The 72,089-nt window shown below is 42.3% G+C and overlaps 1 protein-coding gene across 3 annotated transcripts; it reads left to right on the top strand.

The window, feature by feature from the left end:
- The first annotated feature begins 13,964 nt into the window (after nt 1-13,964).
- On the top strand, nt 13,965-62,919 carry LOC121433907 (type-1A angiotensin II receptor). Of its 3 annotated transcripts, none has more exons than XM_041632576.1 (3): nt 13,965-14,096; nt 23,034-23,117; nt 59,770-62,919. In XM_041632576.1, the coding sequence occupies exon 3, from the start codon at nt 59,802-59,804 to the stop codon at nt 60,879-60,881; it is 1,080 nt and encodes a 359-aa protein (XP_041488510.1). In that variant the 5' UTR covers nt 13,965-14,096; nt 23,034-23,117; nt 59,770-59,801; the 3' UTR covers nt 60,882-62,919. The 3 variants fall into 3 exon arrangements, with proteins under 3 accessions (XP_041488510.1, XP_041488509.1, XP_041488511.1); XM_041632575.1 differs by having other exon boundaries at nt 59,755-62,919; XM_041632577.1 differs by lacking the exon at nt 23,034-23,117 and having other exon boundaries at nt 13,981-14,096; nt 59,755-62,919.
- Nucleotides 62,920-72,089: the final 9,170 nt, after the last annotated feature.

Here is a 72,089-nt window from a genome sequence, read left to right as displayed (position 1 = left end):
TGTAAGGGGTAATCTAAACTAGTTGCAGTGGAAAGAGCCACCTTAAACGTGGGTGGCACCATTTTCTGGGCTCAAATCCCAGACTGAATAAGCAAGAGGAAGCAAGTGGAGCACTGGCCCTCACTGCTCTCCTATCTCACTTCCTTCTTCCTCACTGCAGGCACAAGGCAACCCCTTGACCTCCCTCTCCGTGACCCTGGTACTATAACTTCCCTGCCATGATGAAATGCACGCCCTCAAACTGCAAGCCAAAGTAAATCCTTTGGCCTTCCATATTTTCTTGTAAGATCTTTTGACACAGCAATGAGAAACATATCTCAGACATATTCTTGGTGATAGCCGTTGCCCCGAGATACATATCCCAGCTCAGATTCTGCTTACGTTTGGATTTTCTCTAGTAAAACAAGCTTAGCATATCCAGAATTAAACTTCTTTTTCTCTAAACCGTGTTCCCTATGTGCATTCTTAATCTCTAGGAACGGCACAGCCACCCACTGTAGCACCAAGTGAACACGTCTGCCTTAGTGCTTCATTTCCATCCTTCACCACCGAACAGTCAACAAACCGCTCAGGCCCCACTGCATCGCAGATCCCACCACCCACACAGCCATTACCCTCAGTCCTCAGCATTCCCTTAGGAGTATCTAATCCGATTCAAAATGTGATAGCGCACACCTTTAATCCCAGCTCTCAGGAGTCAGAGACAGGTGATCTCTGAGTTTAAGGCCAACCTGTTCTATCTACATAGTGTGTTCCAAGACTGCCATAGTGAAACTCTTTCTCAAAAAACAAACAAACAAACAAACAAACAAACAAGCAAGACAACTTGACCCAATTCCCTGTCAGAAGTGACTTTCTATTTGAGTCCTTGTCTTCTATTTCCACCAGAATCAGCTTTCATCTTCCTACCCAACAAGTGATGTCACAGGACCCTGGACAGTGATTTGGTGATTCTACTTTTCCATGGGAAATGGTCCAAAGACTAGAATCTATCCTTTCAGCGTCTGCTCATTCTTTCAAATAGTGCTAATTGAACATGTCCAATGTGCTATATAGGGATTCCAGCTCATGAAAATTGATCTATATCAAGAAAAGACTCATGAGATTTCTCATTCAGCCACACTGGCAAAGGCTATTTCATACCCAGTGGCATCTGCATGGGTATGACCTTTGTCTGGGGTACCCTAACCTTCAAAGCGTGACTCAAATTTTTTCTCTTCTGTTACTAGGCCTTCTCCCAACTTGCTGTCATCAGAGTAAATTCTGGCCTAGCTAATCTCTGAGTCAGTCTCGAGTTCTCTATTAGTTAAACACAGTGGTGTACGTTCCTCATTCTCTTGCCTACCTGAATTGTGTTTTGGTTGTGGTGGTGTGGTGCTGGGAATCAAATCCAGAGCCTTGTAAATCCAAAGAAGGCATTCTACCTGCTTTTATCCTCAGCACGAAAATCCTGAAGTTTGTCCACTTAGAGTCTATAAAATATCAATACTGTAATGACTAACTAAGAATTATGATAGTTTGTATGAAGCTGTTTTGATTATTGATTAGTCATGTCTTTTGGTGACTAAAGTCCACAAACTACCACATATGTATGTCAGAGTGATAAGCAATACTTCAAAAATAAAATCTGTAAAAGAAACATTTAAGATTTATAAAAATAAATCCAAAAAATTATTCAAAGGATAACATTTTTGCTTCTGAACAAGTACTGTGAAGAAAGGGTGATGGGGGAGAGTCTTCTGTCTTGTGTTAATTTCATTGGCCCTTTAATAGGACATAAAATTAGGTAGGCAGAGTAAACAGAACAGAATGCTGGGAGAAAGAAGCTGAGTCGAGGAGTCGCCGTGATTCTCCCACTCCAGGCAGACGCAGGTTAAGATCATTCCTGGTAAGCCAACTTGTGGGCTACACAGGTTATTAGAAATGAGTTAGGTCAATATGTAAGAGCTAGCCAATAAGAGGCTGGAACTAATGGGCCAGGCAGTGTTTAAAAGAATACAATTTGTGTGTTGTTATTTCAGGGCATAAGCTAGCCATGTGGGTGGCCGGGTGCCGGGGATGCAGCCTCACTGCTCCTATTCATTTGCAATATTAATCTATCACTTTTAATAATATGATTTTTATAATTTTTATTCAAGAAAAGTCAAGTGGTTTGTCAAAAAAGGCATATTACCTACTGATGCTCAATTTTTTACTATTAAATTTGGTTTGCATTTTACTGTGTTTTAGTACATATAAATATCTTTGCAGGTAAATATTGAGAATTCATCTCACAATAAAATGTATATTTTATGTGAGTATTTTTTCTGACTGAAAATATTACTGTTTATTTGTTAGTATATAGTGGAATACTTGAATTTTCAATACCATATTAAATGATTTGATTTGGAAATCGACATGCAAATTACATTAATTGAGATTTTTCTTCCCCAAATTTATATTGTATAGAAATCGAGAAATTTTACTGGAAATTTTTATTAAACAAATACATGTGTGCATGGATGACCATGTCTTTAACCCAAGTTCTCAAGAGTCTGAAGCAGGCTGGTCCTGAATATGACAACAGCTCAGAACAAGAGGAATTCAAAGACAGTCTGGCCTATATTTCAAAACTGAGTCTCAAAAAGAGTTCCATTTCACCGACAATGCTCAATAAGGCACTATGAATTCATTGCAATTTCTTCATGATTGCTTTTATTTAAAAAATTGATTTATGAGCATGGATATGAAATCCAGGTCATCTGTAAAAACCTTCTAGTATAAAAGAACAGGTGCTGCATGTGCTTGGCAAGCACAGCGTGCCTGGGTCAAACCTCAGTACACCCAGTGACATATCTTCTCGCTACTCATCGCTGTCTTACCTGCTCAGACGTGGGTGCCGCCACGATAACCCTCATCTACACTCCTCAGATTCACATGGCTTCTAGCGTGAACCCGTGGTGCAAACTCAGGCAGAACATGCCAGCATGTACTCTTGTGCCATACGTTCATACAGCTTTCTCTGTGGGGCTTCTGATGCCGGTGGAGCTTATTTCAGACTTTTGGGACATCTTTTATGTCTTTACAATTTAACAGTAATGTTAGTTCTGGTGTCATTTAATAATATTTCCAAGAGGAAAAATTCCCATGTATCTATTTGTCTGTCTGTCTACCTATCTATCTATTAGCAAGGCCTTACTGTGCAGCCCTGGCTGGCCTGGGACTTGCTATGTAAATCAGACCATCCTCAACCTCACTGAGGTTCACCTGCCTGTGCCTCCCAAGTGCTGTGAGCAAAGGCAGGTCCTCTCACACCTGGCTTTCTCATGTGTTTTGATAAGGGTCTTGCTCTGTTGCTCAGGCTAGCCCTAGAGTCCAGAAGCCCTTCTTGATATGGGTCTTGCTCTGTTACTCAGGCTAGCCCTAGAGTCCAGAAGCCCTTCTTGATATGGGTCTTGCTCTGTTGCTCAGGCTAGCCCTAGAGTCCAGAAGCCCTTCTTGATATGGGTCTTGCTCTGTTGCTCAGGCTAGCCCTAGAGTCCAGAGGCCCTTCTTGCCAAAGTCACACAAATGGCCTGAGATGAAAAGCTGTGCCTAGATAAACTATTTGCCATTCAAGACCTCACACTTTTATGAGTTTGTTTTTTTTTAATCTTACAGATATTCAAGTCATAGACCGTGCAGAAAATTGGCGATGATACACAGTCTGCGCAAAGAGTTAAAAATATAATTATAGCAACAGCTATTTTGAATCTACGAAATGTGCCAAAGGGGAGACTCAGGAAATTACCTGCTAGTTAGCATCAATACCAGGGAAGAAAAAGAACAAGTAATGACAGGATCGATCAAGAAGTACTTAGGCAAGAACAATTTAATGAGCAAGAAGCAGCGTGAATTTGTACAGAAAGATTGTGGAACACAAACCAATTGGAAAATACGAATCTAAGTGGCTGGAGCCAAAGAAACCCAAATGTGGCAATTTTCTGCTATAACAGTAATTCTGTGAAAAGTATAAATTAAGGTAATCCTATGAGAATAAAAAGAAAATGAGCTTTGGAGTGGAAAATGAGATCCTTTGGAAAATCTTGCTGCTTAGAAGACAGTTTCAACCCAATCAATGCCTCCACCACTGCCATGCAACACATAATGAGTGTTAGGGTATTAGCCCACAACCCACTAACATGGTCAAAGCTGATTAATAAGCAGTAGCCACGCCAGCCAACATGGGCAGTTGTGAAGGCTTCATCAGTAACCCAAGGCTGAAAACTAACAGACATTAAGCACCGAAAAGATGAAAGCTTTTAGCAATCCAAGGCCCTTAGGCAGATGTATTAAATTTGACTTTATTTCACATTTATTTTTAAAGCTGGCTGTGATTTTGTTTTGTTTTTTTGAGACAAGGTTTCTCTGGGTAGCCCTGACTTTCCTGGAACTTGCTCTGTAGACCAGGCTGTCCTCGAACTCAGAGATCTGCCTACTGCTGCTTATTGAAGCTGGGATTAAAGGCGTGTGCCACCACTGCTTGGCTTATTTTACTTTTTTGGAGAATTTCACACATGAGTACTGCTTTTATATTGTTTACAGCCTACCTAGATCCTGTTCTAATTCCTCCTGTGTGTCCCTGCCACTCTCTCTCACATTCATGACATTTTCTTCTTTATTATTGCTCATACACACACACACACACACACACACACACACACACACACACACACAAATCATGTGTGCCTCACAAATCATGCAGCTTAAGTCAGCAGGAATAGGATGTGCTGTGGCCAACAGAGGTATTTTCAAGGTGGCCAGATGTCAAAGAAGCTTTCGCCACGTGGACAACCTCTCCGATGGATACATGACAGCAACCGTGATGGTGTGAATGAACTGCTTTACAGGAAAGCAAGGGCCACGCTCCTAAGCGGAGCCAAAGTAAGAAACATGGCAGGAAATGCTCGGATTGTATGGTGAAAGTAATAATGGAAATGCCACTGAAACTGGCACTTCCATTTTCCTTACTCAGTTACACTCAAATAGGATTTTGTAGATGTCACTCCATTCTCTGAAAATGTAAATCTAAAAGTGTGTTGATTTCTTTACCCAGGTGAAATTATGTATGCTTCCATCTTAAATGTCTGCCTTGTTCTTACTTGATCCCTCATTTCATTGAACATGCAAGACTTTCTTTTTTAAAGTTAATGTCTAAGCAACTATCATGAGTGCAAAGGCTTTGTTTGTGTAGAGCATGCCATATTTATTCAATGATCATCAGTGAAAAGCTGTTAGATTTAAAACACACAAAACATTTTGCTGGTAGGAACTTTGTAGCTTTTTAAAAATTGTTTCCTCTCACCTATCAAAATTATTTGCCATGCTTGGGCATGTAATATGTAATATGAAAGTAGATTGGCATAAGCAGGGGTAGAGGAAAGGGATATGAGAGAGAAGAGTGGGAGGGGCAATCAAAACAAAGTACACATTGAAACTGCTACTTTATAGGTAATTAAAATTAAATTAAAAATTCAAGTTAAGTACCTTTTAAAAATTCATTTATTTTTATGTGTATGATTATTACCTGCATGTATGTGTATCTCGTGCATGCCTGTTTTACATGGAGGCCAGAAGATGTCAACAGACCCCTTGCAACTGCGGTTACAGTTGTGAGCCACCACATGGGTTCTGGGAACTGACATTGTGTCCTTTGCAAAAGTAGCAAGCACCGAGTGATCTCTCTCCATGTTGGAGACCGTGCTTCGACAAGGATACCACTTACCAGGGTAGGGCATGGGGATTAGAAAAATAAGTGGAGCGTATGAAGACGCGAGTGAAAATAATAAAAGAGAAGCATAGGGTAGTATTGAGAGGGAGTTCTAGTGAATACTGAAATCCACACTTTTATACCCAATACAACAAGGGGAAGAAGACAGAAGACTGCTTTAACGAGTTACAGAGGACAGCTTGAACAGTGACTTGCTTCAATCTTTTGAAAATTAATCCATGAGAAAAGCATTCTGTTGTTTAGGCAAGGAACCCACATTAGACCAAGGATTCTGAAGGCAGCCACTCCCTAGGACAAACCTCTTAATTCAAAAGAAGGAGCAGAAGTATGCTTGGATTTCCTGACCATTGGTGGGGGTGGGTGTGGGACAGTGGATCTGCCGTGTGGGCCATCTTAATGTCAAAATGAGAAGTAACCACATCACCCTAGGTCAGGGTATACAGCCACACTTGTCAACAACTCTGAACCAGCTAAAACTCTCTGACCTTCCAAAGTAAAAATAGGCTCACAGTTTTGGGGATTCCACATCTCCAGCCTTTAATAAATAAATCAATGAATGAATAAATAAGCAAATAAATTTAAGTAGTTACCTTGCAAAGGTAGAAAGCAAAATGGATAAAGCAGCTGTTTATTTGCCACGTGTAACATCTGGCAGTCACTACACAGATAGTAGCAATAGATCCAGAAAATAAATCACCAGAACTCAAATGGTAAAACTCAGGAAAAAAAAAGACATGCATACCCATCCAAGCGTTGAGCAATGCTGTTTGTTATTTTTATATTTGTCTCTATGTTCTTATGAAATTACTAGAATGAAGGACATGAAACTTGGCAAAGCATACTGAATAAGATAGGTTCCTGTGTTATCCAGAGGATTCATAGTTGGTGTGTTTGAGCTGTGGGCAATATCCATGCATAGAATAATTAGAACTGGGATTGAGAATATAACTAAATGGTGGAGCATTCACCCAGCATGTGTAAGGCACTAAGTGTAATTCCCAGCACCATCAGGAAAAATAGATAAAGGAAGATTTGAGCTAATAAAAATAGCTGATATTTATTGATCTTAATTGCAGTCAGTCACAATAAGCTATTTGTGCCTGTATTAGTTAATTCATTTGATCCTCGTTCACATGGAGACCCTCTATAGTGCAGCAACGTCTCTTTAAGACAGAAAGTAAAGAACTTAAAATAGTTTTGGGAAGTCTCTGAAACTGATCAAATTTACTAAGCCTTTCTTCTCAAGAGTATATAAATGAAGAACATATGTTCTTCAGATGACCAGATAAGCCCAGCTTCCTGGAGTAAACAAATACCAGTCAAGAAGCTTGAATGTAGACCAGTCAAGCTTCCTAGAAGAAAACAAAAAAGACCAGTTGAGCTGCCGAGAGAGGCTCAGGCCCACTGGAAGGCCAGTTGAGCTGCCGAGAGAGGCTCAGGCCCACTGGAAGGCCAACCTGGAAACAGCACTCTACAATCTAGTGAGGTTGTGCAGTGGGCTTCGGGTTCCCAGCTTGGTGAACTGTCACCTATCCTGGGGTGGGCTTATGATGCAGCTGTCTTTGAGTCATGTTTGCACCTGTCAAACCTCACGTTACCTCTCACCTATATTCCTGAAAGTAATCCTAAGAAAACTCATTGGCTCACCAAGTTGGAGTTTGGTGGTATCTGTTCTTTGGTCTATCATTGGGTATGTATCTGGGGTAAGTGGATATTGTTCATGTCTGTCTAGGAAAAGAATGTCTTACAACCAAGAGCCAGGAAACATCTGCTGTCAGTTCCATTGCTGCCTCTTTAAATGAATGTCAGGTCTCTGGTCTCCTAGTTAACACTTTTCTCCACAAAATTATGCTGCCTTTGTATGCTGGGCAGTGGTGGCTCATGCCGGTAATCCCAGCACTCAGGAGGCAGAGGCAGGTGAGTTCTGTGGGTTCAAGACCTGCCTGGTCTACAAAGCAAGTTCCATGATAACCAGAGCTGTTACACAGAGAAGCTTTGTCTCAGGAAAACAAAAAACAGGCTTAAAGGGAGAAAGTAGTAACTCCTGGTAGATATGAAAAGAAAATTTAAAAACTAGCATTTGATCTCGATTTTTGAGAATAGGCAAGTGTTCAAATAGCAAGGGTTAGATGGTAGGGCAGTCTAAACAACGGGTCACGCAGGATAAAGATTGGCATGGAAAGGTGGGGAAATGTGTAAGAACAGGAAAGGGTAAGAGAAAGTGAAATACAATGAAGCCTGTGAGGGCTGAGAGTCAGCAAGGCTCTTCCCTAGCATTGGACCTGGCATGCTACGCTGCCAACTTGCCAGATAAGAGAAGCGTACTGGTGGGATAGTGGCATTATTGCTACCTAAGTAGGCGACTGATTTCTGATTCAGTCTGAGGCTTACTCCATACAAGGCAGTTAAGGCGCAAGAATGGGGTGGTGGAAGATACTAAAATGAGCCTATGCTTTTGTTTGGCTAAAGTGAGATGTTGTCAAACTGCCACATAAATATTTGTGTTTATACACCTAGACTAGTGATGCTTTCAGCGTTGATCAAGCAGCTAATTTAGATACTATAGCTGGTCAAAATTCTGAGGACAAGTGACTCTTAGATATTCAGCCTTAAATGAGACACCCATAAAATTCCCTTCCTGAAATAATGCAAGAGCAGGAGAGTGGAGAGAAAAGGCCCACGAAATGCTGTGGAAAGCTGTGGTTTCCTGACAGGGTCCTTACCAGACTGAGCCCGCAAACATTTAGGCACAGACGGAGGGGATAGTAGGGCCTTGCCCTGCCCAGCCGAGCTAGCGGGAACCAAAGGCTGTAAGGAAGAAGTCATTATCTCCAGTGCTGTAGCCACTGGTGAGTTACTCATACTCCAGCAAATAACTTCACACCCATGCCACACAGTGGCCTTGGCTGCTCCCAGTGGGTCACAAAGCAAAGCAAAGCAAACAGACAAAAACAAACAAAAGAAAAAGTCCTGGAAGCTACAATGGGCACTTGGTGGCAGGAGGAGGGCTATGGGAAAAAAGATGACAAGCGACGGGAGACATTAACATGACCAGAGCACATTATATATACTCATAGGAAATTAAGAAAAATAAATTTATTTGAAAAGATAACATATTCTTGTACCTCTTTTTAAAAACAGGTTTTTAAAGTTCCCTATCTCAGCCAAGCAGAGGTAAGACAGGAGTGTGCAAACTTGGGCTGTTTTTGTGGTTGTTGTTGTTTTGTTTTGTTTTTTAAAAAAGATACTCTGAAAACCTACATAGAGACTTCCAGATACATTTTGAGGTTTAATAATAATCTTGTGTTTCATGGTAATTGTATTTTCCATTTTGCAATGTACTTGGGATGATAACTCATCTCTATGCTTTTAGCTTTACAGAAAGAGAAAGTAATTTAGGTAAAATACTGTTAAATGATTAACAGGCTTATCTATAGAGAAACAGTTAGCTCAAGGGAAAGGAAGTAGACAGGGAATAAACTTTATCCTGCTTTGGGTGCCTTACGAGCCCAAATAAGAAATAAAAACCTTTGAATGGAGGTGCTTTCTACATGCGTGTTACACAGTACTCAAATCTCCCATAGCAGAGGCCCAGGGCTTCTGACTGATGGTTTTGTCTGTGTTTAGATACAGCGTCCTGACTTTTATTTACATATAATTAGCTTACGAAGAAAGAAATTCTATCTTATAATTTTTATCAAAACTTTTATAAACTTCATAATAATAATAGCAATAATAATTCAGGAAAGAGCCATCATACTAATAAGAAAGATGTGAGGTTTATAGGTGTAAAGAATTTTTTGATAAAGAGTGTTAAAGAGTAAGGAAATGCTTTTACATAGGGATGGTTTTTGTACTGAGAGCTTTGTCCTGAAGTAGAAAAGCATTTGAGGATGGAAAGACGGGAAAGGCCAAAACTGAAGGCGGAGAGTGGCAAATGTACAGAAAGTGGACATGGCTATAACTAAGTTAGTTGTAGTACAAAAGTCATTAAAACCGTTAAAGTCGAAAAATTCAATACCCGGAGGTAAAACTGAAGCTCATTTCTTCATTCACAAAAATCAGGTTTTCCTCTCTATTGATCTATTCTTAGCGATGTTTACCAAAACCTGGCTTAGAAGGACAAAAATTTTATTACATCCTTTTGCTAAATGAGGCCTTTAACCTGTCTCTCTAATCACTAAGCTTATGTTTTCTTATTGAATAAAGTATTCACTTGCTGGGTGGTCTGCGCAGTGGAAGAAGTTTTGTGAAACTATATTTATATTGGGAGCATTTCTGGTGAGTTTTATGGTGACTGGAGAACTTATTTTAATGACACAATTCAAATCTCCTCATACAATTAGAGCTCTTAGACAACACTAATAACCTTTCAAAATTAACCAAAATTTTGGCTGTAGTAAGAGCCCCTTTGGGAACACCAACATCTCTTTATAAAATAAGTTCTTGGTATGTTATAAGAAGTTAAATGAAAGCCACTTACATCTTATAGGGAGGCACAGAGGTAAAGAGACTTTAAATATGACAATCGAACATTCAGAGCTGGTTGCCGTCCTCTCCACAGATGAGGGAAAGGAGCTCCAGGCCCACGCACAAATTCCTATTGCGTGGGCCTTCACTTGAATCAGACAGCTGCCGTTACACCCGAGGTGACAGTGCCACTGTGGTCCCATTGGGGCTATCATGCCGGCCATGTTGGTTCACAGGCTTTATAGCCAGGTAGGACCATCCTTTGCTCCCCTTCCTTGGCAACTTACCTATCACCTTCTGATGCTGAGAGCAAGTCACTGAGCGTGCAGATCAGTTCCAGTGTGATTCCTCCAACTCCTGTGTCCAAAGTGTGTGGTGTATTCAGAAAGAAGATCTTACCCGCAAGTTCTGGGAGGCGACCCAGGGCACCAACAATAGCCCATGTTGTTTTAGAAAACTTGTGATTTCCCGACCAACAACTCAAAAGCTTCCCCATGCTTAATACCGCAATGATGGCAAGGTAGTATGTCTCTCATGAACGTCATCGTCACACTGTGTGGCATCACTCAGACTGTGTGTGTGTGTGTGTACATTTTAAAAATGTAAGCTTATTGAATAATATGTTGCCATTCTTAGCGTTAGCTCTTTCTCCTTCCCCTTCCTGCATATTCCCTTTCATCCTTACTCTCTAGTATAGGTCTCCCCCTTCTCTATCACCCTCTTTGTAGTCCAAGTCTCCTGTTACCCCCTTTCTCCTCCCCTCCTCACGTGGTTTCCTTCTGTTTCCCTGGCTTCCTAGGCTACTTCAAGTCACATCTGGGTTACCTCACTCAGTGTAATGTTTTCTAGTTCCATCGATTTACCTATAAATGCCATGACTTTATTTCTTTTAGAGCGGAATGGTATTCCATGGTGTGCATGAACCACATTTTCATCATCGTTCATTAGTTGAAGGGCATTTGGGTTGTTTCTGTCTCCTAGCCATTGTGAACGGAGTGGCTATGAACACTGACGAGCAAGTGTCATGGGGTAGGATGTCAAGTCCTTTGGGCTTATGACTAAGAGTGTTGTAGCCGGGTCACATGGCAGACTGACCTTTAGCTTTTTGAGAATTTTCCACACTGATATCGACATTCGCTGCACCAGTTTACAGTCAACAGTGAACAAGGGTCCCCTCTCCCTGCATCCTCCACAGTCCTTGTCGCTGTTTGCTTGCTCTTCACCAACCTAACTGGGGGAAATGGGCTCTTAGAGGAGTTTAATTTTCACTTCTCTGATTGCTAAGGATGCTGAACATTTTATAACATATTTCTTAACCATTTTTATTTCTTCTTTAGAAAATTTTCTGTTCAGATTCAGAGGGCATTTTAAAATTGGACCTTATGTTTTCATGACTTTATTTTTTGAGTTCTTTCTATATTCTGGATATTAAGCCTCTCTCAGATACACAGCTGGCAAAAAATCTCTCTTCTGCTCTGTGGGCTTCCACTTCACTCAGTCGACTGTTTCTGTTTCTTTTGTTGTGTAGAAGACTTTTAGTTTTATGAAGTCTCATTTGTCAATTGCTGGCTTTAATTTCTGAGCAAATGGAATCCTATACAGAAAGTTATGACTTACATGCATCTTGTAGAACACTGCTTGTGTTTTCTTCAGCAGTTCTACTGTTTCAGGTTTCACACTAAAAGGACCACCACCTATATTTCTTTAAACTGAGTTTTTATGTTTACAAAGATTCAACTCTGAATTTTCACAATGTCAGAATTTATAGAACTAACAATAGATTCACAAGGTATATTGACTTTGAAAGTATCATTGTTCCCAAGTAGTCTCTTGATAACCCGACAAGGCAAATACAGGAGCACAGATTCTTTTATTCTAATCTTACCTATGAATATTAACTTTCAGATCGTGCATTACACTATACACAATATATATGCATATATGTAGTTTACAGATTGACCACATAGGATTGAAGAAGCCCAAGGGGATCTCAAGGAATTGCGAAGATGCCTGAGAGGCAGACAGGGCAGCTAACAGGATCCTAAAGAGTTTCTGTTGTAATAAGGTAACTCCTGCTGGAGGTCTGCTCCTACCAAGTCAAAGTTTGCACTTAGTCAACGGCAGAGGCTGGAGAGGTCATGTGCAAGACTCAGCCCAGAAGACAGTTACATGGCCGGTTGAGACAGACAAGTGGGCAAAGGTACCAATGTCACTTCGAGTAGAACAGCCACAGCAGCAGGGACAGCCCATCCAAAGCCGCAGGACTGCTGGGAGTTCTCTGCTGCACACAGGGTGGTAAGATAAGGTCTTCTGACCACTGAAGCACCAGGTCTCCTCTTCATGCCGTTCTGGTGAGGGAGCTGCACCGGTCCCCAGCCTTGTGAGTCCAGTGTGTTGTCTTGCCTGTTTCCCCTGGTTTGATCTTAACATCAGCGTGTGGTTGTAGCTCCCATTTACTTTGATGGCTTCATGGGATAAATCCGGACTAGCTGAACATAGCGGACAATGAGGAATACTGAGAATTCAAGAACAATTGCAGTGGGTTTTTGATCCTACTGCACGTACTGGCTTTGTGGGAGCCTAGGCAGTTTGGATGCTCACCTTACGAGACCTGGATAGAGGTGGGCAGTCCTTGGGCTTCCCACAGGTCAGGGAACCCTGATTGCTCTTCGAGTAGATGAGGGGGGGGGGACTTGATCGGGGGGAGGGGGAGGGAAATAGGAAGCGGTTGTGGGGACGAGGCAGAAATCCTTAATAAATAAATAAATTTAAATAAAAAAAAAGAAAAAAATAGTGGGCCCCTTTTTGCTTTGAGGAATAAGTTGTTAATCTGTCTGTGCCTTCTGGTTGGTGTCAGACAGATGGTGTTTACTTGTCCATCAAGGTGTGAACTCTTCTGAATTTTTTTTCTCAAAATGGAGTCAAGGCTGCTTGTATAACAGAACCTGCTGCAGTCCGAAAAGCCATTGTTTTGCAGTGTGGGGTAACTCAAAGCAGAGCACATCCTGATCTCAGTATCTTTACTTTTCACTGGATTTGAACTGCGAGCACTTCATTGAGGAATTGCATTTCCATTCACAGACGTCGTTAGTCTGAAGTCTTCTTTCCATGTTTTGCCTACGTTTGGTATTGGAGTCATTCTGGCTTCACGAGGAACTGGGGAAAGTATTTTCTTTTTTGAAAAGAATTGAGTTCATTTTTGTTCTCAAATATTTTGTGCTATTCCTTTTTTTTTTTGGCAGTCTGTTTTTATTTTTAAATAAGTGCAGGGCGAGCCACGTGTAAACTGGGAGGAACTGCTAATCGGCTTTCATTTTACAACTCTGAAGTTAATCCATACCATCTGTGATCTATGACAAGGGCGCCAAATTTTTAGTTAGCCGCAGCAAAGACAAGGGAGTTCCCTAATTCATCCTTAATAGTTTCTCAAGCTTCCCCCTCTCATCCTCTTCTAAGTGGAGCATTTATCTCGGAGTCAGTTCATGTGGCCTTACCCCAACATCCCTCTATCTTCAACACAGGACCAGCTGAGCGTGGATCTGGGAAGTGACAGCCAGGGAGTGACTCCTAGCTTAGAAGAAGCCATCAGAATCCCTAGAGGGAGAGGGTTGGACGGAGGGTCTGGGGCGGGGCGGGGGAGAGGGAGGAGTGCAAAAACGGAGCCTAGGGGTTGGAACCTGTGGAGCAGCAACGCCCCCTAGGCTATAAATATAGAGGTGCTTCGCTGCTGATCGCCAGGCAGCTGCGAGGGACTGGGTGATGCTGTGTGGCCGGAGTGGACAGGCGGCGGCGTGAGTCTTGCTCCACGGGTGGCTCGGGTGACGGAGGCCCATACCAGCGCAGCGGCTTTTCCAGCTCTGGTGCTCTCCCGAGTGCGGTGAGTCCTAGGCGAGGCGTCCCGCCTGCGCGGTGATCAGGGGCGGGAGGGGCCGGTTCCTTGTCACCGCGTTTGAACCGGGAGTACTGGGCGAGGAGGACCCGGAGGATCCTGGAGAGCAAGCACTTTCCCGGCCAGCGGGCAGACTGGAGCTAGCCGCCCTTTTCCAGATCAGGTGGGAGGAAACTGCGCTCACTTGCAGCGTGCTCCAAAGAGTCGTAGTGTTTTGACCAAACTCTTTCGAGTACAGGCTAAACACCCACAGAAATGGGAGGCAAGCAAACCAACTTTCCTCCGTGCTTTTAAATAACTGTTGTGTTTTAACTGTGACCTGAATTTAACCCTGGCCTGTGTGACTGCGAAGCCAGTCATTAGAAGTTGCGCTACTTTGAGTTAAAGAGTGTCCCCCACTTTGTTTGCCAGTGACCCCCTATCAGCGGGTCATTGTCAGTAGGTGGGCCAAACTCCATCACCGCTGGTGTTCCCAGAGGCTCTTTGATTTCTCACTCTGGAGAGGGGAGAAGCAGGTTGCTGTACCTTAGCAGGCCCACTTGGCCTGTAGTGCCTGCGGGATTCCAGTGGTTCAGTACCGAACCTAGAGCATGGCCCTCCACTCCTCTATCTCGTTCCCAGTTCCTTTAGCCCAGGGCCTCTGCAACCCCAAACTGTGGCGGTCTCCAGAAAACTCAAGCCGTCCTGTCTGTCCCCTCCTTCTCTTTGGTCAAGTATAGGTTAATTGGCTGCCGGTGTCCCCGTGTTTTCTAATGTCCTCACTAAGCATAAAAACCCACTACTGATTCCCAGGAGACTTTTTTCGCAGGAAAGTTTAGGTCACGTTTAAAAGTTGACTGCATTAATTTCCTGTGTCATTCCAGGAAAAAAGGCTGCGTCAAGCATCCTTATCCACTTCTGTTCTCTTCAGTCAGTAATTGTCTTCTTCAGGGTACTTCACTACCAAAGTGATTTTTTTTCTTTTGTGATAGTTACTACCGTGGGGTTCCGGGGCCTTGTATTTATTGCCCTTAGCAAAAGCATTAACCCTCCTTAAAATATTCTATTAAAAAAAAAAGCAACAACAAGAGGCTTATTTTAGCGTTTCATCTTCTTGGTTCAACCACAAACAAACACTACCTATTTTGTTTGCCTTCTAACGGCCCTACTTGGACAATCACTTCACTGGTGTGACCTAGAATAATTTTCTTGCTAATGCCCTCCTTGTCCTCCCACCAAATTAGCTGCATGGTATTAAGAGTGTTTTTATTTGTTTAACAAGTCTGAGTCTCAGGTCACTGCCCAGAAGGACTCCTCCAGTTACTAAAAACCCTTGATTCTTTCTGCTTCTTGGTGATTGCTGACAAAAGTCTAAAATGTTTACCCTGTTAGCCTGGATTTAGAGTCTCCAAAACTGTCTGTCTTTCCTTTTGTCTTCTCAGAACAAACATTAAGTTTCCTAATAGCTCCATAGGTCCATCCCCAAATCATAGGTGACAATTCCTGTAATGCATAATAGATAATGCTGAGGTTTAGGGAGTGGCCTCAAGTTGCAAGGTCTTAATATTTACTGGGTTTTCAATTCCTCCTTCTCTTCCTGGATTTCTTGAGTTTTGTTTGTTCATGTTTTTGTTGTTGATGTTGGTTTATTTTCCCCTTGATAAGGCCTTGGCTTCTAGTTCTGCTATTCCTTGGTGTTAGTTAAGCCGACCTCAGTGCCCACCACCTCAGGAGAGTGGGTTTCCTCCCAGGGGAAGACCTGTCATTCTGAGGCTTACAAAATGTCCGACCGTCACAGTGTCTGAGGCAGGCATACTGAGCGCCAGTGTGTCTTCTGTCTTAACTTGGGTCAGTGTGAGGACATACCTATGAACCGTTCTGCTTCCTCTCCCGTCTAGTTTGGAGGAAGAACGTTCCCTGATACCTTAGAGCTTATTTTTGCTGCCTTTGGCTGCTACTCCTTATGACTGTGGATATTGTGTTACTAATTAACAGTGGCAACGAATTTTGCTTATTCCAAGGAACCAAAAGTTTAATCTTATACTCACTTCAAACCCCAGTGAAGTACTTAGCTGCGAAGGACTTTGAAGCACAGTTCCAATGATGGCCGTGAGCCTCTCTTGTGATGCCCTTCCCAAGCAGATAGCTGAGAGCTGCGGTATTTTGCTTTCAAATCTGTTATAGGGACAGAGATGGAGTTCCTGTTCCATTTGTATGCTTTTACTGACCAGAACAGACTCCTGTCCCTTAGCCTTTTGTTGATCACTGTGCCTGGTCCTTCCTTTCCCTGAATATTAGGTTCTAGCAATCAGTTTTTAAATGATTTTATGGCTATAGTTACTTTTAACCAGTTTTACTCAGTGGCAGAAGGTAAGGCACAAATGATTTGGCGAGCGACTGTTATTAGCCTATTAAAAGCTCTAAAATATAGTGTTTTCCTCTCAGAAAAGAAATGTAAAGGGGTATAAATTTGCCAGAAGTTTCGCGAGAGTTATTACTTTAACACCAGATGGGAATACAAAGCAAAATACATATTTAGGATATTCATAAAAATGACAACTCGGTATTGCTGTTTTGTACAGCTCTATTACCAGGAAATATTTGCTGATCTTTAATTTTTTTTCATAGCAGATATTCAGAAAAGTTCCTTTGCATATGAAAACTAAAATTATGATTCAAATTTCTTTAATAGAAAAGAGTTGGTTGTATGGTTTGAATGTGGTGTGATTGCTTTGTTCTCCTTCACTCTTACAGGTCCGTTTAGAAGTGCTTGCTTCAGGTTTTGTTTTTGCGCTTCCTCTAAAGGTCTTAAGTGGAGACAAGAATCTAGAATCTGCTAGCTATGGTTACAACTCCCATACCCCAGAGTCTTTTCAAGAGTTTCATGTTTAATTACATTTGCGGCATTGAAAATTTTGGGAAACAGGTGAACAGGGAGTCCACACTGCTTCTAGTGGCAGCCTTCTGGATGAGTTATGAATTTTAAGTCATATGACTATCGGTCCTTAGGTTTAGAGCAACTGGTTTCTTACTCACTTTGTTTACACAGAAGACACCTTGATCTTCACCGAGTGATAAAAGTCTTGGCTCAGGCCAATGACTTTAACTCTTTGTCTTAACTTCAGAGGAAAAATATTGGAAACACATGCATGTTACTACGTACTTGCCTATAAAGAGACACTCCACTTGCTAATTCACTCTCTGAGTGGCTTAGATATTTGCTCATTTTATATGAACCAAAGATCATACACTGCTTTGGAAAATGAAGGATTGTCTGTGAAATCTGAATCAGCTGTAGTAGGCTCTTGCAAAGGCAGTTGTATGGAGCAGGGTGACATCAGCCATTGAGGACACGTCAAAGCGTGAAAACGGTCTTTGCCCTGCAGAGTTAGTTGCAGGGATGTTGAGAAAGAGAAGACATTTAAAAGCCACTCCTCCTGTCTTGGTGTTCAGATGAGATGGGTGTCTGGCATGGCTGCACTGTTCAGTTCCTGCAATTCTCCAACAAAGACAGCTCCTTCCTTTCCTCCCTAGGAGTCGCTTAATACTATGGATCTTGTGTGTGCACCCTCATAGCCCCTTATTAAATGATTCCTTGTGTCTGGGGGAAAGCGTGACAGCAGAGCTACCTTTCCAACCCATCTAGTGTTCCATCCTGTCATCCACAATAAAAAGGCTTAACATTGGTCTCGTCGGGAATAGACACTAATATCGTTTTCAATCTAAAGAACTACTGGCAAGGAAAGAGTGAAAAGGATGAAAAAAAAAAACGGAATCAAAGATGATGAAAGGTAGCCTCAAATCAGTGGTTTTGAATGTGTTGAGGCCAGTCAAGCTCTGTCCCCAGTTCAAACTCACCACATTTCAAACCCGAAACAAGCATCCATTCACCCCAGGTGCCATCCAGTCACCCCAGATGCCGTCCAGTCTCCCCAGGTGCCGTCCAGTCTCCCCAGATGTCATCCAGTCTCCCCAGATGCCGTCCAGTCTTCCCAGGTGCCGTCCAGTCTCCCCAGATGTCGTCCAGTCTCCCCAGATGCCGTCCAGTCTTCCCAGGTGCCATCCAGTCTCCCCAGGTGCCATCCATTCACCCCAGGTGCCATCCAGTCACCCCAGGTGCCGTCCAGTCTTCCCAGGTGCCATCCTGTCACCCCAGATGTCATCCAGTCTCCCCAGATGTTGTCCAGTCACCCAGGTGCCGTCCAGTCTCCCCAGGTGCCGTCCAGTCTCCCCAGGTGCCGTTCAGTCTCCCCAGGTGCCATCTAGTCTCCCCAGGTGCCGTCCAGTCTCTCCAGGTGCCGTCCAGTCTCCCCAGATGCTGTCCAGTCACCCAGGTGCCGTCCACCCCAGGTGCCATCCTGTCACCCCAGGTGCCATCCAGTCTCCCCAGGTGCCGTCCAGTCACCCCAGGTGCCGTCCAGTCTCCCCAGGTGCCGTCCAGTCACCCCAGGTGCCGTCCAGTCTTCCCAGGTGCCGTCCAGTCTCCCCAGGTGCCGTCCAGTCTCCCCAGGTGCCGTCCAGTCACCCCAGGTGCCGTCCAGTCTCCCCAGGTGCCGTCCAGTCACCCCAGGTGCCGTCCAGTCTCCCCAGGTGCAGTCCAGTCTCCCCAGGTGCCGTCCAGTCACCCCAGGTGCCGTCCAGTCTCCCCAGGTGCCGTTCAGTCTCCCCAGGTGCCATCTAGTCTCCCCAGGTGCCGTCCAGTCTCCCCAGGTGCCATCTAGTCTCCCCAGGCGCCATCCAGTCTCCCCAGGTGCTGTAGTCCATAGAGCAGTTTCTTGAGAATTTATGAATTCTGAGAATTTATGAAAATGTAAAATCGCACACTCCTTGAATAAGAATCTGCATTCTCAAAAGACTTCTGAGTGGTTCAAGCACATTAAAGACAGAGAAGCCTTGGTATTCGTGCCTTCCTTAAAATGATTATCTTGGGTGTTATTTTCTTGGCCTTTGTAGAAGATAATGTTTTAAAATTGGGTGGTGGTGGCACACGCCTTTAGTCCCAGCATTCAGGAAGAAAGGCAGGGGATTTCTGGGTTCCAGGTCAGCCTGGTCTGCAGAACAAGTTCCAGAACAGCCAGCACGACGCAAAGAAACCCCTTCCCTTCAACAGAAAATATATTTTTAATAAAGCTAAAATTTATTCATCACATAACACATGGCGCATAGTGTTCATTCTGTAAATATCCTTCATTTAACCTTCAGAAAACTATGGCATAGTCTCTGTATCTTCATGTTATCTGCCAGAATACTAAGAAATAATGGAGATAGATTAAAAAAATACACAAATGTGGTAACATTTTAGATTTACTTAAATCTTAAAAGCCATGTACTTTGCCACATTGTCTGTTGCACACTGGGCAACTTTCTTTTTGATGAAGGCTAATGGCATAAGAATTTATTTAAAGTTGTAATTTGAAATCTTGACCCATTTCTCTCCAGGAGAAGAACACTAAGAACAATTGTTTTGTTGCTAGTATTTGACTTAAGAGGCACTGAGAAGAAATCTAGAAATTTCTGCTATCTACTGAGAACTGAACGTGTGGCAGTCTGTCACCCGATGTGCATGTGGCGAGAGGAACCGGGGTAACACACACACCGCGATCAAGCTTTCTGAAAATGGAACTGGATACAGTATAGTCTGGAGTCATAACTGCTGGGGAAACTGAGGCAGGAGGTCCCATTGAATCAGGAGTTCAAGAACAGTCTGGAAAATATACAAAGATGGTCCTTAAAAGGTGTAAAATAAAAAGGGTAGTAGGGCTTTTTAAAATAAACTTTTGGGGAACTGGGAGTGTAACTTGGGTTTCTTCCCCAGGATCGTGTGAGCTGAGCATGGTGGTTCATGCCAGCCTAGATCACATATTACCTTTTAGTATAGGCTCTTATTTACCTACCGTATGGTTTAAAAACTCTGTAGTAGAGTCTAGCTGTAAAGTGGTCAGGCTTCACGTAAGTGGCAAATTCTTTGAAGTCAGTGACTCTCCGAACGCTTTAGTTCCTGTAGGGTTCCTCCCTATGTAAGCAGACTTCTGATGGTTGTTGGATAGACCCAGCCAAATGCTTTTTGTTGTGCCAGAAGATCATTGAAGTTGGCTAAAAGACCGAGCTGAGCCTAGGTTCCCTGGGATCGTGTCTAAGAATCATGGCCTGCCACCAGGACAGTTGGCACGGTTTTCTCAGTGATGAATTTTACCCGCTGCTTGGAACTAGGACGTTAGCATCCAGGCAGATTTACCAGTACAGAATTTAACATTTATGGGAAAGACTGGGGGCAAAGCTCAACTCAGAGACACCAGCATGCCATGCCGTGAGCATGGGAGAGCTAGTGCAGCACATAGGGGATGTGCACGCAGCAGGCAGAGTTCCTCAGTGCTAACAAGCGAGACAGTATCAATGGCCATCCTCACCGGCTTTGCCAGGCCCCGCCTGTAAGTGCAGACAACTTCTATTAGGTTTCCTTCTTCTTCCAAACAGATTAAAACATTCTGTAGCACTTCCTCCAACAAATGCCGTATGCTTACAATTTTATCATCAGAATTTCCTCTACTCTTTGACCCACATTTTTCTTGGTATTTAATTCAATTACATTTCTTCATGATTCTAAATATGCGTAATTCTTCTTGAATAAGAATGCTCCATTAAGCCGGGTTTCATGACTCTCTTTCCATTCAGAGGATGTCACTTCAGATAAAACACATTGTACCATGAATAAAACACACTGCACCATGATGTTTCCCAGGCATTCGCTGCCCATAGTTCATTGTTGTTACTTTAGCCGTAATAGGAGAAGTCTGGAGTGTTTTCTACATGTTGATAGTTCTTAAATACTTTTTGAAGTTTGACCTGCTGAGAGAAGAGGTTTGGACCAAGCAGTCACAATATAATTGAGAAGTATAGAATCATCATGTATGTATCTTATATTTTAATAACACGTAATGACAATATATTCATTAGCAACATATAAAACATAAATTACAAGTACCATTCTGTGCATATTACGGCTTTGTTGATTTTTATCAAAATACTATTAAGGCTGGAATTAGGTTCTTGATGGTCTAATGAAAGTAATTTAGTTTTTTATCACTGATTTGAGAGTAAAATAATTTTTTTTACTTTTATTAATGTCATAAAATTTGTATAGCAAAATAACCACAACAAAAAGATCAATAAAAATATACAACAGATCTGAGAAGCCCTAAAGGGCTAGTCATTCAAGATTTATTCTTCCTATCGTTTTTTGTATGCTTTCCAAATTTCCTTAGTGAGTCTCTAACATTTCCACTTCGTGTTTGCCTTGGACCTTCTGGTACTTTCCCTCTAATCCACTCTGGTGGGTGAGAAACTTGTCTCAGCCGGCCACAGCTAACACTCTGAAGAGGGGCACTGTAAAATTGATGATTTCCTTATTTTTTCCCAAAAATGTAGTCTTACCGAAAACTCATGACTTTTATATCATATTAGTATTTTAAGTGGAGAATCTTCTTATGAAAATGTCTTTGACAATGGTAATAATGCCCCAAATCCTTCTGTTCTGATCTCTATTTCTGTTTTGATACTATATTTCTGTTTTGATACTATACTTCTGTTATGATACTATACTTCTGTGTACAGGCTTTCTGTGTCACCTGTTCACAGTCCCTTTAAGTAACTGAACAGGTTAAAACAACCTTCGTAGACTCTCCCAAATCCATAATAGAAACTATCAATGAATTTAGCTACCTAAAAATAAATAAATAATTAAACAAACAGATGGCTAGATAATAAGCAGTGTGATAAACAAATTCGAGAGGTAAATCTGCAAACCTTTGGAAGCTGCTTGCCACACATGACATGTAAAATGTTAGCTTCTATAACTAACATTCACCTTTTCATATGAGAAACTATGCATGACCTAATTGAAAAAGGAAGCAAAGGTAATGGCCATGTAAGACAGGAGCAGAAAAACTCCTGAAGAGCATTAGAAGTTGAGAAACTCAGTTTCATCCACGGGCACTGAAATGCCAAGTCCAAGGACACATTAAGAAGATTTTTGCAAAAACCTAGATTTTGGGCATCAGATTTTTATCACAAACTTTATAAATAGAATTTTATCACTATCCATAAAAATGTTAAAGAACAGTTTAGTTCAATAATTCTGTTTTGGATCTGTGCTATTGATAATGTTCAGTAAGTATAAAATGTCTATGTATGAATATGAGCATTGAAACGTTTTACAGCAGCCAAATGGAAAGCTGGGAAAAAAAGAGATTTAAGGCCTTAAGAATAGGCCAACTAAGTAAATTATCAATGAATGAATCTGCTTTCTGTGTGCCAACAAAGAACGTTCTGTGTAGCCATAAGGCTAAACAAAACCAACAGATTAATGTCAGCAACGAGCAGAGAAGTAAAACCTTAGTTAAGAGAACATGAATGCACACAGATGTGTACATGTATATATACTTGGAGTTCTAGAGGGGTAAAGAAGGAGAGTATCTCTGGGAGGCAAACTCACAAAATTAGAGTCAGACATTTACATTATTATGTAGCAACCTTTCTATGACGTGCAGGTCTTATATACAAAAGACAAACAGACAAAAAATCTTTTGTAATAGAATTCTCAAAATATAGTTTAATAATACTTGCGTAAAGCTCATAAAAAAGCGAATATGTAGCAAAGTTTAACTGCGGTTCCTTAAGTAAAAGCCCAATCCATTGTCATAGTTCACATCTTTAGGGTCAGTTTCACCCAGTCTGGTGCCCTTTGCTGCAAGACACCGGGAAGGGTTGTTAAACATCGTTAGGAGGGAGAAGCCTAGCTCCATATTAGGGAAAATGTGTTCTCAGTGTGAAACATGTGGCTTCTTTCTCTCCTCAAACAGTCTTAATATGCAGTATTAGTAAGTGTTTAATAAAAAAAATTAAAATCTGACCACATTTGTGAGTCCCTTTAATATTTTCCTCTTCCAGATTTAACAGATGATCGATTGGTATACCATGGCTGGCACTTTCTCCAGCTAAATCACCACAGCCATCCCTGGAAGTCATCACCAGGTAAGGGTCTCATAAGTCGTTTTCTCTAATAGTCAGGTACTCAAGCAGGGAAGAGTAAAATTTCACCTTTACTCTATTTTCTTGATACATGGCTTAGGAATGTGTTTCCTGTAACTTTAAATATCTACGCTATCATAGTAACCATTCATTCATGAACCGACGGCAAACCATGCCAGATAACTGAAAACCTTTGGCAAAGGGCCCTTCAGCATCTGATGGTTGCCCTGTGCTGCATTCTCGCGGTGCATGGGGTGAAAAGGCTAGCCACGAAATGGTTGTGGCCTCATCAGCTTCAGGTCGGGTATGCGTTCACTCAATGTCGGGAATCTAAAGACCGAGACCTTAGCATTAGACCTGCTTGCTTTCAGAATGCCAGCATGTCTCGGAGTCTCTGCTTGCAAACCTCTCCCCTGCTTTAGTGACAATGCAGGGTGATATCAGTCAGGGAGGGAGGTCCTGTAAGCTCCGTGAGAGACACAGAGTCGCAGGGTAGCACACTGGTGCCTTGGAGAATAACACAGCAGTCTGAGACTGTTTTGGAGATCCTCTTCTGTAGTAGACCTGATATTTTTCATGAAGGGGGTCCCTTGAACTCAACTAGTAGGGAAAGGAACCTTCAGCAGCTTCCCTGTTCTATTTAGAGGAATTTAAAAGCCGTGTGTGCCCCTTGGGACACACCGTGATTCTGTTTTGCTGAGGCAGACTCCAGATGGGTGCTAGGTGGGCACAGAAATGTTACAAGTGGCTTTGTTCTTTTTCTCACTGGCATGTAGGAGAATCTTTCTGGAAGGCACCCCAGGGTAGTGGTGTGAGCAAACTATTTAGGGCTACTTTAATCTTGAGAATTAAAATAGTCACATTCTATGGAGTTGTTGCTGTGTATCTTTGGCGTTTGTGTTTGGTGTGTGTGTGTGTAGATAAGCTTAAGAGTCTGGACAGTGTACATTATGAAATTTAAAAGTCAGCTTTGGAAACAAGTGCAATAAATTATATCAAATACTTTTCTAGTTTGTAAGACAGTAAGACAATATGTAAGTTTTTTTTTTTTCAGTACTGGGGTTTGAACCCAAGACCTTATCCATGATATGCTGCTGAGTCACGTCCCAGCTGTAAAAAAATAAAAAAATAAAAAAAAGACTTTTCTTTTGATTCTGAGAATTACTCATTACCCAGGCAAACTTTGTGCTTGTGATTCTGCTGCATCAGCTAACCTCCAAAGTACTGAGGACAGCAACCCCCAGGCCCAGCTGATGTGGTATATTTTTAGGAGTTCCTGTGCTGGTTGTTTTGTTGTTGTTGTTTGTTTGTTTGTTTTGTTTTCTTGTTCATTTGACTTAAATCTAGACTTAAAGCTGGGAAGAGGGACTACTAATTGAGAAAATGCCTCCATAACATTGGCCTATAGGCCAGTCTGTAGGGCATTTTCTTAATTAGTGATTGTGGGATGCACGGTCCATTCCATTGTGGTCGGTGTCCTGGACTGGTGGTCTTAGGTTGTATAAGAGAGCATGCTGAGCAAGTCATGAGGAGCAAGCCAGTAAGCAGCTCCCTTCCATGGCCGATATATCAGTTCCTGCCTCCAGGTCCCTGCCTTGAGTCCCTACCTTGATTCTCTAGGATGAAGGACTGGCTACAAACTGTAAGATGAAAGAAACCCTTTCTTCCTGAAGTTGCTTTTGGCTGTGGTATATTAGCACAGCGATAGAAACCCTGACTAAGACAGCTCCAAAGAGGAAGGATCTCATTCCGTGTTATTTCCCATCAGCCCCAGGTGGAAGAAGCCAAGCAGCTAACCCAGAATGCTCCTTCCAGAAGAGGTTCTAGTCTTGGGCCTGACCCCCTTTCCAACGTGTCCAAAGACATCCCATTCCCGGCATTCACATTAGCAAGAGAACTTTTCAAATAACTGACACCTTGCTTAAGAATAGTAAACACAGATGATACATTGTACGTTCCTTTTTCAAACATTTCATTTAAGGCTACCACAAGCAGCATTCCTCATTGTAAGGAGCTATTTTTTGTTTCTAAAGAGCTGATGGTCTACCAATCCTTCCTAACTAGCAACATTGCCCTGGTTTCCTGCCAACTCATCCCAAAGGCCCCTTTTCCAGCTGTAGGCGCTCTGCTAAAATACAGAAGGCATTTGTTTACCGAAGGACCTTGTGAACTCGGTAATGCCCCTTTAAAATTTCTGCCAACTTACAACTAAAGAACTCTGATCTCTTATTGATTGAAACGTGTAAACAGCATTTTAGAGTTTGTTTTACAGGTCCAAAGTGTTTATGTTAAAACCAACTTTTATGAGTTGGGAAGCCTGCCTACTTGTACATTTAAAAGAATAAAAATCTGGGGTTAGTGACGTAAGAATCTGTGGACATGCACTGTCCGATCTAACAGCCATTGTTCACATGTGGGTACTGAAATTTAAATTTAAATTAATCTGACTCCAGAAAGTAGAAATTCAGTTTCTCGGCTCCGAAAGAGCATCTCGAGTGTTTCTTAGACACGTAGTTGATGTGTGATACAGACGTAGAACGTTCCCGTTCGCACAGACGGTCCCATTTCACAGGCTGTGATAAACACAGTTTTAAACGCTGCAGGGGACATTCGTGACCAGTTAAAGGAAAGTTTTATACTCTTTTTTAACTTGGAAATTTCAAAGTATTTTGATATTCAAATTTTCTTAGTTCCCATTGCTTGGGATACAGCTATCACAGGCTTCTTTATGTGTTTCCTATTAGTTTTTCCACTTGAATCTTTAGTAAATTAGTCTAGTTTTATATTCATGATCTCTTTAAGAGTTGTGCATAGGTCCCTATGTCATCTCTTGAGCTGAGGACTAACATGTGGATGTGACAGCTGGCTTATTTACCTACATCCTTGTCACCCTTCTTTTCGTAAGGTCTCAATTTTCTTGGAGTAGGAGGTGTGTCTCATTTGTTTTAACTTAAATACATCTTATTGATTTTTTTTTTATAAAGAATTTGGTGAGTCAAACAAAATCAGTTGCTCAACACTTTTGCTCAACGCTCTAGCTTTATTTGACGTACACATATGACATATAGTAGTAATTTGGTTTTATTTGTAATGAATACAACGAATCCCCGGTGTAATGTTCTTAAAGTTCTTCCTCCTTCTGTTTCCCCGTGTTCCATTAACGAAATGTCAGTCTCGAACACATTCCAGTCATTATCTCTAGCGATGCAGTTACGTTTATTTCCCGGAATAACACAGTTGCACAAGACCAAACACTGAAAACAAATTTGCCTTTCCTGTTGAAGCACAGGATTTGAAGGCAGCTGTCAGTCTATCTTTCCGAAATGCATGTCATATCTGCCCGTCTTCCAATTACACACTTAGAGGGTCACTTTTCAACCACAGCACGAGGTGGCCTGGAGCCACCTTAGACTTTTAGGAACAAATCCCAAAATGTTTCCAATGGGGGGAAATTTTAGCCAGTGTGTGTGTGTGTTTAAGGAAACTAATGTGTAATTTGGATTATGGGGGAAATTATGTAATATTTGCAGTTTATCGATGGTAACTTGATTCCTTTGTTGACTAGCATGGCTAGTGGAACTCTGCCCATGAACATGCTACTTTACATTGGTTAAGGAAGATGCTATAACATCTTAAACTTTTGCATTTCATCTTTTTTCTTCTTCTGGTTCTGTGATGTTACCATCAATATAATATAATTAACATACTATAATATAATACAATATATATGTATACATATTCAAGAGAAAGTATTTCATCAATCTTTGTAGGTAGTTTATTCTAACAATTAAAATTCTTAAGTTAAAAGGAAAATTAACTTCATGAGAAACTTTTATTCAGTATACGCAATTAGTTTTCATTAACTTCATTAATGAAAGGTTTCAAGTCAGGTTTACCTGATGCTGAAGATCCAAGAGGGGCTGTACCTTACCTCTTAGAAGAAGAGGCCATTTAGTTGGGAAACAAACATGATCAGATTTGAGCAGTTGAGTGTTATGGTCTTGACTCAGAGACACACATGTACTTAAGCCTGGGTGTATACCAGGAAGAGGTAAGGAAAACAGTGTCATCTTGCGAGCATTGACCATCGATGGCTGAGGACAGTCAGACTTCATTTAAAGAGGACTGCTATAAATCCTTTCGTCGATACTGAATTCCTTTAGAGTGGGGCGGTTACAGCGGGACGGTCTGTTCATACTCCTACTTGTCACCGAGCCCACTGTCCTTGGTGCCCATACTCCACACAGTTACTTAACTGTCTAATGCCCTGGCGTTTCACTTTTCAGTTGTCAGGTATGAGGTAACTGTTAAGTTTCTTTCCTCCTACTACAAATTGGGAATATCAAGTAAGTGTTATGGCGTAGTGAGTCCTCAACGAAGAGGACAGCACACACGTGGTGCCCTGATTCAGGCATGCACTTGGCAGTAGATTCTGCTGTCAATCAATCGGTACTTGTGAACACCTGAGCACTAGGTAGCGTGAGAACACAGCTGTGAACAGAGAGAAAAGTCTCAGGACCCATGTCTAGGATGATGGCTCATTTGGGAAAGTACCTTCTGTGTAAGCATGAGGACATGAGTTTGGGTCCCCAGAACCCACAGAAAAGCTGAGTGTGGTGGTAGGGAGGGACAGGAGAATTGCTGGGGCTCATGGACCAGTCTGCCCAACTGAAATGGTGAGCTCCAGGTTCCCTCTGAGACATCCTGTCTCCAAAAACACAGGATGGGGAGTGAAGGAGGAAGACACCCAAAGTTGACCTCTGACCTACACACACACACACACACACACACACACACAAAGTGAACCTACACACGCATACATATATACCCCTACCTAACACACACATAAACCTACACTACACATGAGTACATACAAGCAAAAAGAAAATTTAAAAATGTCCTCATACCAATTGCAGTGGATGGAGAGAAAAATCAATTGAGTAAAATGCCTTAGGTGTTGAACAGCACAGGGAACGAGTACAGTTTGTGGGAGCAGTGGGCAGAGGTTGCTTTAGTTCTAAAGTGATGTTCAGAGAAACCTTTAACCAGAAAAGAACTATGTGGATGTTTGGAGGAAGATGGCTCCAGGCAGAGGCTCTGAAACCACGATGGAACATGTATAGTCTTAGGAATGTCAGAGGCGTGGGGTCTGACAAGTGACGTGTAACGCTGCATGACGTGAATTGACAGAAACTAGAGACATGTTTAGAATGGACCTAGGAAAGGCGACTGACAGAATTTTAAATTTAAATGGTTGTAAAAGTTAAAATATTTTGATATGCAATGAATCATTCCCCCAATTAAGGCTTTTAAGTAGAAAGAAGGCCCCTTACTGACGTGGCCTCTGATAGTGACTGTAACTTTAGAAACCCATCTGCTTAAAAATCTGCTCCTTCTGGAAAGCAAAGTCCATGTTTGTGCTTTTGTATAACTTCATTTATACTTTGCTTACAGTTGTGACCTTTAGTCTTGTTTCTGGGACTGAAAATACAGTTCTTCAAATACCAGAGAGTGAAGGCATTGTCAGTAGATCACATTTAACGAAATATTTGGATTCTCAGCCACACTGTAGTTAAGTCCTGGGACATCACCAAGTTCAAAATATTTTCATGGGCTTTTTATTCCATTTAAATGATTTTATCTTCAAGCTCAATAAGAAGATTCAAACTACACAATTCACATTGTAAGTGTCCCCATCCATCCCCATATAAGAGGGAATAAAATTACTTAATGGAAAAAAATCAAATCTACTCACTCTGAAATTATACGGATGACTTGAGTGAGAACAAACAATTCTGATGTTCTTTGTTTTTTAATTGGTGTTGTTTCTCATACTCTTCATGCCTTCCCCCGCTCTGCTACCAGTCAGGACTTCTAATGAGGGCCAGGGAGCAAATGTATTTAGCAATCTGCGTTTCAGGGATGGAAACAAGAACATGAAGATTAACAGTATCATTCTTGTTAATTTGATTCTCTACAGCTTAAGTAAAGGTCTCTGTTGCTATTTCGAGCAACTGGGCCCGAGGAGAAAACGCAGGTGTGGTGCCATGCCTCTTCTGAGAGCCTGCTGACGTACAGGCTTGGGCTGGAGAATCCCTCAATAGTAGGAAGTTATAAGAAAAATGAAACTCCCTTCATTCAAAGAAGTGATAACAGCTCAAGGGTTGGGTGTTCCGTGGGCTAAGAGATTTTCAAAGCAGTGTGAATTCTGATAAAAATAAGAAAACTAATCCTGTTAGTATTACTCTTCAAAGAATTTTTTCCTTAATGCTTCTGTCAAGTAATTACCTTTTAAATAGTTCTAAGCCAACAATTGAATATAATTAGGAAACATGTTAATAGAAAATTTTGCCTTCTAAAAAGCTTATTTCATAATATATATTTTTCCTGCTAAAATGGTATTTAATAAAAAACTAAGCCTTTGCTGGTCCCTTATAAATGATGACTTGTTTCATCTGAGTCTTGGAAAGTGTTATTTGGATGACTTTTAAGCAACTAATATCGACATATTCTTAACTTTTATTATTTTACTTTTAAGACACAGCCTTGTTACACAGCTCAGGCTGACTTAGAACTCTGCCCTCCTGCAGGGATTATGGGTATGCACCATATTCCCAGAGCTCAGAACTTTCCTAAAAGCTGGGTCACCTTGTACACTGGATCACAGATCAGCAGTGGCTGTGTCATATAAACGTACTGTTGCAGTAAATTGAACCAAATTGTGCTCAGAGAACCAGCTTACCTACATTAAGCTGGGGAAAGGGAAGAACGGCGTTCAGCAGGGTCCATGCTTCTTTGCCCAGCTTTCCACCCCCAGTCCTGATTCTACTCTCACTCATTAGTGCCCTCTGCCTTCTCTTCGAATCCCCCATGGAATCAAGCTTAATTAATTGGTCTTACAGAACTTTAGACTGCTCTAGAGATGAGCTTGTGCTGAAGTGGCAAAAAGATATGGGAATCAGCTGTCCTGGTGGTGTGTGGCTTCTAAACTGAAGTATGAACCCAGAAGAATATTTGTGGCAGAATCCCGGCTAGTAAGTACTCAAATCTCAGTCTATCACTGATAAGTAAGCACAGATTTGCTTGCCGATATCACTCCTGTTAGTGAGAACACAAAAGACAGCCATGTTTGGAAGCAGCACACTTGGGAATACACAATACATAACTTCACACAAGGTCTTCCTTTCCCAAACAAAAACATGAAAAGGTTGTTTTGATTGTTCTGAAATTCTCTGCCAGGGCCTGGGTCCTGTTCCTGACTTCAGGAGACACACGCCTCTTTTGTAACTCCAGTGTGTCCTTCGAAACTGCTCATAAAACTGCCAAAGTTTAGCCCTTCTCCTCCGAATTAAGTATTTTTTTAGTTAAATGTCAGTGTCTGGTCATGGTTCTTCTCCTCAATGCTCATGGCAAAATAAGTCAGTTCTAGTTGTGAGTTCCAGCAACACAGGGATGAGCAGATAAGCTAAGAGGGTGCCTGGAATTAAACTGCTGTTCCATTCAAAATAAGAAGTTTTAGATTCCATCCCATGGGTTTCTTTGTCTAGAAAAATAACACCCCGAATCCCCCAAACAACAACAACAACAGAAAAAAAAATCCCAGCATTTGAGAGAATTACAACTCTCAGTGGCAACCCATGGACAAGTGAAAGGGTTAAAACAACGCCTGAGAAAATGCTAATAGTTTCTTTCTTTTGGTTCATTGAATTCAGATAGATTTTTAACCACTTTACTCTGCCAGCTGTTCCAAAAATGGCTTGTGTCTAGTCGATTCTTACTTCTCTTTGAAAAATGATTTATCTTTATTTTCTGTGCATTGATGCTTTGTCTGCATGTATGTCTGCGTGAGGGAGTCAGATCCCCTGAACTGGAGTTGCAGACAGTTGTGAACTGCCATGTGGATACTGGGAACTGAACCTGGCTTCTCTGGATGAGCAGTCAGTGCTCTTAACCGATGAACCTTTTCTCCAGCTGACTCTCAATTTCTATCTACTCTTTTATCTGGTAGAGTAACAAATTAAGCAATCATCCAATTCAGAAAAAAGTGATATTAGAAAGAACTACAGTCCTCTCACCTAAGAATAAAAACCCAAGATTAAAATATTCTCAGCCCAGAAATGATTGATCGTTAGAACCCTCTCAACTTTTGTAATCTAGTTTTAAAAGTGGAGACGGTAGGAGAGTAATAGTTGGGTGAACAGCTGGCACCGAGGAGTGATCTTGTCTGCCACTCACCATACTTTGAGATCACCATGTTATTGACAATGTGTTATATTGCCACTTTATAAATTAAAACAGGAAGAATCAGAAAATAGCGGTGAACATTATTAAGAGGACACTCTCTGATAACCAGGCAATGTGTCCATCTCTTCACTTTTTTTTAAAGATCAAACAACAGTTTTTAAAATATATAGTCTGATTTCTCTTACTGTATTTACTTTTTGACAGCAGCTGCTGATGTATACATTGTTAAACAAGGACAGAGCCAGGACCCAGATCTGGGATTTACTCCAATAGCTTGTGTCTTAGTTCAGGTTCTTAATGCTGTGATGAGACACCATGACCACAGCAACTCTTATAAAGGAAAATATTTCACTGGAGTGGCTTACAGTTCCAGCTTTTAGTCCATTTTCATCATGGCAGGACATGGCACCATACAGGCAGATACAGTACTGGAGAAGGAGCTGAGAGTTCTATATCTTGATTCATAGGCAACAAACAGGAAGTGAACTGTGTTACTGAGCATAGCTTGAGCAAAGGATATCTCAAAGCCCACCCCTACAGTGACACACTTCCTCCAACAAGGCCACACCCACTCCAGCCAGGCCACACCTCCCAATAGTGCTACTCCCTGTGAGTTTATGGGGGCAATTACATTCAAACTATCACAGCTTGCTTCCAATCACTTCTCTCCCAAGTCACAAACCACTAAATATGCAGTACCTAAGATCTAGCTGATATTTCTAATTGCTACTGTTGGTAGTGTTATCTTCATATAAGTAAACATTATAATAATATCTAATTACAGTTTCTACCAATACCATGTCTATGTATTCATTAACATTATTTGACGGCAGAGCGAGAGGCTCCAGAAGGTATATTTGTTGTAGTGTAAAACAGATACTATGTCACATTTCAGTGTGGAAAATTAGTAACTTATATGCCACCAAACATAGGCCCAAATGCAAAAGAAAACAAAGAAACACTTAGCTACTTTGAATAATGTATTCTATAGGATAAATTATTGCACTATGACTCAGTTTCTTTTGGCTGTATATCTGGTCATTTGGGATGTGTAGAAATTGCTAAAATTATTCTTGAATTCTAGCTTAGAGTTCTATATGAAACATTAGGCAAGTTGTTTAATGATATATGGAGGGCACTTTGAAAATATTTTATTTTTAATTATGTTTATGTCTGTCTATACCGCCGACATCCCCCCATACCTATCCACGTCCCCATCCCTCCGACATGAGTGCATGTGTCTCTGGAAGCCAGAAGAGGGTGACAGACACCCTACAGTTGAAGTTAGAGCCAGTAGCTAGCCACCCTTTGGGTTAGCATTCTCAGGTCTTCTGCTAATAGGGTCTATGTATACTTTCTACTTCATAGATTATTGAAAATCATCAGCTGCTTAAACTGAGATATAAATGAGAAAAAATATTTCTTACTGCTGCAAAACTCCATGGACTCTGCTGTTTGCACCATATCCTGTGTTGCTGTGCCCTCTCTGAGATATTTCACATAAATTTAATGGCCTGTGGGTTCTTGGTGGAGGCAAGTTGTTGACTGACCTGTCATCCCTGCAGCAACAGGTGTCCTGGTGAAAAACGAGGTGATCTATTGGCAAGAGGGCAAAACCAGAGCAATTGGATCTGCGTGGGCAGGAGAAAAGGCCTCATGTGATCCTGCCAAGGAGAAAAAAGAGTCTATGAACGTAGTTCTTTGTGTGTGGATGTGGGTGTGTGTGCACATTGTTATGTGTGTGTGTGTGTGCAGGTGGAGGTTGGACATCTTTAGTAGCTTCTCCACCGGAGTTTTTCAAAAAAGGGTCTTTCACTGATTCCGGAGATCAGCAACTTGGCTAGCCGGGATGGCCAGTGAGCTCCACGGGGCCTCATCCTCCCAGTGCCGGGGATAGAGAAGTCCACCACCCCACCAGCTTCCACACGGCTGCTGTGGGTTCACATGCTTGTCCTTGTGTGATGTATTGGTGTCTTTGCTGTTGCTGTGATCAAACACCAGGACCAATGGCAGCTTTAGGAAGAGACTTTATTTTGGCTTACGGTTTTAGAGTTAAGAGTTCGTCATGATGGCAAGGCATGGAAACAATCAGCAGGCGTGGCTACAGGAACAGGAAACTGGGGGCTTGCACTTTCAAATGCAAGCGTGAAGTAGAGAGAGCACACTGAAGTCAGGAGGCCTTTTTAATCTCGTAGCCTGCCCCAGTGATGAACTTCCTCCAGCAAGCTCTACCACCTAAGCCTCTTGAAACAGAGCCACCAACCGGGGAACACGTGTTCAAATATCTGAGACTATGTTCCTCAATCCACTACAAATAACAATCTCTGTGCTAAATGAGCCCTCTTCCAGCTCCATAGTCCTTTCTGAAAAAAGATTCACTATCATTTCCTTCTTTCCATATACACTTGCACTGGCAAATCATTGCAGTATTTCCCTGCAATGGTGGGAAATGAATACAAGGCTTAAGGTTCTTCCCAGACCACATAACAGGGCTAGGACTCACTCTTAGACATTTTCTTCTATACGAAGTGGAGCAACAGAGACCAGAGTTACAGCCATAGCAGAAACAAGGTAACAGCTGGACACACAGGTAAAACTGTGGTTTTCAAGACAGTGGCCCCTATGTGACAGAGAACCATAATCCTGAGGTCACCCCAAGAAGCAAATAAGGAGTTCATAAGTCAGCCCAAGTTTGCTGTCTGTCTGTATTTCAAAGACTACCAATCCTTTGTTGTTGTTGTTTTTCCAAGACAAGGTTTCTCTATATAACAGTCCTGACTGTCCCTGGACTCACTCTGTAGACCAGGCTGGTCTTGAACTCACAGAGATCCACTTGCCTCTGCCTCCCAAGTGCTGGGATTAAGGCGTGCACCACAAATGTCCGGCCCATCAACCATTTTCAATGTGGTACCTTCTGAGTCAGCTGCAAGACAGTTAGTGTACATCCCCAGAGTACCACTTTTGCACCTAGGTTGTTTATTTTGCTAGGAAAACTCTGTTTGGATAGAGATGAAAACACCTGCTCTTTATTATAGAATACAATCTTCCTAGAAATCAGCACTTTTGCAGGGTCCAATCATTCCTGTCCGAGAGACCACGCATAAAATCTTGAACCTCATTCTTCTAGCTTCCAAGCAGCTAACCTGCATATACATGTTATTCTTCAATGGGATTTAAAGATTGCTCCTGAGTTAAGCTATATGTTTCTAATAAAGCAGAAAAAAACCACCGATATGCTAATAATTAACATAATGTTAATATGTTTTACGCAAGCCAGCCTGACAAGCAGTGTGATTGCTTGTCCAGTTGGGAAGGTAAGTCTCATGGAACTCTTCACTCAAATCTATGTAATCAATAGAATGAACTTAGGAAATAAGCTGGCATTGAAACCACAATGTGCCCTTGTCACATGAATGTTTAGGAAATTTCCTGCCTGCAAAGTGCACCTTAGAAACACTCGAAAAAACAATCAAGAAAAACATCCCAAACCAAATATTTCTAGCATTCAGTAAGATATTTCAACTGTAATCTTTTCTTATCAGTTATATAGCAGGGGGCAATTAAATCAGTATGGCATCAGTCTATTCAGACTTCGGGTGCTGAATGATATTAGTTTCACAGATGTTAGAAGAAGCACAAATCCCCCAATCCCATAGATAACATGCTGTATTCATACACACGAAGGTGGCGCATCACTGGACAGCCACACAACAGTCTCTTTTTATAGTGCACAAAATGGAAGGAGGAAGATAAGTGTCTGTGTGGAAGAGTAAGAGAGACGGCAGCGGAGTGGGGCCCAGGCTGCCATCGGGGGTGGTTCTCAGCCTGAGCCAGGCTTGTGTCAGACACGTGGCGACAGGGCAGCCGGGCGGTCTGAGAGCCACAGTGGACAGTCCTCCATCACACCGTTCCTCTGTGTGCCTCCAGCCGTCTCCGTGTTCTGGGCCATGGATTTTGTTGAACACAGAAGGGAGAGTGAGCCGTCTAGCAGCCTTGGGTATTTTTGCTGCAAGTGTTTAACATGTGTAGAAACATTGGATCGGTGTCCGTAGCATCCTGCCAGGGCTCTGCGGCTGTTTTCTCAGTTGTCAAATGAGGCGGTTGGCGCAGTCAGCTGGCAGCCGTGGGACCAGGTCTGCTCGCTAACAGACCTCTGTCCAGTTCCACCGTGTTGTTTGTTCATGTGCTCCAGTGAAAATATTTCCGACTAAGACGCCCCCATAAAATGTGAAATTCCGAGCCTATCTCTAAAAATCCCCCTCCCACCCCCAAGTGCCACAGTTGGCTGAAAAATAACCCCCCTGTTTTCCTGTAAGGCAGAGGTAGGCCGTGGCTTCCCATCGGCTTACCCCTTGCTTGCTGCCTCCTGGCCCTGAAGTATGTGAGGATGAGAACCACGGTGCTCACGATTTCTAGGGATTATTCCAGAAATAAAACGGCAGAAATTGCTGATTTAAATTGTTTCAAGGGAAGCAAAAGACTATGAAGAATGATTCAAATACACTAAAGGCTTAAAATATACTTTTTGGTTAGATAACATGATCATCAATCACCTCTGATAATTGCCATAGTATTGCGTTCGTTTACAGAAACAAAAGGCATATATATATATATATATAATTATATATATATTACATATATCTATGTGTATTTTGATGAAAAAGGAATAAATTTGAATTACAAATTTCCTGCTTTTGCAGAAGATTCTATGACTTTTAAAGCCACATCCAAACAAACAAAGCTGCTCTCCAAGCCTCGATCGACAGTTGGAGAGTTAGACTACACAAACAGAACATCTTTGGTTTGGTTACGACATGAAGCCAGACTATTTACCAAGAGTGTAGTGAAAGTTGAATGTTCCTTGTGGGAATGACTGGGGCTGCTGGAATAGGCTAGCTTCGAAAATAGAGTTTCTGCAAAGGGGACCCTCTTCCTAACAGGGTTTCCAAAACTCTTAGTAATTCTGACATCCATACAAAATTCTAATGAAACTCACAACTCTGCCTGCCCTCGGATGAGCAGAATGAAAGATGCAGAGTTATTTGTCTTTCCACTATTTTATACAGTAATAAAGTAATACTGAAAATGTTACTATCACAACCGGTAGAGTATTGTGTAATTATTAAAAGGGGAAACCGTGAACTCATGTTAGGGAACAATTGCAGATGTTAAGCCAGGTAACCGAAGGGAGAAGTCACATGAATATAAAAGGAGCAGTAAGCAAACAGAGTTCTGGACTCTGAACGCTGTATTTTTAAGGCGTTTTTTTTTAAAACATATTTTATATGACATATTCTGAGCACACTCCCCCTTCTGCATTTCCTCCCAGCTCCTCTTCACCTCCCTGCTTACTCGATTCCATGCCCTTCTTTCTCACTCAAACAAAAACCAACAAATAAATAATAAAGCAAAAATAAGAAACACAACGACCCACAAAAACACAAAATCAGGAAACAAAATATGCAAGCAAAAGACCAATAAAACAAACAACAACAACAACAAGCGCAAACAAAGCAATACGAGACAAAAAGCCTATGAAACCACCATTGAGCTTGTTCGGCCTTGGCCAACCACTCCCAGGCACCGGGGCCTCCCCTGAGGTGTGGTTAACATGCCCAGTGAGACTCCACCAGCAGAAAGTGTTATTTCCTTTGGAAGTGGGTACAAACTGCAGGAGACTTCTTCGTTATTGGTGAGACCCTGTGTCCTTCCCCATCTCAGCACTGGAACCTGGCTGGGGTTGGGCTTGTGTAGACCTTTAAGGGTGTTTTTGTTATTTAATTAGTCCAGTTATAATCGGCCAGCCAGAGGTGTATCTGCTGCTTAGTGAGATGGTTTTGTCTCCTCAATATAATCTTGTAATCACTTGTTCTTCAAATGTTCATTGTTATTTTGTAACTGAGCCTTTAACCTGGCTTTATTGAGTGAGGAACATCATATAATCATGTAATATTAGACTAAAAGAGTTTCTAGCACCATTTCAACTTCTAGGCTTAATTAAGAATGTGATGAACTGATTATGAAATGTAAAGTTTTATTGAATAATTTAGTATAGGTACAAGGAGTTGGAAATAATGATATAATCGTATATCATTATGATGATTATATATATAATGATAATAATGATAGGTAACATTTGATGGTAGCTGGAGAAATGGCTCAGTGCTTAAAAAGCACTTATTGCTTTGGTAGCTCACAGTCGTCTGTAACTCTAGCTCCAATGGCTCTGATGCCCTCTTTTATTAACTGCAGGCATCAGACATTCCAGTGGTGCACCGACACACAGGCCAAACACTCAGAAGCATAAAATAGAATAAGTAAATCTGTACTTAAAAACTAGCACTTGTTGAGTATGTAATATTACAACTATTTCTCCCTTCATTTGATTTAACCTTCATGTTAAGAGTTTATGGTTGATTTTAATTTCGTTTTTGATAGAAGTCTCTGGAAGCATAAAGAGGAGAAATAAACTACCCAATTACACGATTACTCTGAGATGTAGTGAGAATTTTAACCTTGTCCAAAGTTTTTGGGTTCGTTTGTGTCCAGTCAATAGACTAACCATGACTAAGTCAATATTGCTACATGCTGCACATAGATCCTAGCCTGTAGATGGGCTTTCCATTCCTGTCATGTATTTATTGTGATCTAGTCTATCTACATGGAACATATATGTACACATGTTAGGCTGAATTTTACTCAGTCATTCTAGTTTCATATATGAAGATGCAGCAGCAAGCCAGGCAGTGGTGGCACACCCTTTAAACCCAGCACTGGGGAGGCAGAGGCAGGCGGATCTCTGTGAGTTCGAGACCAGCCTGGTCTACAAGAGCTAGTTCCAGGACAGGCTCCAAAACCACAGAGAAACCCTGTCTTGAAAAACAAACAAACAAAACAACAACAACAACAAAACATGTAACAGTCAGCATACCTCTTTATTATTAATTTTGGGCGTATCTCTGTTTCTGCCTTCCTGTTCATTTCTGTACTTCATGGGCTTCTCCATTTCTGTTTTTTTCCTTTGTTGAATTGAGGTTGTTTTGATATTTGATGCAAACACTTTGCAATTGGTAGTGTTTATCTCTCAGGAATTGCATAGCCTGACCTCAAATGCCTCACCAAAATGTTACCTATTCAGCTTTAGCATACAGAAGAGACATCTGTGATAGGCAGTTCCTTGGTGTTTCCATAGTGAGAAAACAGAGCTCTGAATAGGGTGGGGTGAGGGCAAAACCGCCTCTGATTTAACTGCTCTTTCAAACTTCCTGGGGCTTTTCTTCTTAAACTAGTCTACGAGAAGCTTGAAGGAAACGTTTGAGGGCAATGAACTATTAAAATTGTGGTTGCGGAATTTTGTTTATAGAAGTCTATTGATAACTGCTATTTAGAAAGGTTTTATTTTTTTTTCTCAGAAATATTCATTAGCTGTGAAAACAATTACTCTATGTCCTGGTGGATTAAAAAAACAACTTTGTAGCAGGAAGTCGAGCTGAGCAGTGACACTCACAGGCCCCATTGTGTGTCACTTCTTCCCAGCTGTGTGTCTCCTCTCTCCCTGACTTCTCTAGTGCTTGGGGAGAACTTAGAGTGAACCGAAGGCTGAATTTATATGCAAATATTGCCAAGTCATTTTATACCCTGAAGGGTGCATAATGTATTTACTACTCAGTGGCCCTCACGTCCATCCAGTGTCTATCGGCAGAATGCCACCAGAGGGCAGACTTTGATTTCCAGATTTGGTGGCTTCTGCCCTCTAGTGGAGATTTGTGGGCCACTTCAACAGACCTCAGTTGTCTTGAATTCCTGGACTGCCTCTTCAAATCCTTGAGTCCTAAAAAATGCTTAGAGAGACTATTTTCTAGAGTGATCTCATGAGCAGATGTTTAGGCAGTTCTCAATTCTGAGTCAACGTGCCCCCAACACTAATTTGGTCTTTTGAAGGGTTACTCAAGAGAACTGTGTCTCTTGTGAAACCTATGAGTACATAAATGCGGCATATAGTTAACTTAGTGTTGTTAAAGGTAAAAACAATAAATTACCAAAGTTAAAGAAAAGAGGTAATGAAGAGAAAAGGAAATGAAGCAAAAGGAAAGGAGAGAGCAGGGAGGGGAAGGAAGAAGACGGAAAAGAAGGCACAGTGGAGCACTCATCATTTGCAGCACTGTTGATTTCTGCTCCGGGTAGAGGTCCTTGTCCACACTGCTCAAATCCACTTTTACTCTCTTAGTTTGATTTGTAAGTTTCACTCAGTGTATAGGAGATAAGCATCAAAATTAACTGGGGAGAAAAAAATAAACAAATGCTCCCAAATGGCCATTACATTCAGCTGGGTCTGCTTCCTGCGGGGAAATTAGAGCACTGGGACCTTAGTCAAAAACATTCGTTTGTAAAAATTAGGAAGTTGGGCTGGAGAGATGGCTCAGCCATTAAAGACCAATCTCACAACAAACGAACAAACAAAACCCCTAGAAAGTAAGGCTGTTTCAGTGGTTCAGTGGGAGTGACATTTGTCATCAGTCCTGATGGCCTGAGTCCTGTCCTTGAGGCCTAAGGGTAGGAGGAGAGAACAGATCCCTCCATGTTGTCCTCTAGCTTCCACATGCATACTATGTACGGCATGTGTGTCTCCGACAGAAATAAGTTTAAAAATTTAAAAACTAGAAAGCTTTATTTATTTCTATCAACCCAGCTTACTTGTTTCTTCTGATTGAAGGGAAATAATGCTTTTCTGTTTTTTCTGTTGGGCTCCCCCAATCGGCTGAGCTATCTGGAAGAGCAAGGGATTTCTCTGATGGAGACAGGGAAGGTCTGTATGCGTGTTGCTATAGTGGAGTTCGGGCAGTGTGGAGCCGGTGGTGAGAGAGACTAGTTTGTGGGGCTTTGTTGGTGGGAAATAAATGCAGAAATCGCTTGGTGAATGCAAGGACGAGAAAGGCAGAAACCACAAGAGGAGAGTGAATGGAGAAGGTGATGGTTGTGGTGTGGCAATGAATGTCCTGAGCAGCTGGTATCCCATGGGTCACCTGCTACCTCACTGACACAGCCCTTCTAGACAGACACACTCTTTCAAACTTTATCCAAACCAGGGGAGGAGTGTTAGTCACACTTAGAAGAGGAAAGAACTCTCAGACGGCCAAAGCTGCAGTCACGCAGGTCTTGCTCTTGAAAAGGGTTCCTGTCTGACTCCTGTTCAGACTGTATACTAGAAATGGATTTTCATTTCAAGCCGATGTCTGACATCTGGTTACTCATTAATTGCAAATGAGATTGTCACAGGAATCCAAAGTCACCAACAGCAACGGGCTCATTTTAATTTTTGAGTGGCGGAGTGTCGTGCCTTTTATCGCAACCTCTCTTGCCTCTTACCACAGGCTATTTATTAGAAAGTGTCAAACACCCAGTGTCGAAAGGAAAGGAGTGACAGATAGCAGCAGGTTGAACAGACTACAGCCAATGGTGTAGTATCTACGTTTTAAAAATCATATGCAATTCAAGAGGAATTATCGGGGCTGGCAACGTTGTGCAGTCCACGCATGTTTTCATTGCTGTCTTTCAGCTCCTTGCTCCCTTGCTTGTGCTTTAGTTTCTTTTGTTTTGAGTACTGTGTACAGCACTCCAATCTCTCTGTTACTGTTTGCTTGCAGTGAAAGTAATTAGTTATCTGCATCAGAGTATAAATCTAAGAACACCAACAAAAGTCCTGAAATAGGCCTGTCTGACTTTTGACTTCACGGCACTACATAACAGAGTTCATTCTTGAGAGCCACATGATTGGGTTCTTAAAATAGCCTCATGGTTTAAGTTAGTTTACAGTTTTGTATTTGACTACGTTCATAGCTATCCTCATGCTGCTCACAAGTCGCAGGCTGGACAGGCCTGTTAGGACCACATAGCACCTGCCTTTCTGTTGCCAGTGGCGTGTAGTGACATGTAGTGTCACAGTAGACATGGCTGCCACATCAGCATCATCCGTCACAAACAGTATTGTCATCATTTTCCAAATGAAGAAAATGAAGCACACATTAGGTGACAATCCCAACTCCTGAACTTTGAAGAAGTAAACCAAATCTTTAATCCCAGCACTGGTGAGGGAGGCTGAGCCGGTCTGTGCTACATGATCTTGAGGCTAGCCTGGGCTACAGAACAAGAGCCTCTCCCACTCAAAAATGTAAATTATATGCCGGTTGTACCCATCTCTCTTGTTTCCGTCACCATGTCCTTCCCACTCCTTGACCTGCACTCTCCTGTCTCTGTGCTCTTAGGTGGAACCACCGGTTCTAGGCAGTAGCTGGTTCCAATGGTGTCACAGAAGAGGCCAGACCAGTCTACACAAATCAGATAAAGTTCAGACACTCATGAGCAGATGGAAGAAGTGTTTTAGGAGATAGCACCGAGCTAGGTGGTTCACCCCAGTCCCGAATGTAGGAGAGACACACAGAATTTCATAAGCAATTCTTCATCTGGCTTCAGTAGTTTACTGGACTTCCATTTCTGGTGACTGATAAAGGCTAAATGAAGCACTGGACAGTGGACAGTGTGGCATCTCACTGGACTTTGGTTGTTAGCCATGATCATCAGCATTAAGTCACATTTGCCAGTTCAGGTACCTGAAACTGCATCCATGTCTTTTGGTTCTCATCATGGGCTCTCCCCAGTTTCTTGTATAATCCTGGCCCTGATGAAACATGGTTCTGTAGTGAGGAGTCTAGGAGTGGAGGTGGATGGGCGCATGCTCACACTGGCTTCCTATCACATTGGTCTTCCTGCCGTCTGGAACTCTCCAATGGCTCTTCATACTTAAAATGATAAGACCGTTTCCTGCTAACACCAGCATGGCAAGAGAAGATTTTCAAAGTGTGTTGACTAGCCTTGATCACATATCTTTCATCTCAACTTTTCTACACTTTGAAAAAGAAAGACAATAGCATGAACAGTCAAGAGTTTGGGATTGGGGGCGAAGAGGAAGAGCTTAGGGACACTTATCAAGACTGAATTAGAAGGCTGGGGAGATGGCTCAGAGGGTAAAGTTCTGTCCAAGCTTGAGGACCCAAGTTTGGATCCTCAGAACCCATGTAAAACCTGAGTTTGTGGCCACATGCCTGAGGCTTCAACACTGGAGGGAGGAGACAGACAGAACTGGGACAGGGTGCTAGCCAGCCTGCTGAGTTAAAATGGTGACTTCTGGGTTATGGATAGATGCTGTCTCAAAAACTAACATCCCAGTGTCACTCACACCCTCTAGGCCGTCACACGTGCACCTGCAAGGCAAGCTCACCAGCAGACACATGTACACGTTCATGCACCACACACACATACATACACAGCTGAGTTCTTGAAGCCATGGTTATTAAGTAGGAATTCTTAGAGAGGATAAAATTTTAATTGTAGCTTAGGCTCGCATCAGTAGGTTCTTATCTTGAATAACTCCTGAGAAATAGAGGAATTGGGGGGCGAGGCACTTAACTGATATCATCCAAGATTGAGAGGAATATCCAAATTTCCTCTCGTGATCCTCATTTGGGTCTGGCATTATTTTAAGTGAAGCAAGGGACGAGGCTAATTAGTAATGGCAGCACATTTAGCTGCTGTCCCCACAGTTAGATGTCCCCATATAACTGATATGCAGGATTGCGGCTTGTGATCATTTCTGTAAGGTCAGACCACAGTAGATTGATGCTGATGGGAAAAGGATTATAAACCATTGGAACCACTTAGACATACCATACCGCCAGTCTTTATCTAGCAGAGAGTGGATCTTAAATACTTACTTTATGTGCACCAATATTTAAAGAAAAATATTTCTTTTTTACGTAGAGAAATACTCACTTAGGAATTGCAAGTGTAAGAGTAAACAAGATTATCTCCAAGGAAGAAGTTACATGAGGACTCCATCCAAGAATGCGGCACCCCCCCCCCCCCCCCGTGTGTCTGTCTTAAAAGTCAACTCTAGATACTTGCCCCTTAGTGTCAGGTCCTCTACCACATTCCTGTAGTCATGGCTGCCAAGATCACCAGCATGGAAGTGAAGCCTGGAAAGGCCCGGATGATTTATCAGAAGGCATGCTTATCACTCAAAGCGTTAGTATGTCTATAACTTGTAGGGAGGATGCAGGCAACGGTCTGGAATGTCTCCTAGGTAACAACTTTATCAAGGGGTAATGGTGTGTTCAACAAAGGACTGACAGTGGATAATAGGTTGAGGTGAAGTTCCAGTGACCTCATCTATCTGGAAACCAGGATCACTAGACACACACTGAAGACAATAGGAATTGTGTTTTCTTGTTAGCTAAGGCCAGGAACTAGAAAATCTGGCCCCTTTGTGACCAAAGAATAGAATTTCTGCCCTTGTCTTAATTCTATTGCTGTGATGAACACCACGGCCAGAAACCAAATTGTGGTAGGAAGGATTTATTTGACTTACCTTCCATGTCACTGTTCATCAGCAAAGGAGTCTGGACAGGAACTCAAAAACAGGGCAGGGACCTGGAGGCAGGAACCTGATGCAGAGGCCATGGAGGGGTGCTGCTTACTGGCTTGCTCCACATGGTTTGTTCAATTTGCTTTCTTATAGAAACCAGCACCAGTCCAGGAGTGGTACCATTGGTTTGGGCCCTCCCCCATCAATCACTAATTAAGAAAACATTCTACAAGCTTGCCCACAGCCTGATCTTTTTGTTTGCTTGTTTTTCAAGACAGAGTTTCTCTGTGAAACAGTCCTGGTTGTCCTGGAACTCACTGTGTAGACCAGTCTGGCCCTGAACCCACAGAGATCCACCTGCCTCTGCCTCCCGAGTGCTGGGATTAAATGCACGCACTGCCACCACCTGGCCCACAGCCTGATCTTATGGAGGCATCTTCTCATTTGAGGCTCCCTCCTCTTAGATGTCTGCAATTTGTATCAAGGTGCCATCAATCTATCCAGCACACTCTTTGAAGCTGAAAGGAGGCTGCTTTGGTGAAAAGCTGAATGAGGGAGATGAGATGCTAGAAAAACAGACACAATGCATCCCAGAAAGCAGCTCTTTCTATTACACTCTGCTTTGGCTGGAGTATTTTGATTGGGTCGGAGAGACTGCTCATCCATTCAAGGCTAGACACACAACCAAAACATCACTAGAACATTAGGTACCACCAAGTCAATCTAATTAAATTGTCCAATACAAGCTGCTGGATAAATTAGCTCACAATCTAAAGAAAAAAGAGTCCATAGTATCCTAATGGACAATAAATGAACCAAGCCATTACATTTTCAAGGATTTTATTCATATTTCAAATGAGCAGACCAGTGTTTGTAAGTTCACAGTTTGGTACAACTCAATAAATCATCCAGTGCAAATAAACTATTCTCTTTAGTACATATAATCTTATAACTCTTTTAAAAAAGAATTATGTTTTCATTTATGCATACACCCATGTGAGCTTATGCCACATATGTGCAGGTGTTCACAGAGGCCAGACAGGGTGCTGCATCACTGGAGTTCAAGTTTGCAGGCAGTTTGAAGTGTCTGGCCTGGGTGCTTGGAACTGAGCTCAGGACTCTGGGCAGAGCAGCCAGCAGCTCCAGACTCCTGAGTCATCACTCCAGCCCCTTTTATTCTGTAATTCTGACTCTGGAAAGCAATTATCTTCCCGTGTGTCCCTCCACCCTAGCAATGCTTCAGGGAACAACTCTTGCTGAATATCCACAAGGAATACAGTGGCTTAAAGAAATGAGCATTAAGAAGTTTATAGTTTCTATTAAAAATCACCTAGTACTTGTTTCTTATCATTCTATTTTATGGACTCTGCTTTTCCCTCATTTTCTTAAGCACTCTGAATGCTTGGGGAAAAAATTCCCCACTGAGTTGTGCCCTGCTTTGCAGGTCCTCAAATAGAAATTTTATCTGTTCTTTCTTGGAATTTGCTAGATTTTTGTAATGTTTTCAGCTCAGCCCCGTGAAGGGGAGCATCCTTTGGAGGCTTCGATGTCTGGATGTGAACTTCTGTTGGGGCATAGAATGCTCATTGGATGTTGGAGTATTTATTTTATTTATTTATTTATTTTTATTTATTTATTAAAAATTTCCACCTCCTCCTATTTCCCTCCCACTCCTTTCACTCCCCCCCTCCAGTCCCAAGAGAAGTCAGCATGCCCTGCCCTGTGGGAAGTCCAAGGCCCTCCCCTCTCCATCCAGGTCTAGGAAGGTGTGCATCCAAACAGACTAGGATCCCAAAAAGCCAGTACATGCAGTAGAATCAAATCCCAGTTCCATTATCATTGACTTCTCAGTCATCCCCCCTTGTCAGCCACATTCAGAGGATCCGGTTTGATCACATGCTCATTCAGTCCCAGTCCAGCTGGTCTTGGTGAGTTCCCATTAGATCAGTCCCACCATCTCTGTGGGTGGACGCACCCCTCGCGATCCTGACTTCCTTGCTCATCTTCTCCCTCCTTCTGCTCTTCATCTGAACCTTGGGAGCTCAGTCAGTGCTCCAGTGTGGGACTCTATCTCTATCCATCGCCGGATGAACCCATTCATCTTTTTGGGTCTGAATTATCTCACTCAGTAAAGTGTTTTCTATTTCCATCCATTTGCATGCAAAACTCAAGATGTCATTGTTTTTTACTGCTGAGAAGAACTCTAAAGTGTATATGTACCACACCTACTTTATCCATTCTTCCATTGAGGGGCACCTAGGTTCTTTCCAGGTTCTAACTATTACAAATAATGCTGCTATGAACATGGTTGAACACATGCTTTTGTAGTATGATTGGGAATCTCTTGGGTACATTCCCAAGAGTGGAATTGCCAGATCCTGGGGTAGGTTGACTCCCAGTTTCCTGAGAAACCACCACGCTGATTTCCAAAGTGGTTGCACAAGTTTGCATTCCCACCAGCAATGGATGAGTGTGCCCCTTACTGGATGTGGGTGTTTTTAAACCCAATTCAGAGGTTCACTTTTCAACTTGTGCTCTTTTCTAGAGACATACTGGATTGGGTTTACCGGCTCAGACTTTGGCTGGTCTAAATTATTATACCAATGCTTATGGGAGATGCACTTCTAATGAGCAGCGTCAAGGCTGTGTTGAGTCTTTTATCAATACATCACTATTGATTGTTTCTAAGGACGCTCCCTTGGCTTCCCTGAACGATCTTTCACATGTTTGATATTAGTCAGTGTGAACCGGTGGAGCTGAAGGAGAGGCTGACCTCAGCTCGCAAAGACGTTGGTTTTGAAAAATCTTGGAAATCGATCCTCTAGAATGCAAACTCGTTCCCGGCTCATTTCGCTGTGAATGCTGTTGATGGTTTCAGGCAAGTCAGTACAATTTTAGATACGCCAAACATGGGATTAATGGAACCAACTGATTTGTGTAATGTCAAAATAGGGTCAAGAGAGCAAGGAGGGAGGGGAGGACCATTTCCTCCTAGCCCTGGCAGCTAGGGCTCTCCAGAGATTTGCATGCATTAAATCAATTCCTTCCTGCTGTTTTTTAGTGTCTTTTTGTTTTTTAAAGACACTCTCATGTACCCCAGGCTGGCCTCCAGAGATTCTGAAGTAGGTCTTGAACCCTTTATCTTCCTGTGTCCACCTCCTGAGTGCAGCTAGGATTATGCTGCAGCACCACCGTGCAAGAAGCAGAGCAGAGAGGTAAACTGATTAGTCCTTGTTAAGATATGAATGACTGCTAGCCAAAACAATCGTATGCAGTAATTAACTTTCATAAAGAATTATCTAGAAATTATACTGCTATGCAGGCCTAAGTTCAAAAAGTATAATAAGATTAGTGGAAAAGTCAATAAAACTTAAGGAAGTCCTTCTGAGACAAAAAAGAAAAAAAAAAGCAATAGCCCTCCCCCAAAGCTGAGCCCTAGGTTGTACACATTGATCCTTTAACTCTCCATTGTCCTCTCAGCCTGTTTCTAGAGGCTTCCTGCCTGCTTTGCTTTCTTGTGCAAAAGTTGGGTTTGACCCTGGTGTTTTTCTGTGAGTGAAGAGCAGGGAGAACTGATTCCATGAGCCTGACAGAAATCGGTGTGTGTGCCTTAGACTCATCCACCCACTCACTCACTATCCACCCATTGGGTAGCTGGGAAGACATCACCAAGCCACGAAGTAGGATGGAAATCTTTATAACCCGCTGCGGGGCCTGCTTTCCTTCCCTCTGTAAGACACTGGCCACTGGCGTAGAGGATGGGAACAGCATCACAACTGACCGTTCTTAGAATCTGAAATGTTATATGGGGAGGCGGCAGCATCGCTGCCTGTCCTGAAGATTTAAAATGGCAGATGAGCAGCAGGAAAGCAGAGGCAGTGGGTTCATGGAAGCCCATTAGGTGAAAGCTATTTCCTCATAGTAAGCATAACTATTCCATAGATTTAGTTTTTAAAGTTTTTTTTCTTTTAATTCTTCATAATACACAGTGTAGCTTGGTCTCAAGAATGGATTCAGGTTGTATCTCTGGGCAGGAAGGCAGGCCTTTCTAAGCTGTCCTAACGACTGAACAAAGACACAATATCACCCCTCCCATGAGCAAACAAAATGGGCCTAATTATCTGGACAGGAACACATCCCTCAAAAATCTGTCTGTTCCAGTATTCCACTCCCTGGGGACTATGGGGACTCTGCCCAACCAAACGGCTGACCCCCAGCTTTCCTGCTTCCTGTGGACCCTCTCAGTGTCCCCTTCCAGCCCATTCCCATTACCCTGTGCCAGCTGCCAGTGCCTGGTGGCATCCTTTACCTGTGACATGAATTCTAGATGGTCTTAATAATAAAAACCCAGAGTCAGATATAAGGGTTAATGCCAAAGATCAGAGAAGCAGAGAGGCCACCCAATAGAGAGACCTTTTACCAATCTCTACCAGTGCTCAAACAAAAGGGGCTATCTTGTCCTCAGACTGTCTCCTCAGACTCATCCTCAGATGCAGGGATGATCCACAGACTGCAATTGTCTCCACCAAACCTCAGACTGCACTGAGCTCCTGTTTCCTTCCGCCTTATATTCCTCTCTCCACCCAGCCATATCACATGTCTCCACTTCCCTAGAGCTGGGATCACCTTTGTGTGAGTTCTGTTTCTCTTTTAGACAGATTCAGTCTGTGTAGCCAAGGGTAGCCTTGAACTAACAGAGATCCCTCTGCCCCCACTCTTCCTGTCCTGGGATTAAAGGTGTATGCCACCACTCCTTGGCCTCTAGTGTCTTAGCTCTGCACTCTGATCTTCAGACAAGCTTTATTTGCTAAAACATAAACAAAATATCACTATATTTACCTGTGAACTGGCTGGCCAGGAATTAAGTAGGCAATCCACACTCTCCTTCATTACCCTCCACCGCAAATTCCTCTGTCTCATCCCTAGTTCTATAGCAGACCACTTGCTGCCCCCGCACCCCTATTTCCTGGGGACATCACCAAACCTGGCGACAGACTCAGCTTTCCTCCCGCCTCTTGACCCTCTTAGCACCCCCTTCTAGCCCTTTCTGACTCCTCTATGTCAGCCGCCAATAGCTAAAACACTGTCTCCCTGGAAACTCAGTAGCCACACTGGTCTAGAAACGTTAGGTGATCTTCCCTTCCCTTCCCTTCCTCTCCTCCACTGCAAATTCCCCAGTGGTATTCTGAGCCCTGCAGCAGACCACCTCCAGGGACCTGTCCTCCCTCTCTATCTGTGTTCCAGGAGACTCTGCCAACCTTGCATGGGCCCAGATTTCCTACTTCTGTGAACCCTCCCAGTCCCCCTCCTAGGTCAGCCGCATTCCTTTGTGTCAGCCAGGGGTACCTAGAAACACCATCTACTTAGGACTCCCACTGGCCATACCTGTCATGGACTCATAGCCACACTTTCTTAAGATCCGGAAAGGGCAACAGAAACCAAGGAACCAAATCCCGCCCAATAAAGACAAGACCAGATAGCAGAACCCCAAATCACCTCAATCATCCCAACCCTACATGCCTAAACATCAACCTTAAAACCAGAATCATGAATACCCAAGACTATAATGTCTCCACCAGTACCTAGCAACCCCACTGCAATAGGTCCCAAGAAACGTGTCATAGCTGAGGCAAAAGGACTTCAAAATACCAACTATAAAAATGTACAATGATCTTAAAACAGACATTAATAATTCTCTTAATGAAATCTATGAGAACAAAAACAATCAAGCAAAAGGGAAAAAGAAGCAGTTCAAGTCTTGGACGTAAAAATAGACTCTCTAAAGACACCCAAATGGAGGTAAAACTGGAAATGAAAAATGCAGGAAGTCAAACAGCAACCTCATAGGTAAGCCTCCCCAACAGAGCACACGACAAAGGAGAATTCCAGGCACTGAAGACAAGGTAGAAGAAATGGGTGCCTTAGTCAAAGGAACATCCAGGATATCTGAGACACTATGAAGAGATCAAATCTAGAATAATAGGAATGGAGAAATGTGAGAAAACCAGGGACAAAGACATAGAAAGTATTTTCAACAAAATCATAGAAGAAAACTGCCCTAAAGAAGGAGATGCCTATCAAGGCACAAGAAGCAAGCAGAAGACCAAATCGACTGGACCAGAAAAGAAAAGCCTGTGTGTTCCAGAATCTCAAAGAAAACAATACGCTGGAAGACTTGTTCAAATGAATGGAGAAATTCCCCCAGTAATGAGGTCTGCAGCGCAGAAGCCCCTCCCTTGTGAGTGCAGACTCCCCCTGCTAAACTCAGCCACTCCCTGAGGTCTAACCCTGAACTCCTAGGCTTTCCATTTTCCTCTTTCTGGCTCCCATTTCAGGCACTGGTCACAATCCTAAGATGCTTGCCTGGCTGTTCTGTTCTGTATTCTCTTTCTCTGATGCCTCCACTCCAGGACACTCTCCCAGATTTCCTTGCTGGTCCTGCCTGCTTCTTTGACTCCAACTCAACAAATGACTTTCTACCCTCGTCTTTCTAGGTTCCCTCTTCCAGAAGCTTCCAAGGTCCCTAACTTGTCTGTGTTCTTGTTGTTGTTGTTGTTGTTTTTTCTCTCACATCCTAATAAATTTGCCCTCTAGGTTCCTTCTGAGTCTGTTTTTAAATTTGAGAATAAGGACCTTGAGAGGGGACTCTGTGTTCCCTGATAAGGCACTCCGTCTTTTAGGAGACATTTATCATCTGCCCCCTGGAATACTGCAGGGCTTACAGTAGTAAACAAGATGATTCGGGACAGGACTCTCCTCGAGCAGCTGGCAGACCAGTGGGGAAAACAAATATGTCAAGATGATTAAAGTGTCAAGATCTGTATCCAAAGTTCCAAAGCTACTAGAGAGGTTGGGACCACGTCACAGAATGCGGCACGTGGAGCAGACCGTGTTTGTGTGTGGATACTAATGACTCCACAGTGAAGGGAAAGGGTGTAGAGCATACAAGCTGGGTGAAAGGGACAGGGAGGTGAAATGGGAAAGCTGGGGCATCTTATAGGACAAAGGAGTCTTTCTTGGAAGCTAGTGTCCTGGACTTTGATGACCACCAAATGTCGCCCTGAGCCAGTGACTTTTGGGTTCCTGTTCTGTGGCTTGGGAGAATGAAATCCCAGATGGCACAGGGTGAATTTTAGAGAGTTCAGATTCACAGGAGGGGGTCTGTCGGAACCGAGTATCCATTCCTATAGCCCTTTGGATTGGACAAAGAGACTCAGGAACGAAGCAAAAGCAACTTGGCAAGGCAAACGACTTCTGAAAAATGTTCTTAACCACCCAAACCAAGGGATCCAGCACACAGAGGTGGGGTGAAGATCACTTAGTATTTATCACCGGGTGGTGACTCTGTGTCACCCCCTTAGTGGGAGCCTGACCTAATAAACTGACACAAATGGATAACTCAGAATTGGGGCAAAGGGGAAGGGTGGGATAGAGTCAAGTCCCAGGAATGCCTGGCATCCAGGGCTTGGGCAAACAGACAAATACACAAAAGTTTCTCAAGACCGGAGAGGTGGATAGAGACTAGGAGCCCTTGGTGAGCCAGCCGTCTTTAATAGGAGAAACAAAACAAAGAGCTCGCGTTTCTCACAAGTCTTTACTGGACTTAGGGGTCACAGCCTGTGACCCAGCCAACCAAGTTCAGCTGTTTATCGTCAGTAAATCAATTTAAGAAGCCAAATTAAAAGTCAAGCAGAAAAGGAGATTCATTCAATCTGGCCACAGGGGCAAGGAGATCCAGTGACCCTTCTAGAACCCTTCTTCACGGTCCTGACTGGAGGGGAGAATTTAATAGGAAAAAAGATATGTTTTTGTCAAGGCGTGGTTCCATGGCCACCAGTGTCTCAGCTCCTGGTCTCTCTTGTGAGGGCCCTGACCAGCCATCTTTCTCTAGGACATAGGCTGCCTTCAGGGCTTCAGCTATTTCCTCTTACAATAGGAAGATTCCTGAGGAAAACTGTCATTTCTTCAACTTCATTTTTGCAATGGTCTGATAGCCAAAGAAGGAAGCATACAACATCTCTTCGGAAGGTGTTCATTCCCTCTCGGTAGGCCAGTTCCTCTGGGAGCCAAGGAAGGAGAAGAGGGCATGCTATTTGAATGAATATGGAGGTCAGCCACGTGGCAGTAGCTCTGTAGTAAAAGCGGGAGTAAGGAAGCCCAGAGCACTAGGTAGAGTTTACGTGGGTTCTGGCTAGCACCCACAAGAAAGACAGAAGAGCAGGAAAAAGCAAAGTTCTGTCTCTCAGAGGGAATCAGGGCTCAGAGAGATAGGCAGACCTAACAGAACCCCAGGACTCTCCAGGGGCCCCAAGGGTCAGGGATTCTGGGAAGAAAACACATCATCTCATTAAAGGGATAAAAGTTCCTCCTGTGTCTATGGCTTCTGGTGGAGCTGCATTCCCAGAGGTGGTCCTGCTTTATTAATTTAACCAGGCCGACCTGCCTAATTTTTTGTTCTGAGATAGCTTGGAATGCAAGGCCTCTTTCTACCAGGAAAGAAGAATCACTTTCCCTAACTGGCCTCCACAGGGTTCTAATCAAGGTTACTACTGCTAACAACAAGAATGGAAACTAACCCCTCAGATAGGTCAGATAGGAACAGTCACTCTACCTACTGAGGAAGGCAAAGGGGCCGCTTAGACATCTGCCTTTGATTTTTCCTGGAGAAAGGGGAAGAGATATCTATTTACTCATGCTAATCGGGCATCAATAACAGATCAAGTTCAATATGGTGAACCGGCGATCTTACTGCACTCACTTACAGGAGTATGGGTGATGGGTTACTGACAGGAGCACCAGTGGTGGCCCCAAAACACCTGCATCATTGCTACCTGCGTGAGGATGTCATGGAAGGCGCATCACTCAGCCTCACTTTCATTAACTACCGCTTCTGGTTATACTCAGGGACCTTGCACAACCCTTTGCAGTATGACAGGCAGGAGAAAGCAGTGGCTGCCGTTCCAGGTTAGGGTCCTGGGATCCTTCCCTTTTTCTGTCATAGAGTACTGACACCCCTGTGATGTAGTCTTACCCATCACTGCATCGCTGGATTGTCCTGCTTGGTTCATTGCCATGGTTACTGGGGCGAAGGTTCTCTCTGTGCTGAGTCGATTATGAGATGTCTGTTTCATGCATCGAGGAAAAAGCCACAGTGCAGTAGGAATCTCTCCTGCCTCTTATTCATGTTCTCCCTCCCTCATCCCTCTCTCCCCCACAATTTTTTTTTTTGATGTGCTCCTAAGGAAAAAGTAAACATTTTCAGACTCATATAAGTGAACAGTTCGATGATGTAAAACCTAGCATGGAATATTTGCAGGAATCTTTACAGAATTCCTTCCCAAGCAACTGCTTATTCCTGAAATTCCTAAGAATCACTTCTAGCTCCCTCACTCTGTGACGACATGTCTTGTTGGTAAATCTTGCCTACTTTCTGCATTTGACATTCTTACTGCACAAATGGTCAGTTTACAGGTAAGCCCTGAATGACCTAGGGGAAATAAACACCCAGACAGTTGCAAGTTAAGGAATAAATAGTTTTACCCTGTATATGGTGACGAGCCATGGAAAGAACACTGTCCCCAGTGACCTCAGGGGACACTGGGATGCGGATGCCACTTCTATATGGGTTCAAGTTTGTGTGTCCCTGACTGGATATGAATAGTAGTAAACTAAGTGAAAGACACTATTGGGAGGTTGTATTTCCAAAGGAACAAGTGTGCAGCTTCAGGGACAGAGTTTAGAAACTCAGTGCTCATGCTGTATAGAAGACAGGGCCTGCTATGTCAGATTTCATGAGCATTTTGGCCCATTGGCATAGCTTGAGTTTTCGCTCCCATCCCCTCTGGAACATGTAGCTCTACACACAACTTCAAAACAGTCTGCTTAGCTTTGTTTCCATCAGGGGTATGCATTTTACTATTGTAATAAGTCACAGATACCCTTCAGACACTCTCTAGTACAATAGTTCTCAACCTGTAATTCCTTGTCTAACAAGGCCAATTCTCTCTCAGCCTCAACTGATACTTTCTTGGACTTTTAAGTCCTTCTCACCTTGTAAAGCTTGAAATAAAATACTTAGCCTTTGAGTAGTTAATCCAGTTGTGGGCCATAGCTGGTTAATATCTCCCAGAAATTTTTGAAAATCAGTAAGAGTTTGTGATTGATCTCACCTGATTTGTACTTTCTGTGGTTGAATTTTTGTAAATCTATCTTATATCCTAGGTAATTAGCAGAATCTCCTCTTTGTATTTTTCAGGAGCAACTTGTACTTTCCAACAGGGAAAAAATCTCTTTACTACTTCAAACATTTTTTCTAAGATATCTGAGTCTGAATCAGCTAATAAGATATCATCCACGTAGTGGTAAATTATAGATTGAGGAAACTGTTTACAAATTATTTCCAATGGCTGTTGTACAAAATACTGATACGAAGTAGGGTTGTTTAACATTCTTTCTGGGAGAATCTTCCAATGGTATCTTTTAATTGACTGGTAATTGTTATAAGTAGGTACTAGGAATTTTTCTCTATCCTGTTCTTGTAAAGTGATAGTAAAAAAGCAGTCTTTTAATCAATCACTGTAGTAGACCACCCTTTAGGTAAAGGAAGGCAAGGGAATCCCAGGCTGCAAACCACCCATTGGCTGGGTCACCTTATTTATAGCTTGTACCATTCTCCATTTCCCCAGATTTCCTTTTAGTGACAAATATAACAGAATTCCAAAGATTGGTCGATTCTTCAATATGTTGAGCGTTTAGCTGTTTCTGTACCAGGTGTTTTAGTGCCTGCTATTTTCCATGTCGAAGGCCATGGCCCCACCCAGACAGGTTTGTCAGTCACCCATTTTAAAGGTGGGACTGTTGGTTCTTTGAAAAGTCAACAGCTGTTGTGCCTTACTTAGGCACAACCTAAATGATTGGAGATTGTTCTCGATAATTAATACCTTTTACTATTTCTCTTAGAAGCATTCTTTATTTTACACTAGTTTTATACTTTGACTGAAGGAATGTTAATCTATGTTTTCCATTGCTGTAACAAGTCATGTCCCCATAAACTCATTGCTCTGTTGGCCACATATGGATTTAACTTTCCTATCTGGCCTTCGAACCACCTTGTAGTTGGTTTCACCTGAGATAAAGTTCCAATCCCTAGAAGTTAAATATTTAGCTACTCTGGGATACCAAGATTATGGTGAAATTATTACATTCACACTTGTGTCAACCAAACCTTCAACTGCAATGCCATTTATTTATATTTTAAGCTTTGGTCTTTTCATCATTTATAGAAATTTGCCAAAAATACTTGTTGTATGGTCTCTCCTTAAAATTTTCTTTTATCTACTGAAGCTTTTCTGTTATCCAGAGCAGTATGGTTTTTAACAACAGACATTAAGTCTTTTAATTGCTCAGAGGATGCATCCCCAATGCTGATAGGAACAGCTGAACCTAATTTGATAATGGAGCTTGTAAGAGGCCCCACAGGGTGCCAGCTGACGGCAAAAGGTTACCTTCACTGTCCCTTGTTGATCTACATTCATTAGCTGTAGATCATTCATTATGCCTTTGCCATACCTTCTCCATCCAGAAAGCTGGGATATTCTGTTTGGATTATCTCTAGAAAAAAAGTTTCTAGGGATGCCTTGCCTACAGTCCCTTTTCAGGTGACCTTATTTACCATAAGGAAAATATCTGATTTTTTTGATTTTTCTTAACGTTTTAGAAATCGCTTATCCTATCTAAGTATCACCATGAGGGTAAGATTCATTATCAGCTGTATATCAGATCCGTTCATCTATCTAGGTGCTGATATTGCCTTGAAAAGTTTAATCACTCTTTTGTATTCTGAATTAGCATTTTCAAAACCAGAGATTAAATTAATATCTGTCTAACTTATGGATCTTATATTATTCTACTATAGCTGAAGTCAATCTTTGCAAAGAAAAATCAATGAAGGCTTCTCTTGGATTTTGTATAGTTTTAGTAAATGACTCAGCCCTCTTTCCTGATTCTTCAAACATGTCCCAAGCATTAAACACCGCCATATGACACAGGGCAAAGGTCTAAAAATCTAAACTGTCTTTGCAGATCAGCAAACTGACCTTCACCAAGAAGCTGGTCTTGGGAAATATCAACACCTCTAGTTTTATTTCATTGTTTTATGACCCTAGCTTCCTGTTCCCACCACGTTTTCCATTGTTACTTCCAATATTGCTGTAGCTAAATCTAAGTCTTGGGGAACAATTCTATTTCAAGTTGCCTATGAATTTAACATCCTCTTCACATAAGGTGAATACATACCATATGAAATGACATCTTCCTTAAATCTCCTCAAATCTAACATTCCGACAGGATTGCAGTTAACTTTTACATAACCGTGGGGCTGCCTATAATCTGGTGAATGTTGTTATATGGTAACTTGGTAAACTAATGTTGGTTTTCTAATAACCTTGGGCCGCTCCTCTTCATTTTTATCATACCATGGGGTAGTAGGTTCTGATCTAAATTCCTCTGTCGGTGTGTGAAGACTTTTCTTCATTTCATTGGTAGGCCTTTCTAAGGCTTGTATCTTATCCATCAATTTTTCATGTTTGGCACCAATATCAAACCACCTTTTAAAGGATAAAATAGGAGTTACCAAACTATTAATAATTATAATCAACATTATGTCAGTCCGCTAAGTCGGTTATTCCTTCATTTGTTTTGTTTTCATTTTCAATCCAACTGTTGTGGAACCGTACAGAGTTTTAGCTCCCTGCACCATAATATTCCCCATTCTTAGAGTGGGAAAGGTTTTTTTTTTTTTTTTTTTACAAAACCTAATTCCCCCTTAAAAATTAGCAGGTGCCTCACCAGATCTATGGACTTCTCAGGTTTTCTACAGCAGCCATGGTAGAACTCTGTCGGGGGCAGCCAGCTACAGCAGCAGTACTCAACTGTGTGTGGTGGGGTGGGGAGCAACGGCGGGAAGGATGATCTAAGTCCACTCATCTCTTCTCTGAGACCTGAGACACGCAGGGCTACTCAGGGTGGGCCAGTGATGAGGGCGGCCCCTGTGTGGTGTCCAAACAGCCAGGCTAACCGCTGTGCTGCACAGGCTGGGCCTCAGGCACCTGCAGCTGTTCACACGCAACCTGGACGGAGGACAAGGAGTGAGGGTTGGAGTGGGGGGACTGAATGACAGAGCCAGTGGTGGCAACTGTGGTTGTGGTCAGGGAGTATTGGTCCTGGGAGTGCTATGGTGGCTCAGTGAAGTGGCGGCTTTAAAAGCTGCAGCAGCAGCTGCCATGTGTTGAATGCCAGATGAAGCCTCTACTTATTTACTTATTGCTCTATTATTAATAAAATCTTTGGAGTCAGATATTGGGGGGGGGGGAACCTGAGAGACCCAAAGAGTGGTGGAGGAACAATCAGTTGATCCTAACTGCCCACATTTGTTAGATCTAAAAGACCACGAATCTCTCAAGCCCCTTCTTATACCTTCCTGTGCCCCTTATCTCGGTCCTCCAAAGTCTCCTTGGCTAATTCTGGTCAGCCAATTGCTGACTCCTCCTCAAGGTGCACTTTATTGTCAGTTTTGGGTGTCGGTGAGAACAAATACCCCACAATGCATATATAAGAGAAACTGAAAATGGATTCAGAAGGAAATGGGGAGAGTTTCATTAAAGTCTGAGAAAACAACTGGGCAGACAAGCTGGAGGTTATTTATTAAAGCTTCCAGGAGAAAGGACCTAGCTAAGAAAGAAAATCAAGAATCTTAAAGGTAGAGACAAAGAAGCAGACAGGTTCAGGCATGGAGATCTAGAAACAGTCCCAAACTCTGGGGGACTTCACAAAGAATGAACGAAGAGTGTCAGGGCAAATGGCCTAGGAATGCTGAACAGTATCTGAAAAGGGAGAAAAAAAGAGAAGAGGAAATGTTATGACTTGGAACTCAGAAAGGGAGGGTCCCAGTGACTACATTTAAGAGAGGCTTCTGAATGTGCATATTTCAATGAAATAGTTGTCTCTCCCATCTTAACATGCCTTCCAAGTATGTGTGTTATTGTCTTAGTTAGGGTTTCTATTGCTGCGATGAAACACCATGACCATAAAGCAAGTCGGGGAAGAAAGGATTTATTCAGCTTACACTTCCACAGCACTGAAGAAAGTCAGGACAGGAACTCAAACAGAGCAGGAATATGGTGGAGGCCGGAGCTGATACAGATAGAGGAAACCTCCTTACTGTCTTGCTTCCCCTGGCTTGCTCAGCCTGCTCTCTTACAGAACCCAGAACCACCAGCCCAGGGGTGGCCCCGCCCACCATAGGCTGGGTCCTCCCCTACTGTTAACTAATTGAGAAAACGCCCTGCAGGTGGATCTCATGGAGGCATTTTCTCAACTGAGACTCCTTCCTCTCTGATGACTCTAGCGTGTGCCAAGTTAACACACAAAATCAGACAAAAGTTGATGATTCTTTAAGTGCCAGGGACATACAGTTTTTTGAGGGGTGGGTGGTTTCCTATCCAGGTAACAAATTGACCCCTTTGGATTAATGTGTGTGTGTGTGTGTGTGTGTGTGTGTGTGTGTGTGTGTGAGAGAGAGGGGGGGGGGAGGAGGTGGTGCGTGCCTGCAGAGTAATGTGTGAATGTCAGAGGACAATCTGGGGCATTGGTCCTTACTCTTTATCCACCTCTTGAGACAGGATCTCCGGATCTCCCACTGTCTTGGAATTTTGCTACCTAGACCAGACTAGCTGGCCCTTGAGCTCCCAGGACCCACATGACTTTACCTCCCATCTTGCCATCACTGGGAAACAATGCGCATCTTATTGCACCCAACTTTTTACATGGGTTCTGAGGATCCACACTCAAGGTGTCTTGTTTGCATGGGAAGTACTTTTTAGCGACTGAGCTATATTGCAGCCCCCATTTAGATGACCTTGGTCTATAGGAGACAACAGTCTTTTGGACAGTTTTTAAAGTCGTGTGTCTATCTAGGGTGTGTGACTCAGCTCTTCGTCTTTTGACAAAAGAAATAATATATTATAAAGGACCTAAGGAAAAAAATACAGCCAGGCAGTGGTGACTCATGCCTTTATAATCCCAGCACTCGAGAAGCAGAGGCAGGTAGATCCTTGCGAGTTTAAGGACAGCCTGGTCTACAAGAGAGTTCCATGACTGGCTCCAAAGCTACAGAAAAACCCTGTCCCAAAAAACAAACAAAAGATTACAAGTCTACGATAGCCATGCTTTCTCAGGAGCCAATAGAGTTTTCTTAAAAGACCTCAGGCAGAGCCTGCATCCCACCTTCCTCCTTCCCATATGCTGTTACAAATGTCAGGAGAGGCAGCTGGAGTGTGATACTGTCTCCTTCCTTAACATTAGCATGTTTCAAGGAGGTAGATAGGATCTGTATTAGTTACCGGACTTGTTACTTTAACAGAAGACCTGACAAGTCACTTAAGGAAGAAAGGGGATGTTTCGGCTCGTAATTAGAGCACAGGATGCTATCATGAGGAACACGAGAAAGCTATTTACACTGGATCCGCAGTCAGTGGATGCTGGTGTTCGACAAGCTCTCTCTTTTATGTGGTCCAGGATACCAATTGATGGAACAGTGCCCAGACAGTTGGGGTGGCACCTTTAACACACCCAAAAGCTTGTCATTTCAATGAGTCTACATTCTGTCAAGTTGACAATCTGTCGTAAGAATCAAAGGGTCAGTTATGATTATGGTTGTGAAGAAGGGGTCCCTCATTCTATGAACTTCAAGCTTTCTGTCTAATTGGCCACTTAACACTGCCTAAGCATACACTCTAGAAATTAAGGGGGATATCATAGACTTTATCAATTTGTGAGATTTCTTCAGAAAATACGATCCAATCTCTTTGTCAAAGAGTAAAGTTTCATTACTAGATTTGTAGCAGAGCATGAAAACTGCTCATTTAGAACTGGAACTTAAACTTTTAACTTTTATCTTCTTTGGATTTTTGTTTCCTCCAGGAGCATTTTGAAGAGTGTCTGAGACTAATCGACCCAGAAAAGCAAAAATGATCCTCAACTCTTCTACTGAGGATGGTATTAAGAGAATCCAAGATGACTGCCCCAAGGCTGGTAGGCACAACTACATATTTGTCATGATTCCAACTCTCTACAGCATCATCTTCGTGGTGGGAATCCTTGGAAACAGCTTGGTGGTGATTGTCATTTACTTTTACATGAAGCTGAAGACTGTGGCCAGTGTTTTCCTTCTGAATCTCGCCCTGGCCGACTTATGCTTTTTGCTGACTTTGCCACTGTGGGCTGTCTATACCGCTATGGAGTACCGCTGGCCCTTCGGCAATCACCTGTGTAAGATCGCATCAGCCAGTGTCAGTTTCAACCTCTACGCCAGCGTGTTCCTGCTCACCTGTCTCAGCATCGACCGCTACCTGGCCATTGTCCACCCGATGAAGTCTCGCCTCCGCCGCACCATGCTGGTGGCCAAAGTCACCTGTATCATCATCTGGATGCTGGCTGGCTTGGCCAGTTTGCCAGCTATTATCCACCGGAATGTGTATTTCATCGAGAACACCAACATCACAGTCTGCGCTTTCCACTATGAGTCTCAGAACTCAACCCTCCCCATAGGGCTGGGCCTGACCAAGAACATTCTGGGCTTCCTGTTCCCTTTTCTGATCATTCTCACCAGCTATACCCTAATCTGGAAAGCCCTAAAGAAGGCTTACGACATTCAGAAGAACAAGCCGAGAAATGACGACATCTTTAGGATAATTATGGCCATCGTGCTCTTCTTTTTCTTCTCCTGGGTTCCCCACCAAATATTCACTTTTCTGGATGTCCTGATCCAGCTGGGCGTCATCCACAACTGTAAAATCTCTGACATCGTGGACACCGCCATGCCTATCACCATTTGCATAGCATATTTTAACAACTGCCTGAACCCCCTGTTTTATGGCTTCCTGGGGAAAAAATTTAAGAAATATTTCCTCCAGCTTCTGAAATACATTCCCCCGAAGGCCAAGTCCCACTCAAGCCTGTCGACAAAAATGAGCACGCTTTCCTATCGCCCTTCGGATAACATGAGCTCATCAGCCAAAAAGCCTGCGTCTTGTTTTGAGGTGGAGTGACAGGTCCAGAGTCTGCTGGTGAAGCTGTGACAGAAGCCAGGGCCGCATCCAGTTAGATGGCACAGCACCAAAGGAACATTCACCCCTGCCTCGGATCTAAGCAGAACATGCATTCAATGGACTGAAGATGTTTTCTAAAAGCTCTGAAAGAAAACTTTGACAAGAAACCAAGCAAAGCAGCTCCTTGCCGCATCTTGCATTAATAGATAATAACTGCCCAAAAGGAAGAGTCGGGAACCGGATGGATTTGTGGGTTTGGAAAACATTTGCTGGCAGAAATGCAATCTCCTCAGTCGCCTCTTGCTATGTTCCTTTTGATTTCCACAAGAAGGTATGTAGAGCTTGTTAAATGTTTAGAAACAAGAGGCAGGAGGTCAAGATTATTTGTTCTGCTCAATGTCCAGAGGGCAAGGAACCTTTTTTGATCCCTTTAGTCATTAGTAATGGCAGCCTACTTGTCCCTGTTACTACACATATTAGGCAAAGATTTGCTGAGCTGTAGTTATCATGTTTCAGAATCCCTTTGTAAAATTCAGGCGGTGTCTTACTAATGTCCAGCGCCCCCAACCAATGCCAGCTAGTGGTGTATTTATGTAGCAGTGTTACCAAAGGCACACATCAAAGTCAAACTGCTTGTAATAACTGTGACTTCCTAGGTTCTTCAGCTTTACTATACATGTAAGAATTGTATACCGTCAGTGGTGAATAGACTACAGGTCATAAAATCTGCCTTGCTTTCTAAAAAAAGTATATATTCTCTACATATATGTACAACTACAGCTCTAAACTGTCATTTGGTGAAAATCTGGCGATGTTATGTTTACCTCAAAATAAAGTAATTTTATGGTAATGTATCTAATCATTATTTAAAATAGAAGCTCGTCTATTTTTACAATGACATGGATGTAAGTACAAGTATATTTTTACTTTGTTTGGTCTGCTTGATGGTTTAATATGGTTAGATAGGTTTTCTAGCCCAGGAAAGATCAGGAAGGAACTAGATTTTTCTGTTGAACAACATGGGACAGATTTCACCATTTTTAAGTTTTTGAAGTTTTTCATACAAAAACAAAAATATTTTCATTTGCTCATAACATTAAATTAATACATTGTTTTACTCATATGATTTTAAATAATCAAATGCCTCTAGTTATCTGCGTGGTGTTGCAGGAAATTTAGAAACTTTAGAAAGTATAAGATACTAGTCATATTTAGTTCTTCAATACAAAAACATGTTCATTTCAGTATTGTAGGTCACATACTTATACTATTTTTGTACTCATCATATATACATACATATGTAAATTATGATGTTGGAGTCATAATGTATAAGCAATTCTATACACAGGGTTGTCCCTCCTCAGTGATGTTGCATAGAAGCTAGTATCCTATTAAATATACTTGCTCAAACATTTTAATACTATTCTAAAATAAACATACCTTATATAATTAGGAAATCACCAAATTTGGAACATTGACCATTCTTCTAAAAAATTTGTTGGTATCAAAAATTGCACTGTGCTGATCATTCAAGTATATGAATCTGATGAACCCCTCTCACTCCAAGAAGCAGTGGAACCAATGATACAGTTGTAAACATTTTTCATATTCCAATGTATGTGGCTAAATATTTTCCAGAAAACATAACACAATTTATCTGCCACCTGCTATGTTTGGCTGTAGCTCATTACAGCCTTAGCATAAAGGAGTTTACTTGCTGTAAGCATCCAGATAGTTTATACAAGGGCAGGGAGCAAACTAGGCCAGAATGCTCCCATGGGACAGCTAGCTCATTTCTTACCCTGGAAACATTCATTGTTCCTACCCCAGGCATGCCGGGGTGTCCATTCTGGTCCAGTAAAATGTGCAAAGGATTGGGCAAGATTTAGAATAGTTGTATGTAATATAATAATTAGAATGGTTGAGAGATGTTATGGGCAAGGAGGTTGTTCAGAGACATTGGTGGACAGAGCAGAACCTCTAACATCAAATCATCTTATTCTTGGAAATAAATGTGGTTACATGTGCTTCATATTAATTTTTCTTGTCTTATTTTAAATTTCATTAATACATTGCTGGCTACTTATTTCAATTTTCATTTGTTTTCAGAAGGATTGTGTAGTAGTTTTGATGAAATATCCCCTATAAGTCTCAGGTATTTGAATTCTTGGTCCCCAGCTAGTGGCTGTCTGGGCAGGAGGTAAGGTGGAGGGGTGGAGGGATTAAGAGGTGTGGCCTTGCTGAAACAAATATGTCACCAGGGGTGGGCTTTGAGTTTCAGAAGACTGGAGCCATTTCAAGTCACTCTCTGCTTCCTATTTATGGATGAAGATGTGAGCTCTCAGCTGCTGCTTAAGAAACCTGCCTGCCTGTCTGCTACCATGCTCCTCAGTAAGATAGTTATGGACTCTGATCCTGTAAGCTTCCAAATCAACCTTTGTCTTGGTTATGGTGTTTTGCCCTTGCCATAGGCTCAAAGCAGTTCTTTATTCATTAACCAATAAAAGCAACACATAGAAAGAAGAACCTCCCACACCATATCATAGCAATAGAAGAGTAACTAATACTGATTTCCCCCCAAATATTAAATTCTACTTCATCTCAAATGAGATACCATGATTTAGTTTTTTCATGAACATATTTAAAGTAAGTTCTCTACTTGCCTTTGGAATATCTTTTAAATATGCAACATACAAAGATAAAGATTCCATAAAGATTCCAGGTGCCCCATGAAATGCAGGAGCTACATATACTGCCTTATTTCTCCATGAACAAATCTATTTTTCAGTTGAAGATTCATTTTTTCATCAATTCAGTAAATGTTTTATGTTTGCCTAGTCTGTGTTGGGGCTAGAGAGTTATGTAACTCCTAGCTTATAGTGCATAATAGGCCTTTCCATAGTTTGTAAGGTAGGCAAGTAAGAGGCAGCTGGATTGACAAGCCATGGTAAAGCTAAGAGTTTTCATGCAATGTATTTTCGGTTTCATAACTATATGCACCACCGCATTTTCCCTAATAGTCCACAACCACCTGAGAATCAAGAAAAGAGAAAGCAGTATCAAGTAGGTCAAAAGAGAAGTAAAAGAAAACGAGCCCAGGGAATTCCAGATATGCATATGACAGATAAGATTCTTGAAAGTGGAGAACAAAGTAAACCGGGAGAAAGGATGAGGTAGAGGCTGGAGACAGGCATATACTGCTTCAGATCGTGGGACAGATGTCATAGGAGGACCACACACAGATGTCTGGGACCCTGAAATTGTATTAGATTTAGGCCTAGACCAACAGGAGGAAGAAGAAGCTAAAATGTCAGGGAGAGACACAAGCTATAAACAATGGTATGGCCACGACACAGTTGTACAGATTTTACATAATTTAGGTTATGTTGTCTAATAGGAAAGCATCCCTTGAATGCAGAAGGCACCAAGGAGATTAGAGAATAAGTGCCAAGGGAATAAGGAAATGATAAGGGTAGTAGGATATTCCAGCCAAGGATCAGAGGGTTAGATTTTCAAAATTTAATTTTTTTAATGAGTCAGGTCCAATATGTGTTCGCTAATGAGAGGTCTAGCCTAGTGGTAGAGTGTTTGGATAGCCGGCATAAGGCCTCTGTCTCTTTCATGATTATAAAATCAGTATCTATAATTGTATCCACTTTTGTATATTTGTGTAATAGAATTCTGTGGGATTACCTGTAGTGCCCTGTCCTATTTGAATGGAAATTTTTCATGTCATCTGAGGACAGGACTACTTTAGAACAAGCCATGTCCCTCCCTAACTCCATTTCTAGGCCACAAAAATGGGTGTTGGTTTAACAGTTTTATAAAGATAAGGTAGAGCAGAACCCACTGAGGCTCATCCTTCTGAAGCCTGAGCATGCACCCAAAGAAGTCATATATATTACTTAGGGAAACATCCATGCTTATAGAATAAATACAACATGCTGTCTAGATAGTTTCCAGTGACCTGAATGTATTAACAGGAGTTGATATACTCATATATGGTATATCTACTTAAATAATATTAATTATGGTAGATGATGGACCCTGCAGAAGTTAAGCCTAAGCAAGGCAGTTGAACCAAGGTTTCCACACATGTGGCATATTTTTCTCATTGACTTCTTCCTGACAAATGCTCAGGTGAGATGTGACAATTATGAAAGTATCTGTTGAAGAAGAACAGCAGTTCAAGCCTGGCTCTTCATCAGTTTCTTGTAGAAGTCTGAGTCTTGCTCAAAATACAGGTATGTTATCTAGGACTAGTTGTGTTTATTTCAAAATCATACTTTGATGCTTTGATCTACAAATTTGAAGGAACTGGAGAGCTCTGGAAATGATATCTTTATCAAGTCTCATTGGCTTTGTGTGACTTGTTGATAAGTTTTTAATCTTTCAAAGTATTTTACAAATTGTCAAATGGAATAGATCGTACATTAGGAAAACAGAAAAAAACGTTTGCATTTGTGAGATGCAACTTTGGACAATGTTTCCCGTTCATGAGAGTAGTGTTAACAGAGATGATGGGAGCTAAGGTCACAGTGGAGTCCTTGATTCTGTATATGTCTGACTCCCACCTGTGGAGGCCCAAAAATGTGGGTCCGTTTCAAAGTGTGGCTACACATTCTAAACTAGAGTGTGGTTACTTGGTCTCTTTGACAAGATGGCCCACACAGGTTGATCCTCTCCATCTTGACCAAAGGTCAGAATATTCAGGCTTACTTCTGCTCCTTCTTTTGAAATAGGAGGATTGACCTTGGGAGTGGCTGTCTTCAGGATACTTGGTCTAGGGTGGGTTCCCTGCCTAAACAACAGAATGCTAATGACTTGGTGTCTCAAAGTGTTGGAGCAAGTAACTGTTTGAGTCCTTTGTATTATGTTAAAGTAGTCTTTTGTCTACTTCCCCTGTTGTATTGGGATATAAAACTGTATGGAAAAGTAAATGCAGGGGATTTTAGTATTCCCTGGAACTCCCTCCCAGTACTATCCTATGCTTGCTGTTTTATTATTTCACTCATATCTTTGTTTTCTTTATTTATTTTTCTACTTCTCATGCCTGTACCCCGGTAAATGGTATCTTTGTCAAAGATGGGTCCCCAACACCACCTGTGTCTTTATGGATGGTAAATGATACAGCCAACATTCATGTTTCTTTTTAAAATTGCATTTTTACTTACTATGTGAATATGTGCAGTTATACATTCTTGGTTTTTTTTTTTTTTTGCCACAGTGCATTGTGGAGGTCAGAGGATAATTTGGAAGAATCAGCTATCTCCTTCAACCATATAGGTGCCTGGGTTTTGAACTCAGGTCCTTGGGCGTGGTAGCAAGCACTCTTTTCCATTGCATTGTATCACCAGTCCCAGATCCAAGGGACCATGACTAAGATCTACAAGTGTGGCTGTGATTGATAAGAGTCCCCCTTTTCCAGTGTCGAGCACATCATCCATCGGGCCATTTAAGACGGGTTCTATCATCAAAGTTCTACAACCCCTTGGTTTATATACAAGTGAAGGTGATGTGGACTAACCTATGTTAGTCACCTCTGTCAGCTTGTGGGATAGTGGGGGCCCAGATATACAAGAGTGTGTGTGTTAAAGGGAAGAACTGCATGGGACTGAGGATATGGCAGTACCTGCTATTATATATTATTGTGGCTAAAACCTGTCTCCTGACATGGCACAGTGGCAAAAGATTGACTATAATAAATCTAATTTGAAGCATAGAATCATAAGGTAGGAAATGAACAACCATGCCACCTGACAGCCCAAACAGATGGTCTTTCATGCTGTTAGGCCTCCCATCCAGGCCCAGTAGCCCTTTAGTCCTCTTGGTCCCATAGGAAGGGCCAACATTCCACCTGGCCCAAGTCCGTAGAAAATATCTTCACCACACTAACTCATCCTGCTTGAAAAATCATATAGTGAGGCTAAACAGTGAATTTCCGTGGTCAGAAAGAGCCAAAATTGATAATTTAGAATGAGCTTGTGTGGCTTTAGCAATATTTAATTATGTCATTCACACACAGGAAATCTTTGGATAGGTAAGTTTCTGTGAGTTGAAAACCCCTCAGATTTACCCTTCATCAGCATGATAAGAGATTTTTATCTATTAGTGTGAGATATAAATTTAAATGCTAAGTGATGTGAACTGTGAGACTATTTAAAGGAGGCTTTACCACAGTGACTTAGTTTCAAGAATCGTCATGTCTGTGAGTCAGTTATTCCCCCGGGCCTAGTTCCTGATTCTTTCCATGTCCATAAAGTGTCTTTAAAATACTAAACAGGATGAACAAAATATAGATTCTGAGTAAACCTGCTTGTGAATTGGGTTAGAGCTCACAGAAATTCTTTTCCAAGAACATTTAAGTTCTGTTGGGTCATATGGGTACATAGAGTTACCAAAGGATAATTTTCCAGAAATAAGCCAATAGGCTTCCAGCCTCTGAGCAGCAGATATAAAAGCAGACTAGCATTAGCCTGCAGAAAGAAACTCTGCCAAGGTTCCTTGGAAAGGAGAGAGATGCCAGACAGATGTGCCCCGACAGATGTGCTGTGCCTTAGCCAGCACTGTGTATGTGACACTAGAAGCCCCAGTGTGGACCTATTCTCGTGGTGGCCTTCTCCCAGATGGACACTACAGGGACATTTCCAAGCAGTGTTGACTTCACCTAAAGCAGTTTGTTATCCTGGGATCAACAGTCAGTTCTCCAGACAAGCAGCTGCTATTCCCCTTCACTTGGATACTAAGTGGACAATGGGAAAAGAGACCTTTCTACTGATGTTATCTGTATAGCTATTCCTTGAACTCCCAAAGACTCCATCTCTTGCATCCCATTAGATTACCCAGTGAGTGTAGACTCTGAATAGAGCTCTCCCCACCCACACCCCGCCAACCTTAAGTAAACTGGTCCATTCTCTTCCCCTGGCTCAGGAGGCATTGGTATGCAATCTCAGTGTTACCCAATCAGAGTAGATTGCTGGATTTGCCAGGAGACGCTACCAACGCAAAATGTTCTCCCCATTGCACAAAATCTAAGGGAACTTGAAGTGCTATTCCTTCCAAGCGAGATGTGGGAATTTCCAGGAACTTGTATAGAAAGAATAAGTATATTGGCAACAAATGAAAGACTGGAAAAAAATCTTTAGGACGTCATTTGAGAATTTCCAGGAGGTAGTACCACCCTTCAGATTTCTGGTTGTTTTTTGTTTTTTGTTTTTCTCCAGCCAGTTGGGAATGGAGAAAATTACACACTAAACCACAACTCTCTGTGAAACCGTTGTAACCACCATGCAGTTCTCACTGGTAGAGGATGCTCGGCTCCTGTGCCCTGCACACAACAGTCGGTCGCGTTGTCAGTGCCTTTGTTATCCAATGGGACACAAAGAAGCTCAGGAGGCCTGCGGAACCAAGGCTGCAGCACTCCTTGCCAATGCTGGCCCTGGAATGTGAACCTGGGCAAGTTCACTCTAGAATGCACACCGAGGCTGCTTTTCCCCACGCCTCACTTCTAAAGGCTCATCTGAATCTCGTAGGCACTTTCTAAAAATAATTTCCTATGACTACGTATTCAAAATCAGTAAAATACCTTGTTTTGTCTTTGGCCATATTTACTGAACTTCATCTAGAACTTGTTGAAAAGTGGGCTCACTGATGGGAAAGACTGGCTGATCTTACAGTAGAACACTGACTTTTATGTTTATTTTAATTTGATTTGGGCTGCGCGTGAATTTCATCCAATAAACAAGCGGGCTACAACTGTTAATTGCCTCGGTGACGAATGCTCTGGTGCTTTGTGTCACTAAGGCTTTAGAGAGTATTTGCTAAGTTCCCAAATTAGTTTTTAGAGCAAAGTTTTACCTTTTACACCTAATAAAATGATGCATTTTGGGAATTACTGAGGAGAGACTATATTATATTCTGAAGAAGAGTTCCTGTGAAGTCATATACGGTTCAGACTTGGCAATGGATTTAGGTGAAGAATTAACCCAGAGTAAGAAAAGCCCAACTTGTTGATTTATTTCAATTGTACACAGAAAACCAGGGGACAAGAAGATCCCAGGTGTGAATCTGTCACTGAAAACCACCCCAAAAGAATACCGTTCAGATCAGGAACATGACAATGTGATAGACAGACTTACTCCTGACCTTGCCATGTCCTCCCGCAGCTACCACAGGCAGAAAGGGAGCATTTGCTCATGAAAGACTTCAAAATGAAGCCATTTAGCCTCGAGCTGAGGGAATGACAAACTTGACAATCCCTACGGTAGGAGATTAAGGAAGGAGCCACAATTAAAGTCTATGGATTAGCTGCAAAGCCTTGTGGGAAATAACGTGTGAACATCCTGGTTTTTACAACTTACAATGTGCTTCTTCGCCCTAGTTTTCCCGTTTTCCCATGCAATGTCTCAAATCGCATTGCGTGTGAATGAGCTTCAGCTGTGGAAGCCAACTTTACGGCAAACTTGCCCTAAAAGGAGCACTGCCAGTTCCCGTGTCTAGTGAGCTACTAAGTCTACTGAGATGGCCCCCAACGCAGTGTTTTGTTGTTTTTTTGCTTGTTTTTATTTATTTTTTTAATTTATTTATTTATTAAAGATTTCTGTCTCTTCCCTGCTGCCGCCTCCCATTTCCCTCCCCCTCCCTCATCAGCCCAAAGAGTGATCAGGGTTCCCTGCCCTGTGGGAAGTCCAGGGACCACCCACCTCCATCCAGGTCTAGTAAGGTGAGCATCCAAACTGCCTAGGCCAGTACGTACAGTAGGATCAAAAACCCATTGCTATTGTTCTTGAGTTCTCAGTAGTCCTCATTGTCCGCTATGTTCAGTGAGTCCTAGAGAAGCTAAATAAGAAGGTGAATCCAAAGACAAACATATATGCATCCTCCTGAATATTAACCTTCATCAGGCGATGAAAGGAGACTGAGACAGAGACCCACATTGGAGCACCGGACAGAAATCTCAAAGTCCAAATCAGGAGCAGAAGGAGAGAGAGCACGAGCAAGGAACTCAGGACCGCGAGGGGTGCACCCACACACTGAGACAATGGGGATGTTCTATCGGGAACTCACCAAGGCCAGCTGGCCTGGGTCTGAAGAAGCCTGGGATAAAACCGGACAACGCGGTGTGTTTTAACGTCACTGAGAAACGCTGGAGACGATGGCAGGTGGAGTGGGCGATATGATGACACCTGAAATTGTTCAACCTTAAATCTGCTTCCACAGGGAGACAAGAACGCACGGTCCCACCAAGCCGCTAATCCTCAGAGAAGACGCTCAGTGCAGGAATGAAATGTCGACATGAGACGCTACTGGTGGCTCAGAGGGCCACACCAGTGTCAGCATTTGAAGAGATTCTAATGAAAGAAAGCTCTTATCGGACAAATCCAAACGTGTATTTTTACTTTAAATATTTTCATAGAGGAATTGAGTAGCTTTCAATAAAGAACACATTAGAACAAAATAATAGTAACAGGAAGCCAGAGAGAAGATCCACACGAAGACACAAGCAAAATTACTGATGCTGATATCCGAGAAAAACACTGGGCTCAGATCTTCTTGTGACTGGGTAAAAGAGTGACATCACTAAACTTCTGGCTCCTTTCCTCAACACAAGAGTAGAAAAGGCCCCTAAGTGGAGCGACTGCCTTGATATCAAATTCCCAAGGCAACTGCTCATGTGGCGTAATGGGTGGATGAGACACTCAATATAATGGGTGGTCTTATTTTAGTACACTTATTTCTTTATGTGTGTGTGTGTACATGTGTGTGCGTGCACAGGCTGCACATGTGGTCAGAGGACAATTTGAGGGAGTCAGTACTCTCCTTCCACCATGTGGGGTCAGGGGCTCTACCTCAGGCTGCAAGTGTCTATGCACTCAGCCTTTTCCCTGGCCCAGTGAACGATTTTAAAGAAACACATCCCCTTTTATTGTCTGATTCAAATATGGTTCTTTTGCGATGTTCTTCTACAAAAGCAAAAGCAAGAGCTAGGTATGGTGGCAAATGCCTGGCATTCTAGCACTCAGAAGGCAAATTCTAGACCAGCTTGATCTACATGGTACATCCCAGGCCAGTCATGGGTATAGATCAAGATCTTATCAAATAAAATTCCAAGAACACGACACCAATTTAATGAGCGCTGGTGACAGGGGGATGAGATATGGACCTAGCCAATGGTGTACGTTATAGACTAATGAGGACATTCTGGCGTCAGTGGGAACGTCTAAGTCCATTGAAACCTTAGATGAAATCAGCTCACATTGCCAGGGAGAGTACCAGGTCTCCAGAAATTTCTGCAGAATCCTAGAGAGTTTTGCATTTCTGTGGTCTCTTAAACTCCTAATCATTTCCCTCCCTAAGTCAGTTTACAATTCATTTTACTATCCTAGACATACTTTAGAATGCTTCATCCCATGTGACACAGGCACAAAAAAGTTCCAGTCTAAAGAGGGGAACACAGAAGACACAGCACATTGACATTCTGTGTTATTAGGGTGACAGCACTGATTCAAAAAGTCCTCCATTCCCTCTGGGTGTTTCTCTTCTATACATCACCCAAGATCAAATTTCGGTCTCTACTCACACATTCATTTTCTCCTCTGGCTCCTTCCTTCCTTCCTTCCTTCCTTCCTTCCTTCCTCTCTGTCTCTGTCTCTATGTATCTCTCTCTCTCTCTCTCTCTCTTTCTCTCTCTCTCTCTCTCTTTTACCATCTCCCTTGGGGAAACAAAGCCCATATCTAGTTTCTCACAGGAAACAGTTTAGATGTTTATCTCATTAGCTACTTATTCAATGTCAGCCATTCCTTCAGATGGGAATTCATTGTTCCCAACAAGACTGTCAGGATCTGTCCTTAGGGAAATCCTGACCCACACGAGGATGGAGACATTGTTTGCACTGTCGCTGGCCATCCAGTGGTTATTAAAAAGTAGATCCCAGTACTGATAAGCAGAAAAATTTCTTATGAAAGGAGCAGCTACGTGGTTTGATTTATTCAGAATTTATCCTTCATCAATTCTCATGTCTTCCTACCAATCACATAAGTCACTTTCTGATGTCTTTCTTGCCTGAGACTATCCAGTGTTTTATATATGTCCAATGTTCTCTGCTGTGTGTGAGCATCTGCTTAAGGGATTTATGCAGTAGATGTTTAAGCTGAACTACTTTCTTACTCCCCCACTTATATCAATTTATCAGTTCCTTCGTATACATC

The sequence above is a fragment of the Microtus oregoni genome, unplaced genomic scaffold (assembly GCF_018167655.1).
Source record: "Microtus oregoni isolate MIOR12 unplaced genomic scaffold, Mior012 000042F_ref0000377, whole genome shotgun sequence".
Taxonomy (NCBI): Eukaryota; Metazoa; Chordata; class Mammalia; order Rodentia; family Cricetidae; genus Microtus; species Microtus oregoni.
The sequence above is the reverse complement of the archived record's forward strand: the minus strand, read 5'-3'. Positions and strand labels throughout refer to the sequence as shown.

Excerpts from the sequence above, each read along its gene's own strand:
- LOC121433907 (XM_041632576.1), top strand. The coding sequence starts at position 59,802 with ATGATCCTCAACTCTTCTACTGAGGATGGTATTAAGAGAATCCAAGAT.